We start from the raw sequence: 72,089 nt of genomic DNA, 5'->3' as shown, positions 1-72,089 counted from the left end.
GTGCAGTCTTTATCAGTGAAAGTACTTGGGGATCACCTATTCAGATAGTGACATTCCATCACCTCTGAACAGGGAGACGTTTTTTGTGCCAACACATTTCCATGAAAGCTCAAACAACTGACATGACAAGAAGGAGACATACTGTGGACACAATGTTGTGGAGAATATTAGATGTACTTAAATATTTAATATCATGTGAGATTTACTTTTATCTGACTACCTTAAAAATAAAAAAATTAAATACAAAGTGTCACTATATAATATTATTTGTTACTGTGTAATACAGCTAGTTTTCTTTTCTAGATAACCAGAAATTATTGACACTGTTAATGATATATCTCTATTTAAAATCACTCTAAAAATATTTCTAAAAAGATAGTTGCTAATATCAAGGACACCATTGTTATTTTAGCTCTATTGAGCACATGGAGTCCTGCTTATGTTCCTATTGAGGCCCTGCACTGTTTAATTTACCCCGAAGAAATAAGTGTGTGCTTATAAATTGTTTTCCATGGTTTAAAAATCCCAACAAAAATTATATGTTTATGTGTTATAAGGCAACACAAGCTATTGTCTAACAAATGTGGTTTTAAAGCACAAGTTCATGAGAAGAGAAAATTATGGGGAAAGGTTGCTTCTTTAGTGGAAAGTTTGGGGAAATAGCATTTAAAATTCATGCTGACAAAAACAAATCAATAGGTTGACAGACTCAAAAGTGAAGCATAGGAGAAGTGACTTTAGTTACATCTATCTAGATTTGGGACATCTGTCAATATTGCATCTGTGTTCCCAGTAAAGGTCAATAAAATTCCTTTTCCAAATTGAAAAGCAGGATAAAGAAAGAGAATCTTAACTAAGTTATGGTCTCAGGATTATGTTTCCAGAAAATAAGGAATTATAACAATTAAAATTCCTTAAAATCAAATGAATAATGTATTTGATGGAGGAATATGCAGTCTCCAAGGCTCAGTCTCTTTTCCTGAATCTACGCATAGAAACAAAATGATGTGGGATTGCATTAAGGAAAGATAGGCTGCAATACTTCGGAAAGGTCAGAGTTTACCTTACCCAAAGTATATATTTTTCATATTGTTCATTGTTATTCCCTGTTCTCCTTCCGCTAGCAAACAGGACAGGGAGATACAAATATAGACATACAATATGTTCTAACTATTATCAGTGCAAGTAACTAAATATCTTTCCTTGGACCAAAATGGCTCCAGTTATACATCAAAGATAACTGAAGATTCGTTGATCCAAGAGTGGATTGCTCAATCATTTGTATTCCACCCCATAACCGAGAGTGAAAATTTGCTGGATGGAAATAACTATAGGAGCTGGGTTTGGCTCACTCTTCATTTCTTCCTTTAACATATTCTGCAAGTTAGGTCGGTCACCACTGGAGTGGCACAATAAGCTGCAAATCAAGTTCAAATGCAAATGAAAAATCACATCAGAATGTAGGTAGACGGCTCCACTTCCACTTTGTAATATTTATTGTTTCCCCCTTGCTTCCATGTTATATGGTCTTTCACCCTTCCAACTTTTAAAACTATATCACTTAAAACTCTGTATCTTGCTTCTAATGATACATTCCTAAGAAACACTGAATTGGCTCCTTGCATTTGGAAAATGTGTGTCTCAATCCATAGCACCTCAGATGTGAAATTTCCAGCACAGGTAAAATTGTTGACTAGGTGAATAACAGTCCCAAATGAGCACCAACCCAGAATTGGGATGGATTTCATTTACGAGAGGCAAATATCAAACAGGCTCTAACTCTTCCTCACTCAGTTTCAGGGACACACCAGCACCCATCTAAGTCATCTTTGGTTGTTTGATAATAACTTTAGCATGAGCTGTTCAATCTTGTAAGTCTGAGCATTGGCACATGGAGTCCTGCTTATGGTAATAGACAACTAACTTGTATCAGAATAACCATTCTGCAGATATCCATTATAAATTATGGACAAAATATAAGAAACAGCTAATTTTGACTTTCCTCTGAGATCATTAAACCAGTGGGAGTGAGAAATTAGTCTATGGCAGCCATAACCCCTGGAAAGTAAGGGAGAAAACCTCAAAGTGGGGTAGCCATAAAGTGGAAACCACAGAAATATAGGTATAAATTCAAACATCTACATGATGCATTCATGGGGAGATTGTAGTGAACCTTCTCTACACATCAGCTGGAATTCTAAAAGTGAAGTGGAGATTTTAGCTGCTGCTTTCCACAGAGGAGACAAAATTGGACACTAAGACTGACCAAGGTATCTTCCTGCTAGAAAAAGCTACAATGCTCTTTAAAGGAAGATAACAGACACTAGAGTCTTTCTACCATATCATGCACATGTCTACAACTGAAAAGACTGACCATGCCAATTGTTGGTAAGGATGTGGAATAACTAGAAGTGTCTTTAGTTGATAACTGATTGAGACATGGAGCAACTATTTTAGAAAAGAGCTTTTCGGTTTTCAAGAATCAAACATACACCTACCATATGATCTAGCCCCTCCTCTGTTGTGTATTTACATCTGAAAAAAAAAGATATATGTGTAAACATATACGGTCAATTAATATATGATAAAGGAGCCATGGATATACAATGGGTAAATGACAGCCTCTTCAACAGCTGGTGCTGGCAAAACTGGACAGCTACATGTAAGAGAATGAAACTGGATCACTGTCTAACCCCATACCCAAAAGTAAATTCAAAATGGATCAAAGACCTGAATGTAAGTCATGAAATCATAAAACTCTTAGGAAAAAAACATAGGCAAAAATCTCTTGGACATAAACATGAGCAACTTCTTCATGAACATATCTCCCTGGGCAAGGGAAACTAAAGCAAAAATGAACAAGTGGGACTATATCAAACTGAAAAGCTTCTGTACAGCAAAGGATACCATCAGTACAACAAAAAGGCATCCTACAGTATGGGAGAATATTTTCATAAATGGCATATCCGATAAGGTGTTGACATCCAAAATATACAAAGAGCTCATGCACTTCAACAAACAAAAAGCAAATAATCCAATTTAAAAAATGGGCAGAGGATCTGAACAGACACTTCTCCAAAGAAGAAATTCAGATGGCCAACAGGCACATGAAAAGATGCTCCACATCACTAATCATCAGAAAAATGCAAATTAAAACCACAATGAGATATCACCTCACACCAGTAAGGATGGCCACCATCCAAAAGACAAACAACAAATGCTGGCAAGGATGAGGAGAAAGGGGAACCGTCCTACACTGCTGGTGGGAATGTAAATTAGTTCAACCATTGTGGAAAGCAGTATGGAGGTTCCTCAAAAAACTCAAAATAGAAATACAATTTGACCCAGGAATTCCACTCCAAGGAATTTACCCTAAGAATACAGCGGCCCAGTTTGAAAAAGACATATGCACCCCTATGTTTACTGAAGCACTATTTACAATAGCCAAGAAATGGAAGCAACCTAAGTGTCCATCAGTAGATGAATGGATAAAGAAGATGTGATCCATATGCACAATGGAATATTATTGAGCCATAAGAACACAAATCCTACCATTTGCAACAACATGGATGGAGCTAGAGTGTATTATGCTCAGTGAAATAAGCCATGTGGAGAAAGACAAGTATCAAATGATTTCACTCATCTGTGGAGTATAAGAACAAAGAAAAACTGAAGGAACAAAACAGCAGCAGACTGACAGAACCCAAGAATGAACTAACAGTTACCAAAGGGCAAGGGACTGAGGAGGATGGGTGGCAAGGGAGGGACAAGGGGGAAAAGGGGCATTATGACTAGCACTCATAATGTAGGACTGGGGGAAGGGGAGGGCTGTACAACACAGAAAAGACAAGTAGTGATTCTATAATATCTTACTATGCTGAGGGACAGTGACTATAATGGGGTATGTGGTGGGAACTTGATGATGGGAGGAGTCTAGTAACCATAACGTTGTTCATGTAATTGTAGATTAATGATACCAAAATAAAACATAAATAAGAATATAAAAAGATATATGTGCATACAAAATTTTTACATGGGTGTCCATAGCAATTTAATTTGTAATAACGAAAAAACTGCAAATAGTTTAATCTGTCAACAGATGAATGGGTAAATAAATTGTGACATATTCATACAATGTAATAAAAAGGGATGGACAGTACACATACACAACTGCATCAAAATAATTATGCTGAGCAAAAGAAGATAGAAAGAGTATATACTGCATGATTCCACATATTTATATATCCATTCCATATATTCTTTATATTTCTAGGTAATACTGACTATAGTGACCAAAGATCAGCAGTAGCTTGGAGAAATAGAATAGTGGATGGAGAAATGGATGGAGCGGTGGATGGATGGATGGATGGATGGATGGATGGATTACAAAAGGCCACAAGAAAAGGAAACTTTTGAGGACAGTGAATAAGTTTGTTTTCTTGATTGTGGTGATAGTTTCAGAGATTGTGTGTGTGTGTGTGTGTGTGTGTGTGTGTGTGAAGTCATCAAATGAACACCATAAATATGTGCAGCTTATGGTACGTCAATTTCACCCCAATAAAATTGTGAAAAATTACTAGATGTATAAAAATGTAGGAACCTATAATGTATAAATAACCTATAATATATAATACTTAATAGAAACAAATTCCAAGATAACCCACATATTGGAATTAGAGGACAATAATTCTGTATATATAATGAATGAACATATCACAGATGGGTAATATAGCAGAGAATTGAAAACTATAGAACTAATTCTTGAACTGAAAATTATAACATCTGAAGTGAGAAGTCCACTGGATAGACAGCCACAGATTGGACACATCTGAACACTGGGTCAATAAACTTGAAAATAGATAAACAGAAATTATCTATTGAGAAATACCTAAGTGAAATAAGTCAGAGAAAGAAAATACTCTATGATTTCACTTACATGTGGAATCTAAAAAACAGAACAAATAAAACAGAAATAGATTCATAGACACAGAGAATGGACTGGTGTTTGCCATAAGGGAGAGAAGTGGGAGAATGGGTGAGATAAGTGAAGGGGGAAAAAATGACTGAGAATGTTTGATATCTTGATCTGGGTGTTGCTTTACTGATTACATATACATGTTAAAATTCACTGAACTGTACAGTAAGATTTGTGCATTTTATTGGATTTATCAATAATAAATGAATAAATAAAAGAAAAATGTTGCAATGGACATATACTGAAAAAAGAAAAAGAAAAATCTAGTCTGAGAAAGAAAGAAAGATGACTGAAAATTAATATAGCCTCACTTTAGAAAACTGTTCAGCAGCTTTTTTAATGTTGAATGTTCACCAGTGACTCAGCAATTCCAGTCCTAGTATATTTCCAATAGAAATAAAAACACACACCTATAAAACTTGGATAGATTAATTCGTGAAAGCTTTACTCATAATAGTCAAACACTGGAAATAATCTAAATGTCCATGAACAAGGGAGTAGACTATAAAATAGTTATATAATGAAATGCTACTCAGCAACAAAAAAAGAAAGGACTACTGATACTGTCTCACAGTTGTCATGTTAAGTGAAAGAAACTGGACACCAAAGAGTACCTCCTGGATGGTCCCATTTCAGGAATTTCTAGAAAAGGCAAAGTAAACTCAAGGAAAAATATCACAAAGTTATTATAATTATGTGGAAAGGTCTATGAAGAAACATTTTGGGATTTTGCTAAGGGTATGAACTATACAGTAAAATAGATTTATCAGAATTCATTATCTCATACACTAGAGGCTTATGCATTTTATTTTATGTAAATTTTACCTTAAAAAAACCTGAAAACAAAAATGAAAGATGAAAAATACAATAGTAAGTCTTATACTGTGAAGATAATAAATATATACCTATAATATGAATGGGAGAATGTACTGTCATGATGCTGGGCATATGGGTACTTATAGTTTAGGATAAAATATTCAGTAGCCACACCACCTTTGGATTCAAAGAGCTCTACTTTTCAGTTTAGACATAAGTGAAAATTATGTAATGACTAATGTAATTGATATAAAACATGCTTTAAATAAAGAGTGATTTTGTAGACATGAAGAGTTTGAATAAAACTATTTCACAAAACATGAATGGAGAAGAATATTGGCAAGCATCTATATAAACTTATTCACCCTGTAGCTTTTTAAATAAAGAAAAATTTCAGACTTTTCTAGAAAAGGTAGAGCCAGGCACTGGAATTATCCAATTATGGTAGAACACCCTGGAGGATCCATTTTCCTAGCACATCTTTAGGGACATATCACTCAGTGAAAAATCGGAAAAGTGGCAAGTTTTCCTCTCTGGTCCTCAGTGCCTGTCTTCTCCAGTCACGTTGCCACTAGATAGAGTCCTGCCCGTGGTGCCTCAGCAATGGAAAAGGGAGCCGTAGACTCCCCTGTGTTCAGTCATTCTTCATTGGCTCTTGCCTTCCCCATTTCTGATCTATTCTTTCCTCCAACTAGCCGGCAGTGATATTCAGCAGTTCTGCGTTTACACCCCTGTGGATTGTGGGCCTCTCAGGGAAAGCTCTGGATCATGAGGTAAACATTATCCAGTGGTCAATCCAAACTGAGGAGGGCATGTCCTGCTGCGCTAGCTTGAGGCGTCGAAGGGGTCTGTCCCGATAAGCCTACCTATCACACTCACCACCCCTCCCAGGGCATTTTTCTGTTTGGCATTAGTCTGCTTCATGCTGCAGTATACTAGACCGCATAACTACCTCGAACTATCACCACTGGTGACTGCTTTCACCGCTCTCCCACCGCACTGCTGCAGCGCCAAATCAAAAGTGGAACCTCCACTGTCCTTTGCCTCGAGCAGAAACGGGAGGAAGCCCGAGGTGGAGCGCTTTCCAGACTCCCTTGCTTGGGAAGCATCTGATGATCTCTCTGCTGCCTGTGGTGGACTCCTGCCCAAGCAGTGGTGCAGGATTAACGGCTTTTTTCCTCCCCACATTCGAGGACACAAGTCAATCTCTTCACCAGGAATTGGCAGAAAGAAACTAGTCGTGTTTATTCACACCCACGTGTATTCAGCTTTAGCTCTCCCTGCCCGTATGCCAGCATATCTCAAAGAAGCTCCTGCGTTTATTTCTAAAATACTGTTTTTAGCAAAGGGCATCTACCTATTTCTGCAAAAGTGTAAAAATCTACCAACCTTGAATATTGGAGAGTCTTGTCTCCAGGGCTTCTTAAAACAGAACTACTCACTCTGCCTTAAAATGCCGCTTGTCCTGCCTTCTCTCTGCCCCTGTCCCTGGGAGATTAGATACATTAGCTGCTCCCCTTAACCCCTGCCCATCTCAGGCCACAGGTCTGTTTTGCAACTGAATACAGCTGACTGCTCTATGGACCCTTGGCCTTGCAAACTGATCTGAGACGATTATACTACCACACCGTTAAATGGTGCACAACTCACTTCTCTGTGAGATCTGATTTATGCACTAGGGAGTATGAAACGTGGCCCTGAGCAATCCAAATTCTCTAATTATACTTGGCATTACAAAGAAGGAAAAGTTACCTTTCCTCCCCTTTTTTAACATAAGAAATATAAAATTATTCTGAAGGAACAAAGTTGATTTTTACCCCTAACAAATGTAGTTTTACAATTTCTATAGGAAATCAAAGTATCTATTTGTAATCATTTACTATTCATAGTCTAGGAACAGCTTTAGTAAGAAAAGTCAAAAAGTACCACTATTGCATGCTGACTTGTATTTTTTAACTTGCCTCCTTTTACACACCTTCATTCAAATAAGAGACCTGAAACACCATAGAATTTAAACTGATCAACTCTATGTGGTTGAAGGACAGGTTGCTTTTCCATGAGCTTAGCATTTCCTGCTCCTGTTGTCTTTAAGCAAGAAAGAATATTTGCCGTATTTGATTTATAAGTTTCACAGGGAACAAAGGGCTGTCTGTACATGTGGTCCAAGTAGTGATTAATCTCCAAGTAAGAATGTAAACATGGCATATAGAGGAAGCCACACTAGTTAGTTCTTAATAAAAAAGGTAACTATGGTTATTAAGCAAGAAGCAACATAGTAAGATACAAATTAACTTCCACTTTTTTTTCCCAAGGAAGGAAAAATTGGCCTTTATATCTTCAGGTAATTGCCCTTCCAAAAATGTGATTTTCAGGGTCTTTTAACAAACCAGTGAATCCAACCTGAAATAGAAAGCATATGATGAAGCTATGAAATGTGATGGCTTCCTAGAAATTTATGTATTTATTCACTGAAAGAAGTTATTGATTACCAATAATTTATAAGGCACTATGCTAAGTAGTTAAGTCTATGGGAGAAAAAAGCTTCCACTGAATACATCTGAGATGACTAAAAACCTCAGAAAAGATGGCTAGACTGTGAGAATAAAATCTGAACATTACTGGCCTGACCTTAATAGATTATTTAATTTATGCTTCATTTCCTCCATCATAAAATGGCTAACTGATTTATTCAAGAAAGGCCTTCTAGGAATTAACATTAAAAATAACTTACAAATTGGTAATCAGTATAATTATTCAGTGCAGTAACTTGTACAATATCAAATAAAGTTACAGAGCAACTGGAACTCTTACACCATTAGTGAAAGTATGAATTGTTGCCATCTCTTGGAAAGTAAATTGTAATTACTTGCAAAATTGAACATGAACAGACTTTATGATATAAGTGTTAGCAGAAACCGCTAACAGAACCACTACAGATTTATGCTCCCTTTCCATGGTGTAGAGTTCTTGGGAAGCTGGAATTTTCTAGCTTCTTCATATCTAGTTTGGATTGTATGATTGGTATGATATATATATATATACACACATCCAACTGCAAATCCAGTTAATGGGATGGGATTATTTTTCACTTGAAATAGATTTTAAAATCAACTCAAAGAACAAATGTATCCAAATAGTGAAGAAATTACTTTTAAAGAGAAATAAAACACTATGATATCACTGTAAAAGCCAATACAGATCCTTAGAAAAGGAAATCAAGAAATAACCATTTGTCTATTTTTTTAAGAAGGACAAATACCTAGCCTTCAGTAATTAAATATCTGTTTTAAGGTATCTTAAGACTACTGACTTAATACTTTAGAAATGTCCTGATTTTAGAGATGATTGTCTCATTGAAGCATAAAACTTAATGTTGAGGTTAGGCTAACTTTGATTATTAGTAATGAGACATGCCATTTATGTTCAAATGTTGGATTTAGAAAATAACATTTTGCCACATTTTAGTATAAAGAGCAATATTGGTTAAGTTTTTTGTTGTTTATTTAAAATTGTAGGCTATATTTGAAGCAAAAGTTTATTTTTGACAGGTAATAATTAAACTGATGATATATCATTATTCATCTACCTCCAAAATGCTCAAGAAATAAAAAAGGACTGAGAATATATTCTTAAAATAGTAGCTGAACAACTCCTTCCTATAAAAAAAATATATATATTTACAAGTAAAAGTTATCTGAGAAGATGAATTCAAAACACAATGGAGAATATCAGTTTGTTCTGAGAATGGTAGTGCTATGATTCAGTTGAAAAATTTCCAAGAGAGAATGGCCAAGAACAGAGGGCAGGCCTCTTCAGTATCAAATATCAAAAGAACTGCCTAAGCAAAAGATGTAAGATTAATATAGGATTCACCTCCACTTTAGTCTCAAAGGGGAGCAGCTGGCCTCTACAGCAAAACTCTAGTTGAAGACCATATCAATTTCTGCCTTTGCTGAAAAATCTCTCAGCCTCAAATGCTCGTTTAGGTAAGGTTACAGATGCATTCATACGTTCAGGAGCTTAGGCTCTGAAAGTAGTGCCAACATATAATTTATATTCTGTGTGCACTAAGAGAGATGAATATAAATACCAAAGTAGGCTAGAAAAAGAGCAAGAGAAAATTGACCTATGGTTAAGACTTAAAATGTTATTTTAGTTTTAACATAATGTTTGGGATTTCAGATTTCCCTAAGATAATGGTGGATCCTTAAGTAGTAATCTGTCCACACACCCTCCAAAGACTGTACTGGTCCCTAAGGAAATCTATGAAAGCACCCATAACTTCCATCTAGAGCCAGATTGAGAGAAAGAGAACACATAAACTTCAGTTTATATGTAAATGAGGAAATAACACGAAGATTATATTTTTTTAAAAAGCAAGGGTATAGCGGGGTCCTACAGTTGGTGAGAATGTTATCCCAAGAAAGAGGGTATCACCCCAACCATAGTCTGAGCCTTGCTGGATCAGAGCCATAGCTCCTGGGGAACTTGGGGGAGAAAGAGATGCTGAAGTTGCAGGACCAGTGGTGGCAATCTTGGGAGGGCATTGCTTAGGGCTGACAGGGTGACAATCTGAAAGAAGTAGATATCTCTTGGAGGCTTGATAGGGCATAGAAAGAAGGAAAAAATGGTGAAAAACTAAGGATCTCATAAAAGTGAAAGAATCACAGAGGTAGAAGACATAACAAAATGCACAAAGGTCTCATTTGCTTAAGATTTTGTATTACCATGTATCAACATAGGAGAATGTTGTTGAACTAAGAAACCTAGAAAGCTGCCCAAACCCTTCATGGTGTTCCATAGGGATATTCGCTGTTTTTGATCCAGGAATATCCGAGACATTTTAAATGGTCGGAAAGCCAGGCAACCTGCATAGTACCTTACAAAGTAAATTCTAATAAATTCAGCTTTCCTTTATAAGAGGTTGTCTGATGGTATTTTGAGGAGTTCCACCCCGATACAGCACTGTACAATTCCTGTTCAGTCTCCTGCCTAACTCCTTTAATCCTCCTCCTCTGCTCTGTAGGATTTATGGTATTTATGGAACTAAAATCCCTTTCACATTCTTGTACAAATAGAAATGTAACTTCTCTGTTGGAAGTATTCCCTCCTTTTCAGCCATCTCAAGGAGAAGCTATTTTCTTTCACCAGCCCTCACCATTCTCCTGGGCCTGTGGGTGAGATGCGTGTTCCTCATTTTCCTCTCAAAACATTTTCAATCTTATGCACACACAAAGGCCTTACCACGAAGCTCAAGTCGTCATATTATGTCATGTTAGCCCTTATTGTTGCTGCCATCTATCAACAGCTGCATTATTTCCCCTCATGTGTCAACAGTTTTAGCTGCTTGCCCACTGTCATTCCCTCCAGTAGCTATACCTGCCTTAATTCATGACAATTTTAAAATACAAAAAACAATCTTTCCAGAATACTCAACTTTGCAGTTCCTGAGACTTCTCTCCTCCAGAGGTCTTTCATCCACTCTCCCTCCAAAACTCTTTCCCATGGTCATACGGTACACCTTATCTTTACAAATAACTGCTGTTCAACCATAAATTCAGGGTTTTTTTTTTTGTTTTTTTGTTCGTTTGTTTGTAATCCATTGGCTCTTTACTCAATTACCGTTTGATGCCTGAGCTATTTGTTACAAACTCACACTAAGAATAGCTTTTTCTCTCGCTTGGTAGTTTGGTCTGAAAATAAAATAAGAAAAAAAAAAGAGAGGTATGTTGGAATTTTAACTCTAAATGGAACTGTCTGTATTTATGCTGTTTCTTTTTTTGTTGTTCTTTGCTTTTGCTTTTGCTTTTTTTAAATTTATTTTGGTACCATTAATATCTAAGTACATGAGCAACATTGTGGTTACTAGATTCCCCCCATTATCAAGTCCCCAGCACATATCCCATTATAGTCATCAGCATAGTAAGATGCTATAGAGTCACATAAATTCAGTTTTATGCATTCTACTCAGTTACCACCTCTCCTGTCTTCCCAATGTACTTCTTCTGATTACCTGACCCCAACAACCCTTTGACCTTATTGGATCTTCCAGTCTGTTGATCCTACTGCCTTTTAACTCTTTCTCCCCTCAGTGCTTTCCTCCTCTCTTCATCTAGCTTAAATTTCATAGACAACAATTAAATCACCTCCTTATGTATGTCCTACACCTGTTCTTCTCTCAGTTCTTTATGTATATCCTGCATCTCTCTATATTGTACATACTTCACAAAAACCACAACTCTGATTATATTAATCTCTCTACTTGCTCTGTGTCAGTCCTTATGAACTGATAATAATTGTAGAAAAATACAAAACCATATTCATGACCATACACTTCACATGACCAATGCTGTCAGAACATCATGTATCTCAGGTCTATTCATTCTCACCTTCTCTTGAAAGACTTTATGTTTCTCTGCTTTCCTCAAACCACCCAAACTTCCTTTCCTTTCCTTACTTTCAGCTGATGACCTGCTTCCTTCCTGAGAAAATTAAGCAATCAAAATAGAACTTTCACAGACTCCTACCTCCATATCTACTTGCTTACAGTATCTGCCCTCATATTTTGCTTTCCCATGTGTTTCCACGGATCAACTCCCATGTTCTATTTTAAGGTAAATCTCACTTGTGCTCTTGATCCTCAATCTTGTTGCCTACTCAAAAATATAGCCCCAAATTTTCTTTCTTTCCTACATAAGCTCTCCACTAGATCATTCCCATCAGCACGTAAATATTGTTATTTCTCCTAACGTATAAAAAAAGCGTGATATCCCTTGTTGGTGGCATAACATTTCCCTTTTTCTCCTCTGCCACAAAACTCCTTCAGACAGATGTCTATAGGTTATCTCCAAGCCTCCTTTCTCATTCTCTTTTAAATTTACTTCATTCATGTCTTTGCTTCCTCTTTGTCACCCAAACTGTCTTTTCCAAGGTCATCAATGGTATTCTTATTGCTCAACTAATGTTCAGTTCTCATTCCTCACCTTCCTTTACTTACAGTGGCATCTGATGAGGTCACTCATGCTCGTCTCCTTGATATACTTGTATTTGATTTCCAGGACGTAACGCTCCTGATCAGTTCGTCTTTCTCAGCACATACTGCAGGCTTCTGTTTCTGCTGTTAGATGTGAGAGCATGCCTGGGATCCATCCTTGGTTGTATTCTCTATCTGTTCTCATTGCCTTGCTCATGGTATCCAGTCTCAAGGCTAAAAACACCATCTACATACCAGTGGGCAGCTTGCTACTGAACTCCAGATTCCTGTTACTAGTTATACATTAAATTAGAAGTCTAATAGGTATCTCAAACCCAATATGTCCAACACTGAGCTTTCAATGTAACCTATAGCATATGTTCCACACATTCCTTTCCCCATGTCAGTTAATGATAATGTTATCCTTCCAAATTCTAGGTCAAAAAATCCCTTAGAGTAAGCTTTTATTCTCTTCTTTCAAACTCACATTTAAATATGATTTCTATAAATATTATTTGTAATTATGTATTATGACTTTTGAAACTGAGTTATATACATTGAAGAACAAAAACCAGGGTTTTTTAATAATTTAAGTACCCACATAACCACCACCCAGATTGAGGTGTAGACCATTATCACCACCCTCAGAAGCCTACCTCATGTCCTTTTAAGGCCAATACACCCTCTTCTGCCCTTTATCAAAATAAAGAATAACCAATCTTCTGACTTTTATCACAATAGATTAATTTGGTCTATTCTTGACCTTCATGTAATGAACTATACAATTTGTATGCTTTTTCCCTCAACATTATGTCTGCTAGATTTATCCATGTTATTACATGTATTCTGTAATTCTTTTTTTTTTTTTTTTTTTGCCATTTCTGTGAGTGTTTCATTTATTCACTGTTCAGGTGATGAATTTGTGAAATATTTCCAGATTTTTGCTATTATGAATAAAGCTAAAATGAACATTCTTACATATCTTTTGATAAACATATACAATCATTCTATTGGCTATATACTTAGAAGTATAACTGCTATGTAATAGAGTATATGTGTGATCAGCATTAGTAGATTCTGTCAAAGAATTGTTCAAAATGATTAATTCAGTTTGCACTCCCCTCAGCAATGTATAGCAGTGAGAGTTCCTGTATATGCTTGTCAACACTAGATACTGTCAGTTCTTTTAATTTTAGCCATTCTTTTGGGTCTATAGTGGCTTTTTATTATGACTTTCAAATGCATTCCAGATGGCTAATTTCCATTGATCACCTTTTCATATGCATATCTTCCACGTGTGTATTCTCTTTTATAAAGGTCCTGTTCACACCTTTGTCCCACAGTTTCTTTTTTATTGATTTTTTTCTTATTGATTTATTGGAATTTTTATGGTCTGGATATGGGTCTTTTGATACATGTATTGAAAATAATGTTTTCCAGCCTATGGCTTACTTTTTACTTTTATTAGTCTCTTGATGAATAGAACTTAATGTTATGAAGTACAATTCACCAATCTTTTCTTTTCTGGTTAGTGTTTTTTTGTTGTAGTTTGTGTTCCTTGCCTACTCCAAGGTTGTGAAGATAATCTCCTAAATATTCTCCTAGGAGCATTATAGTTTACCTTCCACATTTCAGTTTATAACCTATCTCAAGTTAATTTTTGTATTTTGAGTGACTTAGGTGTTAAGATTCCTTTTTTTCACATGGATATCTAATTGGTCTATCATCATTTACTTAAATCTTTAGTTTCTCTCAGCAATGTCTAGTCTTTTATGTAAAGTTCTTACACATATTTTACTAGATCTATTCCTAGGCATTTAATTATTTGGAAACTTTTATATGAACCTTTGTACCTCATTTCCTATTTGTTTGTTCCTATTACATAGAAATACAATTGGTTTTTTAATAATGATCTTTTATCCAGTGGTCTTGCTAAATTCACTAAAGAATTCTAGTGATTTGTACATTCCTTTGTATTTTCTAGATATTCAAATATGTTATCTGCAGAAATGACCATTTTACTTTTTCCTGTCTGATCATATAGATTTCATTTCTTTCTCTTGAATTTTCAGTGTTTAGAAGTTCCAGTAAAATTTGAACAGAAATGGGGGTATTGGACGAATTTATCTTTTTCCAAACTCATGGGCCAAGTGTTCAATATTTATTATTAAGGATGTTAACTAGGTTTTTGTGGACTTAACTTGTTTAGGTGAAAGAGGATCTCTTTTATTCCTAGTTTGTTTAGATTATTTTTTTGTCATAAATTGATGTTGAATTTTATCAAATGCCTTTTCTGAGTCTATTAAGAAGATACAATTTTTTCATTTATTGTCTTAATGTGATCAGTTACAGTGATTAGATATTCTTACGTTGAAACTGTCTCACTCCACTGGAATATAGTTTTCTTAGTCATGATGTATTATATATTGCTGAATTTGACTTGGCAATATTTTGTTCAAATTTTGTGCATCTATTCCCAGCAAAAAATTATCCTGTAATTTTTCTTCCTTGTATTGTCTTTGCCAATTATTATCTTTAGTAATCAAAAATGGGAAGTGTTCCTTTTTTATTCTCTTCTCAAAGATATTTTACAAATTGGGATTATTTCTTCTTAAATGTCTGCAATAATTTACCCGTGGGTCCATCTGGGACTGGAGTTTTCTTTGTGCAAGAGTTTGAAAGTTGTGGCTTCAACTTCTTTAACCAGTATAGGAATATCAGAATTTCTCTCTATTTTTGTCAGTTTTAGAAGGAGTTACAGCATCTTGGACATGCGGCCTGTATAATCACCATGTCCTTACAAGAGTCTTGCATTTGGTTTAATGCTTTATTGTCACAGTCTTTAAATTTTTAATTTTTGAACAAGGAGTCCCTCATTCACATTTTGCAGTAAACCTCTCAAGTTATGTAGTTATCCATGTTTTGTCAGTTGTGTTTGTAAAGGTGTTTATGTATTTCATCTAAGTTCAAATTTATTGGAGTGAATTTGTTAATATGGATTTATTCTATTTTCAGTTTCTTTAGGATTTGTAGTATTGTCTACATTTGTGATATTGATCATTTATGTTCTTTCTCTCTTTATTCTTTAATTTTTTTAGATAGTTTTTTACATTGTTCATTTTCAAAAAACTGTGGCTACTCTTAAGCATTTTCAATACTGCTGTTATCTTTATTAATGTCCTTTCTTCTACTTTTTTGGAGAGTGCGTAAATATGTCTTTAATTTATAGTTAATTGTCTAATTTCTTGAGATGAAAAATTGATTTTCAACTTTTCTTCTTTTTCAATATACTGATTTAGAGCTAAAAGTTTTCCTTTGGTCACCATCTTAATTGTATCAGAGTTTCTGATATGTCAGATTTTTTTTCATTCAACTGAAAATATATTTCATTGTGATTTCTTCTTTATTTTCCTTTTTTTGGTATCATTAATATACACTTACAGGAGTAACATTGTGGTTATTAGATTCCCCCCATTATCAAGTCCCGACCACATACCCCATTACAGTCACTGTTCATAAGCATACAAAGATGCTATAGAGTTACGACTTGTCTTCTCTGTGTTAGACTGCCTTCCCCATGCCACCCCCCTACATTATGTGTGCTAATCGTAATTCCCTTTTTTCCCCTTCTCCCTCCCTTTCCACCCATCCTCCCCAGTCTCTTTCCCTTTGGTAACTGTTAGTTCATTCTTGGGTTCTGTGAGTCTGCTGCTGTTTTGTTCCTTCAGTTTTTTTCTTTGTTCTTATACTCCACAGATGAGTGAAATCATTTGATACTTGTCTTTCTCTACCTGGCTTATTTCACTGAGCATAATACCGTCTAGCTCCATCCATGTTGCAAATGGTAGGATTTCTTTTCTTCTTATGGCTGAATAATATTCCATTGTGTATATATAGCACATCTTCTTTATTCATTCATCTACTGATGGGCACTTAAGTTGCTTCCATTTCTCAGCTATTGTAAATAGTGCTGTGATAAACATAGGGGTGCATATGTCTTTTTCAAACTGGGCTGCTGTATTCTTAGGGTAAATTCCTGGGAGTGGAATTCCTGGGTCAAATTGTATTTCTATTTTGAGGTTTTTGATGAACCTCTATACTGCTTTCCACAATGGTTGAACCAATTTACATTCCCACCAGCAGTGCTGGAGGGTTCCCCTTTCTCCACATCCTTGCCAACATTTGTTGTTGTTTGTCTTTTGGATGGAGGCCATCCTAACTGGTGTGAGGTGATATCTCATTGTGGTTTTAATTTGCATTTCTCTGATAAGGGATGTGGAGCATTTTTTCATGTACCTGTTGGCCATCTGAATTTCTTCTTTGGAGAAGTGTCTATTCAGATCCTTTGCCCATTTAAATTGGATTATTTGCTTTTTGTTTGTTGAAGTACATGAGCTCTTTGTATATTTTGGATGTCAACCCCTTATCGGATATGCCATTTATGAAAATATTCTCCCATACTGTAGGATGCCTTTTTGTTGTACTGATGGTGTCCTTTGCAAAACAGAAGCTTTTTAGTTTGATATAGTCCCACTTTTAATTTTTGATTTTGTTTCCCTTGCATATGGCCATATGTTCATGAAGAAGTTGTTTATTTTTATATTCAAGAGAGTTTTGCCTATGTTTTCTTCTAAGAGTTTTATGGTTTCATGACTTATATTAAGGTCTTTGCTCCATTTTGAGTTTACTTTTGTGTATGGAGTCAGACAGTAATACAGTTTCATTCTCTTACATGTAACTGTCAAGTTTTGCCAGCACCAGCAGTTGAAGAGGCTTCATTTCCCCATTGTTATCCATGGCTCCTTTATCATATGTTAATTGACCATATACATTTGGGTTAATATCTGGACTCTCTATTCTGTTCCACTGGTCTATGGGTCTGTTCTTGGGTCACTAACAAATTGTCTTGAATACTGTAGCTTTATAGAAGCAAGATCCCCTGTGCTTTATTATTCCTTCTCCAAATTTATTTGGCCATTTGGGGTCTTTTGTAGTTTCATGTGAATTTTGGAACTATTTGTACCAGTTTGTTGAAGAATGCTGTTGGTATTTTGATAGGGAATGCATTGAATCTGTAGATTGCTTTAGGCAGGATGGCCATTTTGGCAATATTAATTCTTCCTACCCAAGAGCATGGGATGAATTTCCATTTAATGGTGTCCTCTTTAATTTCTCTTAAGAGTGTCTTGTAGTTTTCACAGTATAGTCTTTCACTTCCTTGGTTAGGTTTATTCCTATGTAGTTTTTTCTTTTTGATTTACTTGTGAATGGAATTGTTTTCCTGATTTCTCTTTCTGCTAGTTCATCATTAGTATATAGAAAAGCAACAGATTTCTGCATATTAATTTTGCATCCTGCAACTTTGCTGAATTCAGATATTCGTTCCAGAAGTTTTGGAGTGGATTCCTTGTCTTTCTCCAGCTGGCTTATTTCACTGAGCATAATACCCTCGAGCTCCATCTATGTTGTTGCAAATGGTAGGATTTGTTTTCTTCTTATGGATGAATAATATTCCATTGTATATATGAATGTACCACATCTTCTTTATCCATTCATCTACTGATGGGCACTTAAGTTGCTTCCATGGGGTGCATATGTCTTTTTGAAACTGGGCTGCTGTATTCTTGCACAATATCATGTCATCTGAAAACAGTGACAGTCTAACTTCTTCCTTACCAGTCCAGATGCCTTTTATTTCTTTGTTTTTTCTGATTGCCATGGATAGGACATCCAGTACTACATTGAATAGAAGTGGGGAGAGTGAGCATCCTTGTCTTGTTCCCAATCTTAGGGGAAAAACTTTCAGCTTCTCACTGTTAAGTATGATGTTGGCTGTGGATTTGTTATATATGGCTTTTGTTATGTTGAGGTACTTGCCCTGTATACTCATTTTGTTGAGAGTTTTTGTCATGAATGGATGTTGAATTTTGTTGAATTATTTTTCAGCATCGATGGAAATGATCGTGTGGTTTTTGTCCTTCTTTTTGTTGATGTGGTGGATGATGTTGATAGATTTTCAAATGTTGCATCATCCTTGCATCCCTTGGGTGAATCCTGCTTGATCATGCTGTATGATCCCCTTGATGTATTTTTGAATTCGGTTTGCTATTATTTTGTTGAGTCTTTTGCATCTATATTCATCAGGGATATTGGTCTGTAGTTTTCTTTCTTTGTGGTGTCTTTTCCTGGTTTTGGTATTAGAGTGATGCTGGCTTCATAGAATGAGTTTGGGAGTATTCCCTCCTCTTCTGTTGTTTGGAAAACTTTAAGGAGAATGGGTATTATGTCTTCTCTAAATGTTTGATAAAATTCAATGGTGAATCCATCTGGTCTGTGAGTTTTGTTCTTGGGTAGTTTTTTTCTTACTGACTCAGTTTTGTTGCTGGTAATTGATCTGTTATATTTTATGTTTCTTCTTTGGTCAGTCTTGGAAGGTTGTATTTTTCTGGAAAGTTGTCCATTTCTTCTAGCTTATCCAGTTTGTTAGCATATAGTTTTTCATAGTATTCTCTAATAATTCTTTGTATTTCTGTGGTGTCTATCATGATTTCTGGTTCTGCTTATGAGTGTAGGTTCTCTTTTTCTCATAAGTCTGGCTAAGGGTTTATCTATTTTGTTTATTTTCTCAAAGAACCAGCTCTTGGTTTCATTAATTTGTTCTATTATTTTATTCTTCTCAAATTTATTTATTTATTCTCTGATCTTTATTATGTCCCTCCTTCTGCTGACTTTAGGCCTCATTTGTTCTTCTTTTTCCAGTTTCAATAATTGTGACTTCAGACTATTCATTTGGGATTGTTCTTCCTTCTTTAAATAGGCCTGGATTGCTATATACTTTCCTCTCAGAACTGCTTTTCTGTGTCCCACAGAAGTTGGGGCTTTATGCAATCGTTTTCACTTGTCTCCATATACTGCTTGATCTCTGTTTTAATTTGGTCACTGATATATTGATTATTTAGGAGCATGTTGTTAAGCCTCCATGTGTTTGTGAGATGTTTTGTTTTCTTTTTACAATTTATTCTAGTTTTTACCTTTGTGATCTGAGAAGTTGGTTGGTGAAATTTCAATCTTTTTGAATTCACTGAGGCTCTTTTTGTGGCCTAGTATGTGGTCTATTCTGGAGAATGTTCCATGTGCACTTGAGAAGAATGTGTATCCTGCTGCTTTTGGGTGTAGCGTTCTGTAGATGTCTGTTAAGTCCATCTGTTCTAGTGTGTTGTTCAGTGCCTGTGTGTCCTTGAATATTTTTTGTCTGGTTGATCTGTCCTTTGGAATGAGTTGTGTGTTGAAGTCTCCTAAAATGAATGCATTACATTCTATTTCCTACTTTAATTCTGTTAGTATTTGTTTAACATATGTCAGTGCTCCTGTATTCGGTGCATACATATTTACAATGGTTATATCTCCTTGTTGGACTGCCTCTTTTATCATTATGTAATGTCCTTGTTTGTCTCTTGTTACTTTATTTGTTTTGAAGTCTATTTTGTCTGATACAAGTACTGCAACTCCTGCTTTTTTTCTCCCTATTGTTTGCATGAAATACCTTTTTCCATCCCTTCACTTTAGTCTGTGTATGTCTTTGAGTTTGAGGTGAGTCTCTTATAGGCAGCATATATATGGTCTTGCTTTTTTATATATTCTATTATTCTGTGTCTTTTGATTGGTGTATTCAGTCCATTTACATTTAGGATGATTATTGATAGATAGGTACATATTGCCATTGCAGGCTTTGGATTCGTGGTTACCAAAGGTTCAAGAGTAGCTTCTTTACTCTCTACCTGTCTAACTTTAACTCACTTATTATGCTATTATAAACACAGTCTGACGATTCTTTATTTTTTTATTCTTCCTCCTCCACTCTATGTGTTAGGTGTTTTATTCTGTACTCTTTTGTGTTTCCTTTGACTGCTTTTGTGAATAGTTGGTTTTATTTTTTGCCTTTAGTTAGTATTTCGTTGGTCTGCTTTCTTTGGTGTGATTTTATTTTCTCTGGTGACATCTATTTAGCCTTAGGAGTGCTTCCATCTAGAGCATTCCCTTTAAAATATCCTGTAGAGGTGGTTTGTGGGAGGCAAATTCCCTCAACTTTTGCTTGTCTGGGAATTGTTTAATCCCTCCTTCATATTTAAATGATAATTGTGCTGGATACAGTATTCTTGGTTCAAGACCCTTTTGTTTCATTGCATTAAATATATCATGCCATTCTCTTCTGGCTTGTAAGGTTTCTGTTGAGAAGTTTGATGATAGTCTGATTGATTTTCCTTTATAGTTGATCTTTTTTCTCTCTCTGGCTGCCTTTAATACTCTGTCCTTGTCTTTGATCTTTGCCATTTTAATTATGTCTTGGTGTTGTCCTCCTTGGGTCCCTTGTATTGGGAGATCTGTGGGCTTCCATGATCTGAGAGACTACTCCCCCAGATTGGGGAAGTTTTCAGCAATTATTTCTTCAAAGACACTTTCTATCCCTTTTTCTCTCTCTTCTTCTTCTGGTACCCCTATAATGCAAATATTGCTCCATTTCTATTGGTAACACAGTTCTCTTAATATTCTTTCATTCCTGTAGATCCTTTTTATGTCTCTCTGCCTCAGCTTCTCTGTATTCCTGTTCTCTGATTTCTATTCCACTAACAGTCTCTTGCACTTCATCCAGTCTGCTCTTAAGTCCTTCCACAGATTGTTTCATTTCTGTTATCTCCCTCTGGACTTCATCTCTTAGCTCTTGCATATTTCTCTGCAGCTCCATCAGCATGGTTATGACTTTTATTTTGAATTCTTTCTCAGAAAGATTGGTTATATCTATCTTGCCATGCCCTCTCTCTGGCATTGTTTGAGTGATTTTGGACTGGACCTGGTTCTTCCGCCTTTTCACGGCAATAGAGATCACTGGTAGGTGGCGCATGTGTCAGCTGGGAGAATAAAGTCCCTTCCTGCATGCTGGTAGCCTTGTCCTTTTCCACTGCCTGTGCCAGTTACCTGCACACTTGGAGCAGTCTCTGGGTTAATTCCCTGAGCTGCATGGGCTGGATGGCCCTCAGGATAACCTAGGGCACTGCAGGGAGTCAGGTGCATGGCTTGTGTCCTGCAAAAATGGTGCCCTTTCTTGCCTTCCAGACTTTGCACCGGCTTCTTCTCTGCCAGACAGCTGCACACTGGGGGCAGCCTCTGGGTCTGGCTTATTTAGCTGCATGCTGGGAGAAGACTCTGTGTGGTTGCTTTGTGTAGGGCTGTTCCCCGGTTGGTCCACAGCAATGGTGGGTCAGCCAGTTTGCTTGTAGTGGCAGTGGTGGGGAATGAATGGCAGACTGCTTATCATCATGAGGGGCTTCGGAGCTGCATTGCTACCCACGGGGTTAGGGTGCCTGAAGTTCTTTAAGATTCCCAGCCTGCTGGGCTGAGTGTGCTGGGACAGTTTTGTCCACCTGTTAAATAAGGCTTTGTCCCTTTAAGACTTTTAAAGCACCTGCTTTTCTTTTGTCCTGGGGAGCTGGCTGTGTGGAACTGCTCATGGTCTCCATCTTGGATTTTACTTTTCCAATTCTCTAATATCCAGTATGCCATGCAAGTGTGTCTGTGTTCCTGGTGCAGATTACTAGGTCTGGTTATTTAGTAGTCCTCTGCTTCCACCCCGTCCCCACTCTGATTCTTTTCTTCCTGCTAATGAGGTGGTGTAGGTGGAGTGCTCAAGTCCCACTGGGTCATGGCTTTGTATCTTACCCTTTTCATGAGATACTGAGTTCTTGCAGATGTAGATGTAGCCTGGCTGTTGTACTATATCTTCTGGTCTCTCTTTTAGGAATAGTTGTATTTGCTGTATTTTCAAAATCTATATGTTTTTGGGAGGAGATTTGCACTGCCCTACTCATGCCGCCAGCTTGAGCGCCCCTCCAATTTTCTTAATGTTCTTTCATTCCTAGAGATCCTTCTATCTCTTTCTGCCTCAGCTTCTCTGTATTCCTATTCTCTGATTTCTATTCCATCAACAGTCTCTGCCACCCAGGGGTTTAGAGCACCCAAAGTTCCTTAAAGTTCACAACCTGCCAGGCTGAGTGTGCCAGGATGATTTTGTCCACTTGTTAAATAAGGCTTTGTCCCTTCAAGACTTTTAAAGCACCCGCTTTTCTTTTGTCTCAGGGCAGCTGGCTGTGGGAACCTGTTTGCAGTCTCAATCTCAGACCTTGCTTTTCTGTTCCTCCAATATCCAGTGCACCATTCAATGTGTGTCTGTGCTCCTGGCACAGACCACCAGGGCTGGTTATCTAGCAGTCTTATGGTTGCACTCCCTCCCCACTCTGATTCCCTTCCTCCCACCAATGAGCGGGGGTGGGAGCAGTGCGCAGGTCCCACAGGGTCACAGCTTTGTATCCTTCCCTTTTCCGTGAAATGTTGGGCTCTTGCAGATGTAGCCTTGCTCATGTACTGTATCTTCCGGTTACTCTTTTAGGAGTAGTTGTATTCACTGTATTTTCAAAATATATATGGTTTTGGGAGGAAATTTCTGCCACTCTACTCATGCCACCATCTTGAGAATCAATCCATTGTGATTTCTTCTTTGATGCACATTGTATAATAGTGTTTCATTTCTAAACACTTGGCAATTTTTCCAATCATTTTCTTATATTAATTTCTAGTTTAATTTCATGATCATACATGAAATTATTTCAATTCTTCAGAATATATTGAGACTTCCCTATGGATCAGCAAACGGTCCATTTGGTAACTATTCCATATTCACTTGAAAATTATGTTTATTTTGAATGTGTTAGGGGAGTGTCATGTTATTTAAATTACCTGTATCTTTAATTTGTTCTTGCTCCTTCATTTACTTAAAGAAATGTGTTAAAATATCAAATTCCAATGACAGATTTGTCTATTTCTCTTTTTAGTTCTCTCAATTGTTTTCTTCCTGTATTAGTCTTTTTATTACATGTGTAAACATTTACCATTATTATGTCCTCTTGTTGATTACATTGAGCCTTTTATCATTGTAAAATGTCGCTTACTTACTTTGGTTATTCTCCTGGTCTCAATGTCTTTTTTGTCTTATATTAATAAACTTCGACTTTATTTTGGTCAGTGATCCCTTAGTATATCTTTTCTCCCTTTCAGATATTTGTAACTTCATATAAAGTATCTCTTATATATTGTATTAGTTGGATCTTATTTTTTTTTATTTGGTGGTTTTTTTATTTGTTTTTAATCTAATTTGACCATTTTTCCTTTAATTGAGGTGTTTAATCTATTTACATTTAATATTACTGAGACAGTTTTAAGTCAGCCATTTGCCTTTGTTTTTAATTATCCCATCTTCATTTCTTTTTTCTCATCTTCCTTTGGATTCATCATTCTTCCATTTTTTCTGTTATTCTATTCTTTCCCCTATTAGCTTTACAACTGTACATATTTAGTTATTCTTTCACTGATTTATCTTAAAGTTACTATATGAATTCTATCTAGTAAGTTGTAATATTTCCCAAACTGTATATACAAGAAACTGAAAAGAGTTAAATTACATTAACTAACATTTCTACCTTTGGCAGTATCAATTCCATATATTTTAAATCAACATGTTTTAAATGTGTAAGATATGATACCTAATGCTTTTAAACAGAAACATTCATTTATTCTTGCCACATATTTACATCTTCTAGTGCTCTCATTCCCGTTTGCAGTTAAGTGCTTCCATCTGGAATCATTTTCCTTCAGAACCCATTAATGTTTCCTGTGGTGCAGGTCTACTGCCAACACAACCTCTCAGCTACTGTTAATCTGTAAACATCTTTACTTATTCTTTCATTTTCAAGGATATTTTAGAAGCTATAGAATTAACAGTTTACAAGGTTTGTTTTCTTTAGTACTTTAAAATGTTACTCTGTCATTTTCTGACTTACATAATTTCTATTGAAATGTTAGGCATCAGTCTTTTGGTGCTTATTTGGAGATAATAGCTTCTTTTCTCTGAGGATATTAAAGATTGTCAGTTTGTTTTTAGTTTTCAGAATAATGTTCCCACTTGTGTTTTCTTTGTATTTATTCCATTTGGGTACATAGAGCTTCTTGAATATATATAGTCACATCACTTTCATCAGTTTGGGGAGATTCTTACCCAGTATTTCTTCCAATATTGCTTCTTTTTATATTCTGTATAGTATTTCTTACAGTATATAGAACTTTTCTTATCACTGTGTTCAAATGCCACTGTGTTTTATTGAGGAAATACGATCTGCTGGGTTCTGGCACAAATATCATACTTCCTCCTTTCTTGTAATGAGGTCACATGATCAATTTAAGAACTGAGAAATTTCTAAATGAACTCAGTTTTTTGACATATCATGAAATAATGTGGCATCATAATCCAAACTGCAGAGGAGAAACAAAATAAGATCACTATTTCCACAAATTAAAGATATATCTGTGTATCACAACTAACAAAGGATTCTTACCCAAATCCATTTTTTATAATCACATATTAGTAAAAAAAGACACAGAGTTAGGTGGAAAAATGGGAGAGAAATACAAAAAAGCAATTTATAGAAGAAGATATGAAAATGGCCAATAAAATGTGAAAAAAATGATTTTCAACCTTATGATCATGAAAACTAAAATTTATACAATACTGAGTATAATCTCTCACTTCCATTAATGGAAAAAATTAAAGAATTTGACAATGCCTAATGTTGGCAAAAACTTGAAGAAGTAAAAATTCTTATACATTACAGTTAGCAGTACAAACATTTTGGAGAACAATTTGGCAAAATATAGTAAGTTGCAGATGAGCATGTCTTTAGTAATTCTACTTCCAGGTACATTTATATATGCAATGAAATAAGTCTGTAAACATTTGTTATATTGTTTGCAATAGCAAAAATTTGGGCATAAATTAAATATCCATCAACAGGGAAATTGGCGAATATACTGTATGACATTCATGTTATAGAATACTATAGAGTAGTCAAATAAATGAAGCCAGATATATCTGAAACAAAATGGATTTATAGGGTATATCCAAAACATAATGGTAAAAATGCATAATGACAATGGATACACACAGTGTGACACCATATAAGTAATTTTAAAACACATCACGTTTTGCTATGGTGAACATATTATAATGCAAACTTTAAAATGTACACAGAAGATATATACACCAACATCAAGAGAGCAGTTACTTTTCAGTAGAGTAAGGGGGTAATAGGATGATGGCGGGCATATTAAATCTAGAATTCTGTCTATAACATTTCATTTCCTAAAATAAAAAAAGCACCTGAAACAGATCTGGCAAAATCCTGTTGTGTTGTTTAAATTGGGCCAGTTATATGTTCTCTGTAACTTTCTGAATGTTTGAAACATTTCATGATTAAAAATTAAATTATAAATACTACCTCTTTTTCTGTTAAAAATTATAAGCGAAATTTAAAAGGAATTGTCAACCTTCAATGAGAGAAAAATACATAAAATTTTAAAAGCACAACTTTAGTAATAATACTGGACATACCAATTAAAATAATAAGATACCATTTTATTATAACAAAGAAATGATTTATTTTTCTATTTAAAACCCAGTGTGTTGGGCATTTGTATACATTCTTAGATTCAAACTGATACAATGTTATAACACAATTTGTTACTATATACTGAGAGCTTAAAATGCTTAGACCCTTGAGCAAGTTAATTTCAGCTCAATAAAACAAAAATGTGGTTGTTAATCATTTGGTGGTGCAATTCTGGATTGTTTTTATTTTCATCCCTCTATTTTTATTTTATTTTCTATATAATACACAGTGCATATAATAATATATTTTTAAATGAGAAAATAACCTATTAATTGTGATGAAAAACTTGAACAATAAAATTCGTAGGAAAATAATGAAATACTGCACTAGTGCAACTAGAAAGTTGTACTGGATTTATAGCCAAGTTCACAGGACAAATAATTAAACCTGTGTAAGGTAGGTCTAGGAATGTTATGCCAAGAAGATTCAAGTTGCTATGTAGTTAGTAAGGAGAAAGAATATTCCTTGCAAAGAAAATAAAACAAAAAATCTTATGCTGAGGCATCAAGGCAGTGTTCCTCAAAGTATGATGCAACTGTATGTCCTAATCATGTAGAGTCATTGTTTTTTATATATAATGTACATCTTTGAGTGCCAGCTCAAACCCACTAAGTCAAAACCCTTGGGTATGGGGCATAGGAGCTTGCACTGTGCATGGCTCCTCAGATGGTTCTTAAACACAAAATTTTGCAACCACATTATAGAAAAATAAAGCAGTATGACATGCTTTGGAAACTGAACATAATTTAGTATAATTAAATTGTAGGTTTTGAGTGGTAGTGGAATGGGGGAGGTGAATCTGGAGAGGAATGTCATGGTCCAAAAGTGAGAAATCTTTAATGACACACTAGGAACTTGAACAGTAATGTGCATATTCAATAGGAAACCAATGAAGAGTTTTAAGTAGAAGAGCAACCTGATAAAATGCTTTTTTTTTTTTCCAGAAAGACTTCCATGGCATAAGTGTGGATGACATAGGCAGGAGGGAAACTTGGAAGAATGTTTTAATCATCCTGGAACAAGGTAAAGAGGATTAAAAGAGACTTCAATAGATACACTTGGTGATGAATTGAATAGGTGGGTAGAGGAAGAAGAAAAATAATTTTTGATGATTCTGATTCCTGCTTTGCCAACCTTCACCTCTAAGTTTATAACAGAATAAATAGAGAATAATTTAAAGCTACAATTCTGTACTTTCCAATTTTTTGGCATGTGTATTTTGAGGTACTTTGATGCAGGCACTCTAGGAGGCTCTACTGTAGTTTCTATGGTTGAACATGTGATAATGGGTATGCATAGAGGAGGCATGAGTGATAGTCCAGAGTTTTTGTTTTTATTTTTGTTTTTCAGTAAAAGACTGTTACTAAAAGCCAGCCCATCCCTCTGTGCTCTTTGGGGTCACAGAATGAGACATTCTTTTCAAGCAGGCTGTCTGGTGAAAGAGCAGCAGTGACTTGTCCTCAAGCTGACTGTGGCAAGAAGGAATTTCCTTTAACTGCAGAATGTCTTAGACAGCTTTACTTATTTCTTCATTAAAATAAAATGGCAGAGGTTTGGGGTATTAGAACAATTGTATCAGAAGGATCTACCCCCTCCTACTCATACTGAAGAGAGAGCCAGCTGTAGGCCAAATCTAGGCTGAAGGATCCCCTAGGGCTTGGGCTTTGGGGCGGAGGGGGTGGGGGTTAAAGGCAGCAAATACCAGAGTGACCTTTTGTAGGACTAGAAAGCCCCAGAATTCCCATAGACTCTGTGTCACTCACTCCACAACTCCAGAGCATGCAAGATCGGTCTGCTATCATCATTCTCAAAAACCACAAAAACCAGTTATAAATGCAGGCCTTATTCACCCCAAACCCTTTTTATGACACTGTTTTTTACTGTTAGGTTTCATCTCATTTGTCTATAAAAGCACTGCCTCCTCCTCCCCCTCCTCTTTAAAATGTCATTGGTTTGTTGGAGAAATTAGGATATTTGTGCTGTAGGGTGTCCAGCTTTATTGGTTTGGCTGATTGACTGTCCCTGGTTTCTTCTAACTTGCTCCTTTACCCTAATATTGCCTTATAATCTGACAATATAATAGTAAGATCTAGAGGCTTGACTTACTTCAGGTTCAATTTTTATTTTTCTTTCTGCAGGATTACTTCATGGGGATGGGGTGTGCACTTCTTACTGCCTCATATCAAGAGGCAAATAATGTCTATGGACACACCTCTAGTCATGTTAAAATCATCCATGTGTTCATAGACTTTAGCCGAATTCCTCCATCAACCTTTCATGCCATGCTTTCAGCATCCACAGATAATCATTACCTATATGCATACTTTCATTAGGGGCATCTTCTAACATTTTAATGCATATTATAGGTGGGAGTCTTCCATGAATGATTTGCTCTCATACACTGTTTAGTTTCCCCTGTGGTACAAAATATAAGGATAAAGAAAAGGATAAATGCTTTAGTCTTTCTGTTAATTCATCTGTTTTCTAAGTAATGAGATAGGGCCCTAGTAGCTTCCAGGCATGATCAAGGATGTGTGTGTGTGATTATTAGTTCATTTTATATTCATATTTATATACATACACTGTTGTCAATATTTGTTTTGATGCTCACATTGCCTCATTTTTGGGTGAGTGGAAGCTCCTTGATAGTACTCTCCTGTTTTTGTGACAAGATTCATTAGTCTCTGATAGTTTTCTAGCTTTCTGGAATAAGATGGTCCAGGTTCATCTGATGTATTTCCTATCCAAGACCTGGCCTCAACAATTTTTCCTAAGAGCTCTGGTTTGTTTTAGTGAGAAATGGTATTTACAGACACAACCTGTATGGTGGGTGTATTTACTGCTATTAGGTTGACATTGTCTTCAAGGACTTTTCAATGGAAGGATAGAAAATACATTGTTTTTTGAAAGAGGAAATAAATTTTGAGTTCATAGTAATATTTATAATTCCAATTTAAAAGTGAAATGTTTTTCCTTAATTTCTTTATATTTCCTTTTTAAACTGAAAATATGGACTTCTAAAGAAATGTAAATATTTGTATTTTCTCACAGAATGAAGAGTATAATATGGTGTTCTACATATGATAGATTCTAAATAACAAAATCAGCATCACTAATAAGATTACTTGCATTTTCAGATTGCTTCAGAATTTATTTGACCCTTAGATTATATTCCCCAAAAGATGATGTAGTTAAAATACTGGTTTTGGAAGTACCTGAGAGGAATTACACATCCTTTGAGTAGTTCTGCCACAATTTGATATTCATTTGACTTCGGTCATTTTGGTTTCTTTCCAATTTTACAGGTAATGCTTTTTATTCCTTTTAATTTTGGTTTTTAATTATACAATATATTTACTTGGTAAGTTAAAACTGCAGTATAAGGTATATGCACAAAAATTTCATCTCCATTCCTGTCCCATCCTCTGTTTCCTCCCTTTTCTTACAGGTAACCAGTTTTAATGCCCTATATCTTCTGTGATTTGTGTGTATTTGTGTGTGTTTATTTACAGGGTTTTAGATCTTGGTTTGTTTGTCTTTAATGTATTCTGAGGATTGGGTGATATCCATATATACATGTTTTGTTCATTTTCATCCATAATTTCTTCAACCAATCCCCTATTGATGAGCATGTGATTTGTTTTGAGTTCTCAGTTATTCCAAATTATGCATCAGTGAATGTCCTCAGGCATTATTATTTTGTACTGTTGTTACATCTTTGGGATAGATTTTTAAAAGAGGGATTGCTCAAGCAAGGTGCAAATACATTTATAATATTACTAGATCAAGGGCATATTTTGAACATATAAATCTTGCCAAGAAAATATAGGGTTTTTAAAAATATTTAATTTTTAATACACAGAAAAATACTATTTAACTAAAATGATCATATTTATCAAGAATAATTTATTAGTGGAACTTAAATTATTAAATTCATGCATGGTCTCTGGTGTAATATAAATAAACACCTTGAACAATTCAAAAATCTTAACAGCTTTAGTGGCCTCCAATCCATGATGTCTTAGGTAATAATGTAACACAAGGAAAACTATTACAAGCCATGTATGCCATGTATCTATATTTCTACACAAACACAAACATGTAGTGGGATGGATGAATAAATAATAGAAAAATTGTATTCCCCTTGGAGAACATTTCTTATTTTAATAAATTTACTAGTTTTTTAATTCAGTCCAAGAATTATTTTATTATCTTTTAAATGACATAATAGAAATGGTAAGTTAACCTTGTTTAACATAATAGCACTTGTATTTTTTAAAATGTTAGTGAAACTGCAAGTTTGTCTCCATGGGCATAAAATATAACCCAACTTTTAAATGCAAAGTGAAACATATTTGCTGGTCCTTTTAATGATTATATGTATTAAAAGAACATGATTATATTGTCTTTTGCTTTTCAGTTACTAGCATCTTCTGAAATCAGGAAGAGCAATCCCAAGGACTGGGTGAGTCGTATTTGCTTTCATATCTGATGCGCAGCAAGAATTCAATCTCATAAGAAGTAGTTGAGCAGGAAATTAAAAATAACAGATTCACATTTGAGTAGCAGCTAGTTATGTATAAAAAACACACAAATAAAAAAAGTAACTCATCCCAGTAAAAACTGGTGAATAAATTCACTGATGATTCATATACTCATGTTACCATGTTACTCTTCAGATATAACCATTAAGGCAATAGCATTCACAAGATGACATAGATTAAAAAAAAAAGGTTAAAATTTCTTCTTCTGCATATTCAGCTTTTTCCTGTCAAGAAGCTTTGGCACCTTCTTCTTTCCCTTCTTCAAGGCTTAAGTCAAGAAAATAAAATAAACATTGTACGTCTCCACTCTGTGGGCTCACTATACATCATTTGCAATACACTTACAAAGTTGCCTTGCCTTATTTTTAATGCTTATAAAGTCAGTTTTACTCACTATCCACTTAGTCAATAATATTCTACCTGTAAAACACAAGGATACAGCTACTGTCTATTGTAGCTCACCAGTATAAGCATTTTGACAAAACTGATCTGGACTAACGTGCTATTTATGTAGTAGCCTAGAAATGGCAATATGCTGTTAGCAAAATGCATACATAAAAATATAATTTTGCTTATGAATTATTTATAAAATTAGCTTAAAAATTGAATAAGAAAAAATTTAGTACCTTTTATACAAACTTGTTTGCAGGCCTTCATGTTAACAAAGTTATTGTTATTCCCTCCACAGCCAGTATAGGTGAAGGCCTCACAGGCTTTGTGTCTTGGATTAAAATAATAGCGAGTCATATTAGCAGAGCATAGTCCCTCATCTTTTGGACTGTAGCAAAATGATGGACCTTTACCAAAAAAGAAAATAAAATTAGAACTGCAGTAATACCAGAATTAGTAAACAGTAATTACTGAAGCAACTGAAGAAAATCTAATCTTGAAGAAGCTTCATTCTGAATCCAAAATATCATACCACACCATTTAAAAAGTGCATCTCCAATATCAAGAAAGCTTATATGCTTTGTTTTGTTAATTCTAAATTTTTATAAACTAGACAGAATTTCTTCTGAAGCTATGCCCTTGTGTCATTTGATGTGTAAGAAATTAATTCCCCAAAACAGATATATTTAGGTGAAAATGAGCTATCTTTCAAGACATAATATGTGACTTGCTCTGGTAAACTTTGTTGGTAGTTTTATATAAATTTTTTATAGGCTTTCCTCCCATTATTAATCAAGAACACATGTATCTAATCCCCAGGTAGCCACCAGAACATTTTACATTTACCCAAACACTTTAAGAAACATCAACAACAACTATCTCTTCAATATTTCAAGATTTTGTATATTTAACACAGTACAGCTATAAGGGCTTTATTCAAGGCCCTACCAAAGCAAATTTTCCTTGTTTGTGGAATTTCTTTGTCTGTGTGTATGTGTCTCTGCTGTGCCTAGACAGTACAGGAAAATGCCTGCCTGTATTGCCTTCCTCTACAAATAATAAACACTGCCCAAGTAACCCATCATTTCAGGGATCGCAGGGGAATAGATGTAGGTAAGAAATGGGGAGAACGGAACAGAGATACTAGCGATCTTTTTGGGCTGTCATTTGTAACTACTAAAGGAAATTTAACCAAAAATTTTAGAAAGAAATTTTCAAGTTTACCCATCTGAAGTCTGTATATGTAACACTGTCTGATACATACAACTGAGTCCATACAAACCTGAGGTCATGGCATTCTTAATGCATACTGTAATTGTTTTTATGTGAATTGAGCATAAGAGAAATAGCTCTAAAGAAACACTGCAAAAACTTGAATCATGACTGCCACTTACCAGGCCTGAGAATTTGGCAAGTCATTAACTGCTCCTACTTGTATGCTCATCTGTAGAAGTGGGATGCGGAGACTCCCTCACAGGCAGGAGCGTGAAGACTGACCCCGTATTATATGTGAAATCACCAGAATGCAAACCATGTTAATTCCACTTTACTCCCCTAAAGTCTTAATAAAGAAATTGAAATGCCATAAAAATAATATTTACTTCTCCTTGGCACACAGAAGCCCATACAAGTAGCTTCATCTGGGAACCGGTTTTCATTGCTGTGGCACCTGCCAGATACGAATTTTTCACATGTCATGGAACTTAGATTGAAGAAATACTCTTCTCTGGACTCCTCACACTGCCCCTCAGTGACTTCCAGCCGGCAAATTTTGGGGACTTCTAGGAAAAGGAAGACGTAAAACAATGTTAGGCAAAAATTAGCCTTCTTCGTATTACTTTCAAAACTTTACTATTTTTTCAGAAACAATTAGAGGGAAAATTACATCATATTTAATACTGGGATAGTAAATCCCCTGAAGACTGTCCAGTTACTTAGCTTTTTTAAAACAGTGTTTCCAGACCTGACTCAGCTATGATAAATCTTTCAGATTCACTGAAAAGACTCTCTGTTCTCTAAAATGAACAGTTTGCTTTCTGTTTTGTTTCGACATATGAAATTAATCAAACTTATTCAGAGGAATATGCATTCTCCCTGGCTTAGTTCCTTGAATGGTAAAGCCCCATGTTCTGTTACAGGCCTTAACAGATAAAAAAAACATCATTGAAATAAAATAGAAAACAGTACAGTGAATCTCCACTATGTCCTTATACTAACCCAAGACATGTTTGGATATCAGAGGACAAAAGTAAGGTTATAATTTACTAAATCATACGTTAATAATACTGCTAAACATATTTCAGACTGTTGGATAATGGATTCCAGGAAATTACCTCAAGGAGGTCTGAGAACTATAGATTTAGAACTAATGGTAAATGCAGGAAAGCATTTAGGTTGCACCTAACACATTGTACTCCGGCATTATTACACTCTAGGCTGAAATATTTCCCTGAGTTTGCACAGGCACAGAATTATGATAAATGCCAATTGGGAGATAAGAAATGTGTTAACAGTTGTAAACTTGTGATTACTTTGAGGAATGTGAACATCGGAGAGCCTTGCTTAGTATTTGAGAAATTCAGGCTAAAACTTACTCTAAGAAACGGGATATGGGAAAGTAAGTTCCTCGCAGCTTTCCTGCGCAGGGAGCGGCGCGAGCTCCGAGTGTGCGAACCACAACTTACTCTCTATCCTCCAGCAAGCTTCATCACAAGCTGCCCAGGTTTCGAAGTTGTTGGCGTTGCCCTCGCAGCCCCCGTACATGAACTGGCGGCAGCTCTGCGTGTACCTGTCGTAGTAGTAACTGGGGATGCGGGCTCGGCAGGGCCCTTCGTCCGGGGGCAGGAGGCAGGTCTCCGCGTTGTTCCCTACAGCCCGCGCAGGAGGACCAAAGAGAGGGACGGGGTCAGCCACATCTCCGGGAAGGGGGAATCTTCCCGGGGAACTCTGTCCCCACCGCGTCCCAGCAAAGGGCCCTCTGCAGAGGGAGAAGGTGCCCACCGGGGGCGAGCGCCCCACTGGCACGGCTCCAGGACGCCCGCTGTGGGGACCTGGGGGCGGCGGGGCGGGGAGAGCGGGTGCAGGGGGCCGCGTGACCCGCCGAGCCCTGGCTGCCTGGGTGGGCGGAAGCCCGACAGAAAGAGGGGGTCCTGGATGATACCTGGCAGCACCTGAGCCGCAGCGCCCAGCACCGTCCCCATCAGGAGCAAAGGCAGAAGCCACAGCCCGAGGGGGCACGCAGGGTTCATTGTGTCCGGTCGGAGCAGCCCTCGGGGCAGGCGTTCTTAGAGAAGCGCGCGCAGCGTCCAGCCTCCGGGCGGCCTAGGTGCGGGAGCTGGGTCCCTGCTTTATTCAGGGACCCGGGGGGGCGGGGCGCGCCGCGGAGCCTGGAGGGGACGCTGATTCACGCCTGTGGGCTGTGACCCGCCTCCGTCGGACTGGGAGGGGGACGGGGAGGAGTTCCCCACAAGGGTGAACCGGCCTACCAAACTTTCTCCGGACCCTGCGGGGATGACCAGACGGGGCAGCTTGGTGATGGGAAGTCGGCAAGCTGGAGGGAAATGACCTGGGGGAGAGAGCAGTAAGTTTCAACACTCGCAACAGCGCTCTGAAGCCTCAACTCACATTTTGAAAGCATGAAGTCCACGTATTTGAAGGGCAGAGAGAAAGTATGAAATTCGTTGGACCGAGGGCAGCAGAGCTCATTGCAAGAGACCCTTTAATTAGATTAGAAATGTGTGTGTATTGATTTACATCTATACATTTTTCAACTGAAGTCTAATTTACATTTGCTAAATGTAAGTAAGATAGGATGAACTTTATGAATTTTGACTGTATGCACCCTTATAATCGCCAGTCCAATCAAGAATGAAAGCATTTCCGTCACCCCAGAGCAGTCCCTCATACCCTTTCCCAGTGAATCTGTCCATCCGTAGGTCTGGGAAAACTGTTCTTCTGATTACCACAGATCTGTCTTTTTCTGTTCTTGAATCTCATGCAAATGGAATTATAAAGTATGTACTGTTTAGTACTTTTTTTCACTCCATTACTGTTTTTGAGACATACCCATGCTACTGTAAATTCCTTTCAAATGCTGAGTAGTGTTTCAATATATGAATATACAGTAAATGGCCTTTTACTGGACTATTACTAGTTTGGGGTCATTATGAATAAAGCCACTTTCTTTGTATATACAACTTTTATTACTCTTGTGTAAAATATTTAGAAATATTAGAAACTGCTGAACAGTGTTACAAAATGATTACACCATTTTACATCCCCATCAACCGTGTGTGAGAGTTGTAGCTATGCTTTCTCAGCTGGAACATGGATGTTCAAAGAGAGATGGTTTTGGGGAAGTCTAAAACTTTGACCAGATTAGTCCCTTGCTACATGTTTCCTAATGTCAGTGCATCTACTAAAGTTAATTGCTCCTTTTGACATGTTAGCCTCTGTCTAACTTTTTATTGGTACAAAACAAATTATCCACACTAGGATTTTGCATGAAATATTAAAGATTTTCTTTGGAGAACATTTTAATGGATTCCCTTGAATGTGTCTTCCCTTGATCCCCCTTTTCCTCTTGTTCTATTCAATAGTCTCAAGGGAACAATTATCCCTGGCTTCTCCTGAGATTATTGGAAGGAGTTTACAGGAGTTCACTTCCAAGCTGCTGAGAATCCCTGTGCTCGCAGTGAGTTATTAGTCTGAGATATTTTGCACAACTATACTGGTGCCAGTTCTCAGTTATCCTGATGTCATGGCATAGAATCATATTCCTAAGAAACTGGAAATACTCAGTGGCACTGAAGCTGTCAGATTGCCAGATATCTATGATTAAGAATGATAGTTTGAGATATAAGAATAAATGTTTAACAACCAGCTCTCCAGGAGTTTTTAAAAAAAAGGAAAAAAAACCAGAGGTGCTGATTTGTATAGTTAACTGATTTCCATGGTGTAAATGCTTCCTTTATGGCTGATTTTTAAGCCATCAGAGTTGGAAATTGATGGGTGCATTGAGATCTCCAGAGCCAGTGTGAGCTGACTTCAGCATGCCAACCCCTGGGACTGCTAGTTGGCTTCGAAAAGACACATTCATAGGAGATACAGATCAGACCCTCCTAGTGCCTCCAAAATATTATTAGGGGAGGAAAAATTTACCACACATTTAGCCAGGATCATGTTAGGAGAAAAATTAACTCAATATCACACTTAACCTATTTACTTCCATTCTTCTGAATATGACTAAATATATCTCCCAAATGGACTAAAATAAATTCAAGGGCTGATACTGAGTCACACATGTCATTCATCTTTAACTATTGTCAGTTCTGTTCTTTATTCTCAATTGCTGGCACTCTTCTTTCTGATCATCTTTTGCTTCATATGAAAAGAGGAATCTTTTGAATTAGGGCAGATTATTTTGTGAAATTGCATGACACAATGGGAAAATAGATGTGGGAGTCAAAGAGGACCTGGATTTTACTCCTTGCTCCTTTGGACAAGTTATATAAAATCCCTGAGCCTTCGTTTCCTTATCCATAAAATGGATATAATAATTGTACCTTACAATTGTGTTATGAGGATTAAAGAGAAAGTGCCTAGGCACTCAAAGAGATATACTTCAGCTCCTCACACATAGGCACAGATCCACCTAGATCATCCATGTCCCAGTTTCCACTGAGAGCACAAAATCCTTAAGTAGCGTCAACCACAGTCGGTAAACAGAACAACATGAACTAGCCTTGTGGGACTGAAACCTGGTATTATTCGCCTATCAGCTCTCTTTGGTCAGGCTCAGAGGCCACCTCTCTGCCTAAGAAGGTATCACATAATCAGACATGACTTTGTGATGGTCTCTTTGGGGGAGATGAGCTTCAGGGTTCTCTCAGCCAGAGCAGAGTAGTCGGTCCACTCTGGCCTGGTGTGTAACAAAAGGAAGGAGTCCAAACCAGCCTTTTCACCCTCTGTGGTGTCCAGTCTGTAGACAAAGGTTTAAATCCATGTTCAAAGGGACTCCAGACATGTTCATTTCCTTCCCCTTTTGTATGCCGAATATGGCACATATTTAACACCCCTGTGACCACTGAAGGGGGACAGGGAGGAAGGAAAAATTGAATGAGGGGGGTAGTTAGAAATTTGAGATTGTCAAGCCAGGTTGTCAGGAAGTAAATTGCTGTTCTCTATGCGGGGAATCTAAATCTCCTGGAGTTATTTTATATCACCTAATGTATCCTTGGGACCATGTGGAAGGAGCCTTGTGACCACCACAAGCAACTTTCATAAAGATGTCATAGTTCTTCCGTCTCCTTAGTCAGTATCTAGGCCAAAAGTTTGCCACATGGATGAGGAAAAGAATTCCTTTATCCAAAGTCAACAGGAAATGCAAGGCTGGAGGGAACAGGGAAGAACAGTCACTCAGATTGATTTGTCACTGCTATATCGTGACCACTTTAGTGGCTGTGGCTAAAGATGCAGGCTCAAAATAGTTTGGAGTTCTGTGTAACACAGCATGGAGTGCTTATAATTTGAATGCTGAAAGGGACTTCAAATACGATCTGTTCCAAGATTTTCATTTCACAGAGTTGTAAATTGAGAACTAGAATGATAAAAGCCGCTGGCTATCTTTACTTACCTTAGTTGTTGGCAGAGCTGAGACTAGAACCCAAGTTCTTAATACACAGCCCTGTATTCCTGTTCACATCCCCAGGCCTGGGCTCTGTCTGCTGGACCCGGCCCTTAGAGTAGAACACTAAGTACCAGCATTAAAGCATAGAAGCTACAGTGACATCAGGAGTGCCCGTGCTGGGGTCAGATTCCTGTCTCTGTGCTTTCCCACTGCCCCCCAGGCCCCATAACAAATGGAAATGAAGTTGATTCAGAGCACCTTAACTCCCAGAACTCTCAAACCTTGAGCAGGATGTTCTGTCCTCTGGGAGCCCCACAGACTTGGAATGTGACCATGAATTTAAGAAAAGGATTGAAACATGGTCTTCGTCTCTGTCAGATGCCTTAAAGAGGTGGCATGTTTAGCTCATGTGTGAACAAGGAGAGTTAATTGAGCCCAGTGATTTGGAGATACATATTTTATAACACAGTCACTCAATAAGTTACATTAATAACTCTTAATAAACAAAGCTCTTGCTGCCTGTTATTTTAAGCCCTATCAAAATAAAATCTGAAATGAGTTCAGCTGGCACTAAGGAGAAGTTTACATATCTGATAAGAAAGGCAGTTAATTTCCTCTGAGAGATTAGGGGTCAGGAAGGTTTTGTTAAAATTTAGGCCACTCCTTCACCAACTGGGCATTTTTCTAGCGAGTTGGACCACAGAGGAAGTGCTTACTCTAATGCGCTCTCTGTCGGTCACAGAGGGCATTTGTGAGTGTTCTATAAATAAGGTAGAACTACACAACAGGGTAAGATGTTTTGTCCCTAAGCCTGATTCCCTAGGGAGAACGAGATAATGGAATATAATGTATCTCTTACCATGCTATTCTTTAACTCACCTCTTTACAAATAAGCCGATTAAATATTTAAAATGTGCCAAGCTTTGTTAGGCATTTGAGATACAGAGATGAATAAACATATTAGAGATCTCATAGCATAATAGAATAAACAGATGAACACTACATAACCTAATTGCAGTTCAGTGTTCTTAGTACAATATTAAAAACTATATACCAGGTTCTGTGGGCCATAGAGGAGGAAGTAAAATTTAAGCAAGAGTTCTAGTCAAACAAAAGCCAATCTACTCAAACATATCTAACATTACATCTTGTATGTTTAGGGGACACAGATATCATCCCTTCATCAACTAGCTGCTTTGTTTGGCTAATTTAGGAATTGTGGTTCTAGCAAAGCATTGCCTTCTGTAGGAGGGTGAAATCTCAGAACCCCCTTTCTCTCTTCCTAGATATATGTTCCCTCAAATATCATGCTTACTTAGGATGCAGACCATCTTTTCACTTGCTCAGGGTGATGCTATTTAACTATGTAGAGGACACAGAAGGTTGGGACAAGTTTTGGACTTTTATCCAAGATCTTTTCAGCACAGTGCAGCCTCAGCACCAGAATTCTAACCTGAGCTATTAATCCACTGAAGAGTGGCACATCAAGAATAAAAGAAGGAAGAGAAAATTTCCCCTCACTACTGTATATCATGTAGGAACCTCAGTAGCAATAACTATAATAATGGGTTATATAATGTTTGTATGACCAAGACTTCAATAAAACTATATAATGTTTATTGAGAGTTTACATTGTACTTCTCATTAGTTCATTAAATCCCCCACAATATGTACTTAGCGAGATGCTTTATTCTCCCCACTCTGCAAATAAGGAAGCTGAAGCTTTATATAGATGTGGGACTTGGCCACAGTGATGCAGCTTGCACTGACAGTCTGCGTCCTGATCCTCTGCTCTCACTCACTACACACATGCTGTTCTTCCAAATTAGTGGAGACCAAAGTCAGGCTCATTATATATAACAGGTGCTCAAGACCCTCGTTCAGTACCTGGACAGCTCTGTCTCAGCTTTCCTTTTTATTCAGACATAAGATTTATAAATGAAAACAAACAACTACCATCGGAACACATGCTATAATGCCCTAAGAGAAACATCTGCCAAAGTTGATAATCATATTAGAGGATTGAGAGAGTTAATCACTAATGCCCTTATTTTCAGGGTTATATTTAGCAGAAAGTAATAGGCTTTGACTTCTCAAATATAAAGTCACCTTTTCTTACAAAAATGTTGTCATTTTTATTCTCTGGCCCAAATCTTATGTCAGTTCTACATTACCTACTAAAGTCTCAGAAGCCCTCCGAGTGTTCACCTGTTCTAGCTTTACAGAATATGGAAAAGCTTTTGTATTTTAAATCATACGGGAGGGATAGCCTGCCATTGGGCACACTGGAGGCAGAAGCTGCATTTTGAAAGGGACTTACAACCTCTTAGAACACTTCCTGGTTTTTTTCTCCTATTGACTATTAGCTGAGAGAAAATCTAAATTAAACTGAAAGGTCTACATTAGTGCCAGTTGAGTACACTGATCTGGACCAGCTGGAGAAGGGTGAGTGGTTCCTATGGATCAATTTTGTCTTCCTTTGTCTTCCAAAGGAAGTCATGTCCTGGACCAATCAGAGACCTACTTGACTCCTGCTCTGGCTCCTTTCCCTCTTGCCTTCTCAAGGATTTCACTCCTCTGCAATGTCAGCTCAGCCCCTCTCTTACCCTTCAGCACAACAGGTTTTAATCGTTTCCATTTGAGGTGCTCTAGCTCTGATTTTTTTCATTCCAAACTTAAAATTTATATTTGACTCTGTACTCTTCCCTGTTAGGGCCCCACTTCACTGCTCTCTTATCCAGAAAAATGTATCAGAAATGTTATCTTCATTACCTGCTTTCACGTTCTCATCTCCCCCTTTTTCCATGTTCCACTTTAATTTAACTTCCATATTGGGAAGAAGAAGAATAGGATGAGCTCTTAGCAGCGGCAGCTCATTTGTGTTTCCTCATGTTACTGGACCTCTTAATACATAGCAGCTGTCCTTAGGGTCACCAAGACCACATTTTTACATCTACATTTTGTCAACCTCTCAGCAGTATTTAACAATGTCAAATCCTTCCTCATTCTTGAAATGTTTTTCTTTTAGCCTTTATGACACCACTTTCTTCTGGTTTTCCCCTCAGTTAACTACTCCTTCTTAATCAATCCATCCTTCTCCTCTGCCTGCCCATTAAAGGTTGGGGTGATTTAAAGCTCAATCTTGAAAACTTTTTAGGTACTCTGTTCTTGTGTGATTCCAAATATGTGTGTGTGTGTGTGTGTGTATGTGTGTGTGTGTTTATATACACACACATATACACACATATATATATACACACACCTCATACACATTTACATACATACACATGTTTGTGTAGCATCCTGATCTTACCTCTAAATTCAAAACACTTATATCTACTTAACATCCTCACTTAGATGTCTAATTGACATCTCAAATATTCTGTGTCCTAAACTGATGTCTTCATCATAATCTTCCTCTTTTCTGTTTATGACACTTCTACTTAGAGTCTCAAGCACAAAACTTTGGAATATTGATCCCTATTATCCCTTAATCTCCCAATCTATCAATAGTCCTGTCAATTCTCCTCCAAATCACACTTTTAATCTGCCCATATCTCTTTATATCCACAGCCACCGATAATCGTTGAATCTATCTGTTCTTAAGGGACCATTACATTAGCTTTTTATCTAAACTCCCAGTTTCCAATTCTGATCCCTACTCAGCCCCACACAGAAAAGTATTTTTAACATATCAGACCATGTCACAACACCTCACCCCTTCAAAATAAAATTAAAATCCTCCACTAGCTCCTCATTTTATTCCTTACCATGCATGTCACTCACTCTGAGTGACTCTGAGCTCTGACTGCTGTCTCCCTTGCTAATCTCATCCCATCACTCTCCTTGGATCTTACCATACTCAAGTTACACTGAGTTTTCTGTTCTACTGCAAGTTTGTTCCAACCTCAGGTCCTTTGCATGAGCTGTTCCTTGTGCTTTGCCCTTCTCCCTACAGGAAATGTTTGTCTCCTGATCACTTCACTTCTCTGTCTCCCTCTTGGGAACTGGGTCTGATCAGTCTATATCTCTCTTATAGAGTCCTGCAGGATCTCTCCTTACGACTTTATGGCATTACAAACTATCTTCATGCCATTTATCATTTGAAATCATCTTATCAGTTTTATTTTACTTGTCTGATCCTCTCACTATTCTCTAAGCTCTGTGAGAGCAGGGAACTTGCCTGTTGTGTTCACCATCATCCCCCAGTGCTAAGAACAAGATCTGGAAGATAGGATCTCATAATTGTCTGTGTAATAAACAAATTACTTATTATTACCACTATTATTCTTCTTTTAAAATGTCTTGAAAACCCAGCTAGCTTAGTACAAACAGGAAAACAGAATTGCTCTGCTCTGGGGAAGAAAACAAGTTGTCATAGAATATATTTGAATGTCTACAAGTCTCCTGTACCTTGAGCATAAATTAACACGTTGAGAGAGAATGGTATTTATGTACTAACAGATACAAAAGCAGCTGGCTTTCAAAAACCAAATATGATAAAATGTGTGATCAACCTGATTAGATAGAGAAAAAAAACAAAAATGCAAACTACCTGTTATGTGGGGAAAAAATCCTCCAGTGAAAAGAATGATTTATACAGAGATGAGGTATAAATGCAGTTTGAGGTAAGAAAACTGATTTTGTTTGTTGCTTCAACCCTTAGCAAGCAAAAGGGTGCCTGGTCCATGGCAGCTACTCAATAAATATTTGCTGAACGGATGAATACTTGTGAGCTGCTATTATTTTATTGACTCCGATATTAGGACAGAAGGAAAAAAAGTAGATACATAGATTTGAAGTAATGCTCCAGCATTTAATCCTTTGTTCTCTTCTCTTTCATATTTACCCTGGCTGTTCTCACTCATTTTTGTGGCTTTCACCTAAGCCCTAGCCTCTCCCCTAAACTCCAGACTGCCCATTCAAAGGATTGTTAAACAGGCATCTCAAGCTTGGGATTTCCCTTCTCACAGTCTCCTCATCACAGGAAATAGCAAATTCCTTCTTCCAGTTATTCAAGCCCAAGTCATTGGGCTTGACTTTTCCCTTTCTTTTTCATTCTACATCTGATCGCTTAGCACATCCTATAATCTCCACCTTCAAAATATATGTAGAATCTTACCACCTGTTCCCACCTTCATCCTTATCACTCTGGTTTGTGGTCACCATCATGTCGTATCTTAATTAATGAAATTACTTCTTCCCTGCTACAGCCCTTGCCCTCTACGGTCTAGCCTCAAAACAGCTGCCTAAGGAATGCAGATAAAATATATGACAGATAATGCAACTCCATTATTCCAAATCCTCAGTGTTCCCTTAGTTACTCAGAGTAAAGTCAGAGTCTTTACAGTGGCCTGCAGGACCTCTGCAGTCATGGTATTGTACGCTGTTCTTCCCTCCTGTACACTTGGCTCCTGTGTCCTTACTAGCTCACTGCTCCCCCTGCACTGACTGTGTCCTGGAACAGTCTTCCCTCAGATATGTGTATGGCCCACTCCTCCATTTTCTTCACTCAGTTAGCATCGCCTCTGAGAAGTCTTCTCTGGCCACTGTCTCAGTAATTCAGCACTTCTGTTGACAGGTCCTATTCCTGTCCCTTCCCTGTTTTATTTTTCTCCTTAGCATTTACCACAATCTAACACACTGTGCATTCTATTTTTTCTCTTGTTTATTTATTAGAATGTAAGTGTCTTGTGGACAGTGTTCTCTAAATTTTTTCTCTGCTCTACCCTCAAGCGTCTAGAATTGTGTCTGGCACATAATAACACTCAGTTAATACTAGTTGAATGAATGAATAAAATGTTACTTTTTTTCGGGGGCGGAGCCAAGATGGTGGCGTGAGTAGAGCAGCAGAAATCTCCTCCCAAAACCGCATATATTTTTGAAAATACAACAAAGACAACTCTTCCTAAAATGTTACTTTTTTTCATGATCCCAAGCATAATGTCAGAATGAAAAATAGTAATACAAGAAAATGTATACCCATATGATTACAAGCTTATTGTATATAATAGAGTGGATTTATGTCTGAAAAAAATGTGTCAAACTGAATTTTTATAAATCAAAATATTTAGAGTGTGCTAGCAATGTTTCTCTTTCAAAGAATCTGTGACTGATCCTCTGTATAAAAAAAAGGACTTATCATTTCCCCCAAATGCAGCTTCTATAAATTAAATATTTTGTGTGTCCAGTTTTCTTACTTTCTTATCTATAATGTGTAAAAACAAACAAAATAGACAGCCTTTGAAGTTTACAATAACACTTTTTGATTCTTAAATAACTTAACAAGAAGCCTAATGGGAACTCTGAAAGACATTAATGAAACACTTAAACTGCTCTACATAGTTCTGTCTTTCTGACATCCCTCACCCATACCCACAAGACCAGGGAAAACCTGAAAACCAACGTGACATTGTAAAAAGTCCCCCTAAGAGGGCAGTATTGTCACCAGTGAGAATCACTGCTGTGTCCATGGGGTGCAACTCAGAGATACTTCCTCCCCCTCATCTTCCCTTCTTTTCTGTTGTGGACCTTAGTTCCTCTCATCAGCATGCAGGATGGAGGAAGAGGTCAAAGAGCAAATATCTTCTGCTGAACAGGAGTATGTCTCTGCCCTGGGTTGGCTGAAACTGCTACCTTAGCTTGTTGGTCTGTGAGTCTTCAGTCCTGCCCTTATATTCTGGTGAAGGTGAGGGTAGGGATGCTTGGTAATAAAGCCTGTGTTCTTATTTAATCCATCTTAGGACTTCCCATGGAGAGCTGGCCCAACCTGAAAGCTGAGAATATGAGTGGCTTAGGTAGTGGGGGGAGCGTGAGGGGTGGGCTTAGTGCCCTTGGCTGTCAACTCCGTGCTTTCATTCTGTGTTATTCTGGAGTATGCAAGAACAAATCTCCTTTACACTAGTTTGAAGAAGGGTAACTGAGAGAAGTGTGCTGGAGTGGAAAACACCGCAGACCAGAAAGCAAACACTGTAATACATATCCCCACTTCTTCCACCCATTGTGTGAAATGGGGTATTTCAATTAATTGGACCACCTTTAACTCATCTGTAAAATGGGATAAAGAGTAAATTAGATGATGTAATATCTGAGTCTTTTTAAACGCTTGATTTCATACACCTCGGAACACTTGGACTCTCCACGCAGATAATATACACTGCCCTTCGGGTGTCCTTGAAGGAGCTGAGAGTTTTGATCCTCACTCTGAATTTTCTCATAAATACAATTTGGCAAACATTCTCGACTCTTCCAAGATTCACTCCACCAAGTGAAGCCTGTTTTACTCAAGATATTGAACATGGTGAATCAGAGCATTTTAGAGTTAAGAAATCACTTGTTAATAAAGAGAAGTTGGGTGCTTTGCAGTAAGTCAGGGTATTTGTCTATGTCTATGTCAGGTGACCATTTATGATATAAGTTGCAAGTGACTTTATCAATACTTTATAATTCTCTTCTGTATACCAGACAGTATGCAGAACTATAGGCACTAGTCAGGAATAAAAGTTATGAAAGACATGGATGCTCTTGTAAAGTTCCATAGAATCCACAGTGTCTTAGATTTCTTAGAAGCAGAACCTAAGACAGGGATCCTCATTTAAGTGATTTATCGAGGGTAAGCTTTCAGGAGAAACCTCTAAAGGAAGGAGAGCAGGATGAAGCAAGAGAAGTTAGGGAAAGTGCAGTTTCAGAAGTCTAGCTTCATCCTGAACCCCTGTGGAGCTCTGGAAGGTTCTCAGTCATGTCAAGGTTTTTCAGCCCAATGGCAAGGGGATGGGCTATTAGAATCCTACTTTAGCCAATGATTTGCTACAGATTAACCCTAGGGGCTGGTTGAGGGCCTAATCTCCCAGACATCACCACTTGAAGTTGTCCCCATCAGCCAACGACAAACCTATGCAGGTTTCCCCCTGGCAGTCAGCACCCACAACTCCTGGGACCTGAAAAGCCAGCCCTGGAAAGGGGCATCTGAGCAGGGTGGCAACAACATCTGCTACATGTGGTCTTAAAGGAGCCAAGCCCTGTCCATGTGATATCCTTTCAAACCCTTATAAAGCCACCTGTCAGCAAGTGACATGTAAAACAGCACAGCCTGAAAGTCCAGAGGCAGAGAATAAGCCAACATGTACTGAGCACTTGCTCTGGGCTACATGCAGTTACACAATCTTTATTCGTCTCAGGAAATCTGCAATGTAGGTAGTATTACTGCTTCTATTGCCTAGTAAAGTAAGGCACAGAGAAGTTAAGTAACTTGGTCAGGGCCACACAGCTAGCAAGTGCCAGTGAATGATCATTTCATTGGCAATAATATGGTAGTGCTTCTCTGGAACAAAGAAAACAAAATTCCAGACCTTATCCCAAATCAAAGCCTCTTAGGTTGGGTTCATATTTTAACAAGTTCCTAAATTGATTCTTACACACACTGTGGTGCTACAGCTATTACCAAGTGCAATAAGTTTTCCAAGATGGAGAAAAGTCGTGCAAAGGACAATGTCAGTGGATAAAAATGATCAGAAATAGATGCACTTGGAGATTTCTATGGATAAAAATTATCAGAAATAAATAGATGCACTTGGAAGGGAGTTGGAGGGAAGGTGGGGATAAAATTAAGAATGGGCTCTTGAATACCAAACAATAATTACATAGGAAGCAATAAACTTTTTGTTGTCCCTATTATTTCTTAAAATAAGAACAGAACAGCAAAAAAAAAAGTATAGGAAACAATGACTTTGGGTACACCTAGGGTGTCCTTTCCTATCTCTGTTTAGGCATATCCCTAAAAATATGTTAAACTACTTCTTTCCAAGAGAAGAATAGGCTATTATAAAATTGGGAAGAGAAATAATATTTCTCAAAGCTTTTGTAAATGAAAACACTATAAAAATACAAGGAAATAAGTTAATTGCTGATGTATGGTTAGCAGAGTGTTCTTATGTAGATGTACAATGTTAAGTCATTCTCTGAAAGAGCATTGACCTGATAAAAATGTCATTATATTATATAAATTGGACCAGAGAGACAAAAGAAAGAAGGAGAGATTATAAGCATGATGCCAATTGGCTACAATGAAACACAATGAAATTCCAGACAGTTTCTTACAGGTTCCATCAGCTACAGAGCCTTCTCTCCCATTGCCCATTGATCTAATTAAGGAGAAGTGTTTGCTAAGAGTGCAGAAAAAATCTATTCTTTTAAGATATACATCCCTAGATTAGAGTTCACTTCACTGAGTGCCCTTTATCCTGCTGCATGCTCATCATTGCCATCCAATCATTGCGACAGTTATATACAGATTCCAGATACTGTTTAGAGAAACACTTTTAAGTTATGTGCTCGTTTATTTTTTATTAACAAGGTTGTTTGTTTGCTTTATTTCCATTCTATTGGTTCATATTTCAATCCATTATTTATGAAGAATTTACAATGACACTTTTGGTATGCTTCTTTCTTAATACCAGATTAAGTACTCTAACAATTTAGGGGTTAATTGGCAGTCTTCAAAATGGCCTTAAACTAACTTACAAATCCTTTGGTGAACAGCTTTGGAGTTGGAGATGAGAGTTGGAAACCCAAATTTTTACACTGTGAAAAAAAAAACAGGGGAAAGGAGGAGCTTTGGGTACTTAAGATTATATGCTGACTATACTGACCTCTCCCCACTAACCTACTAGCTGGTATTTAGAGTCAAACGCTTGGGTTAATCATATTAGTGAAGATTATAAAGAAGCTTTAAAATCCCAGGTCTAGTATGCAGTGCTAGAATTGTTCAGAGAGCATTCATGAGAAATCGATTACCAGAAGAAGTTAAAACGAATAAACCAACAGTACACTTAGTAAGCAAGAACTGAGGGAGGGTTGGCCATCACTGACTTAAAGCAAGTCCCACAAATAAGGTGTGTGAACTAACTTTCTACCCTCTAAGCAGGCAAAAGATGCCAGTGATCAATATTGAGGACCTAACAGAGAAGGACAAACTGAAGATGGAAGTTGACCAGCTCAAGAAGGAAGTGACACTGGAAAGAATGCTGGTAAACTGCTTTTATTTTTTGAGTTTCATTTTAAACTAGAGATACGGTAGGCCTACCAGGTTAGGAAACACTGAAGGAGAGCAGAATCAGCCTTCTGGCATAAGGATTATTTTAGGCAGAGTATTTTTAAGAAACAACAGACACAGGAGAAGCTCTGAAAATCGAATAGAGGTTTTCCTTTTGTAAGCATCATTTACATTTATAAGGGAAATCTCTGTTTGTGAGACTGTCTCCTTCTCTGTTCAAGGGAGAGAAGGCTGACTGTAAATCTCTAGAAACTCTTTCCCATAGAGAAGGCACCAGCTTAAAGCTGCTTAACCACCTGACCCTTGTTTGCTTCGTCCTCCCGGCCGCCTCCCATCCCTGGCCTTTCCCAGCCCGGATGTCCTCCTTTGCCTTTGCTGGGGAAGGTGTTTAAGGCGGAGGGCCTGGGCCGTCTCAGGGATTCCTGGGCTTTCCCGACTCTCCCGAGGAGATGGGAGCTCTACATGTTATTCAACTTCTATTGGTTTTTCTCCTGTTAATCTGCTTTTTTTTGACAGGGAGCTCTCAGCCAAGAACCTAGAAGGGTAGATGGAAAATTATTTTTCCTCCCCCACATGCTTCACTGCACAGGTTTAATGTAGTTGAAAATAAATTGTTCAGGTAAAAAATTTATCAAGGATTAAGTAAATGAATAATCACAATTATGTCTCGATTAGGCTCTATATCAAAGATTTGACAAACTGCTTTCCATGGGCCTAATCTCACTCTTAGGCTGGTTTTGTATGACCGTTAAGCTAAAAATGTTTTTTACAGTTTTAGTAAGTTGTTAAAAAAACCAAAATGAATATTATGAAAGAGACCATATTTTAGCTAAGCAATAAAATGAAGCAGTGCATATAAGCATTTTGTTTTTACTTTTCTAAATAGATAAGCTTCTCTTTGTTTGATGCAATATTTTGGTACTGTTCAAATACTTTTAGCCAAGACCTCATCCCCTCCAGCACTGCCATGGCCAGTAATGAATGAGAACTTTCTATTCCTTCTTTGCAATAAAAATGAGTTCAAGCACAAGAACTCACTGGTTCCTCCTAAAAACATCTGACAGACCTTGGAATGGTTACCAAGAGGTCTCTGCCATTAGGAGGAGGAGAAATGGCAAAGGAATAAAAGTTTCCACCAAACAAACCATGACTGAAGGTTGGAAAATGTAGATTATGATTTTAGATCTCTTCATTTTACGTACCATTAGAACAAAAACTCCTCCACAAGTGATAAGAGTAACATTTTATATTTTTTTAAAAACTAATTTTATCAGGCCAAAGCAAAAAAAAAGGAGTTTGTATTATCTTCATACTTATATCAAAACTCTTACTCCCAATAAAAATAGGAATTTTGGCCTCATACATGTTTATAATTGCCTCAAACTTCCCTGTTGCCCTTCCTGTACAGGTAAAACATGTTTTGCTGTAAAGATAAAATTAAATCTGTAAACAGCAGAAAAGTTGGGGATGCAAATAAAGGCTAAAATCCTTAATTTGGGGAAAATGAAATAATTTTTTAGAGTAAGGGAAAGTTACTTTTTCTTCTTTACTTGAAATATCCAAAAGCTTTTTTATTATTTATGTTCAGGATTGTTGTCTCACTGGCAGTTGGGTTGTCACCATAGTTATGATTCACGAGTGGCAAGTTTATCTGGGAATTTTTATTTTGGGTAATTATCATATACATCAACATCTGTCAGGTTTGGGGTTCCTTTTCCTTATTAGTCAATCTCTCCTAACTCTTGGAAGTCAAACTAATTTAATATCAGGCTGCCAAAACTACACACCCACATGCACATACGCACACTGAGAACTTCTAGGTGCTCAACCCATTGCCCTGCCACAGGGTGCCATAGCATAGTGTCATTACAGTATGGCTTAGTGGACAGAGTGGAGCGAAACCCCAGATTCAGATTCTTACTCTACACCTTTTGCCCTAACACTCACCTAAATTATCTCACTTACCTGTGCATGTTTCTTCTATAAAATGGGTATAGTGACATCTATTTCAGAGGGCAGTTGGGAGGAATAAATGGGATAATACCTACAAAGTCCTGAGAACAGCACTTAGCACATAGCAAGTACTTTCTACCAGTATTATTTTTCTTAATTATTATTAATGTCTATGAATCAGAATGGTTTGTTGATGAGAAAAATCAGTTATATCACCTTGAAATAACGACAGTGTTTTCTTTGAGCCCAAACTGCAGACTAGCCCAGGAGACACAGCTTCTACTATTTTAAGTGTGTCTGGAAAAGAATACAGTCATATGAAGTCTTTATATCCTTGAGGAGACAGGCAAGAGGGACAGAATTTCAAAGGGGTGCATTTCATTTGTGTAAGGTAGCAGTACACACAATAGTTGGTGAGGGTCGGGGTGGACATATATCCTGGCAATGAAAGGAAACAAGAGGAACAGCACACATTCTTGCTTATCTTTTGGCAGGAATCCAGATACCAATTGTTTATCTTTTATCTTAATTAACAGATTGTAGGATCAAGTTAGAGTTAGTTTTCATGGGCAGCCATTTTGAGACTCCCAGAATTAATAATTCTTTCAAAACTTAAGCCTTAGACCATTTTGGTGGCCTGTGGTATGGTGGTCAGCTTTTCTTTAGGTCACACGTTCATAACATGCCTCTCTCTGTTTTGCTGTGAAGGCACTAGTGTTGTCAGAGTAAGATAACTCTTTGCATCAAGTTTCTAAAGCTGACAGGTTAGCTGTAGATCAATGTAATGGGCAGGGCAAAGACTGACTTTAGTAAACTAAAGTCAGTCTTTATAGGAAGAGCTAAAAATAACTGCCATTTGATTAAGCATCTATTGTATGCCAGGCACTTAATATAACCAGTCTTGGTCCTCTTAATTCATAGATGAAATAAGTAATTCTTACATGAATTTACATTAACTAAGCACAAATTCAGCTAAGCACACAGAGCCAAAATTCAAATTGGGGGCAGCCTGAATCCAATGTCTGTACTTTCCACCATGCTGGGTAATCCTGTGTAAACTGCATATACTTATAATAAGTCTCACTGAATTAATTTTTGAACACCAACACTCACATAGGATTTTTGGTAATTTATTGCTCCTCATATCTCACATCCTAGTCAGACATTGTCAAAACCAACCCCTCATTGATTCCTGAATTAGAACAGCAATGTAAACATCTGTTCCTTGATATCTGGTTGGGGCCAAAAGAGCTGGTGTTTGGGGGAGTGGAAAAAAAAGTGAATCTAAATCTCAATTTTGAATTTTGAGGAAACAAAGTGAATCTACATATTTAGTAGCCACATGGCCAAAGCTGTGCCCCAGTGAGAGATGATTGTTGTAATGTGCAGATAATGGGTTAGCAGAGTTCTTAAATAATCTTGAGTCTTATGTCTAATGTTGCTTAGAATTTGCATACAAAACTGGCATGAAGATTTTATTAAAAATAAATTAAATAACTTATGGAATTGCCACTTAATTGACTGCTAAAATTGAATTTGTTTTGTTAATATTGTGAATGATACATATGTAGAAAGGAAGCAAGTTGAAAGTTAGAGGAAATGGATAATTTGATCCCATACATGTATATGCAGTGTATACACATGCACTCTCACACACACACACGCTTATATTTTCATAGTGTGGAACACTGCCACTCTCTGGAAGGTGTGTTAAATGGTACATTAACAGGCTTTGACTGAGCCGGTTAAAATACTAAAGCCTGATTTTTCACAAAGTCATTATTATAATGGTGCAGATAAGTCAGGAGCAAATTCATAAATGAAATGAATGATTCAGTTCAGCAAATATTTATTTACTGAGCACCAAATAAGTGCAAACTCTGTTCTAGATGCCTAGGATACATATGAACAAATCAGCCCAAGGGCCCTTGGAGTTCACCTTCTAGTGCACTGTCATAATCAATCACTGTAGATGAGTTTAAAAGAAAATTACCTGTGTATGCTTCTGAGAATCAAGGAGTGATGATAAGCCCAGAATTTAATGATTACTCATTCCCTTCCACTTTTCCAGGTCACATTCTTGGAACGAGGAAAAAGACTTAATCAGTGTTCACACTGGCAGCATTCTTGACTTGTGTTGCCAGCTGTGTTCTGATCTCTGGATCTTGTCCCCTTGAAGGAATCTGGAAGTAGTGTGCTGAGGACTGTTAGCTGGAGTGTGGCCAGCTATTTAACCTTTGCCTGGAAAAGTCCCGGAGTATAGGGGAGGGGGCACCTAATTCTTCTTCTCTCCTAGAAAGTACCTATGCATTGGTAGGATGCAGAATCATACTAAAAAGATAAAACACAAAAAACACTTCTTATAGTAAATATATTTTTGGGTTCTGCAGTGTTTTGTATCAAACCAAATGAGTCATTTCTTTCTCCTTTTTTTTAAGGTTTCCAAATGTTGTGAAGAAGTAAGGGATTATGTTGAAGAAAGATCTGGGGAGGACCCACTAGTAAAGGGTATCCCAGAGGACCAAAATCCCTTTAAGGAGCTCAAAGGAGGCTGTGTGATTTCATAAGAAAAAAAAAATTCATGGAATATCTTGAGCTTTAATGGCAATATCAATTTTTGGTAATAATATATAATAATGCTATCAAGCATGTATATTAATTTTTAAATTTATAAACTTTTAATAAAAATTGGGATGTGATAATGCGTAAGTCTATGTTTTTCTTAAAGAATCTACTATAACATTTAGCACATAATTGACAGTAAATACTAATTGACCCTTCTCTTTAACAATAGTTACTATGTTTATGAATGAGTTGCTATTGCTCTACTTGCCAGCACACAGTTAATGTTTTATGTTTCTTTGACCCTTCTCTTTAACAATAGTTACTATGTTTATGAATGAGTTGCTATTGCTCTACTTGCCAGCACACAGTTAATGTTTTATGTTTCTTTACTTCCCTTTCAACATTCATAATATTCCACCCAGAAATTTCATGGCTAGATTTTTACCAATGTATCTCTTGCTTACAGAACTAAGAAGTCTGTTCTTTGGATTCACTGAAGGTCTGTTTTGACAGAATGTGTGAAGATTTGTATTGCTGATGTTTTGTTTTGTGTTTCCCTTTCTCTCTCAACCCCCAGCCAGCAGTGATGGTTTTAACATAACCTCTTCCTACACTCTTACCAATAGTACTTGTCACCAATGATGTGATTTTTCCCCAGAATGCCAACTGAACTAAGTGTCAGTAGTCACTTCCTTAGTCTTCCTAATATCAGTTTCCTCTGCTGTAGGATAGAGATATAATGGTTCTCTCCCCCTTTTCATGGGGCTAACTATTATGCTAGGATGACTGTAGCACTTGGCATATTGTCTGGCAAAGAAAAAGACCCAATGAGTGTTAACAAATGTTATTACTGGGAAAGGAATATAAATTTATATAGACAAAATTTTCAGAATGCTTTTTTTTAGCATTTTTTAAATTAAGGTATCATTGATATACAATCTTATGAAGGTTTCACATGAGCAACATTGTGGTTACTACATTCACCCGTATTATCAAGTACCCCCCCCACCCCATTGCAGTCACTGTTCATCAGCTAAGTAAGTTGCTACACAGTCACTATTTGTCTTTGTGCTATGCTGCCTTCCCTGTACTGCCTTCCCCATGAACCCCTGCATTATGTGTGCTGATCATAATGCCCCTTAATCCTCTTCTCCCTCATTCCCCACCCCCTCCCCTTTGGTAACCACTAGTCCCTTCTTGGAGTCTGTGAGTCTGCTGCTGTTTTGTTCCTTCAGTTTTTGCTTTGTTGTTATACTCCACAAATGAGTGAAATCATTTGGTACTTGTCTTTTCTACCTGGTTTATTTCACTGAGCATAATACCCTCTAGCTCCATCTGTGTTGTTGCAAATGGTAGGATTTGGGTTTTTTTTATGGCTGAGTAATACTCTATTGTGTATATGTGTCACATCTTCTTTATCCATTCATCTACTGCTGAGCACTAGGTTGCTTCCATATCTTGGCTATGTAAATAGTGCTGCAGTAAACATAGGGTTGTATGTGTCTTTTTGAATCTAGGATCTTGTTCTCTTTGGGTAAATTCCTAGGAGTAGAATTCCTGGGTCAAATGGTACTTCTATTTTTAGTTTTTTGAGGAACCTCCATATTGCTTCCCATAATGGCTGAGTTATTCAGAATCTAATGTGTTATTCTAGCCCCTCCCGGCAAGGACTCCCACCAGTACAGTCCTGTTGTCTGTATCAGTGTAAGGACAAGACGATAGAAAACATTCATCTTTTCATTCGTTTCCTCCTAGCATCTTACTGGGTTTGCATCAGCCAAATTTCACTACTTTTGTACTAATGACTAAGAGCGAACTTGCCTCTGCATCTGTAACAAATGACATTGTTCAGTACTCTAACTAGAAACTATTTTTGTTGTTAGTGTTCCCTTGTTGCCATCTCACATTTACAGTGCTATCTTTTGGATACATCAGTGATCAGAACAGTCAGAAAGGCTAATTGATTTTGTCATACTTTGAAAAACAAAGTAAGCATTATCTACTCCTTGGTCTGGAGGGGACTCTGAATGTCGTCCCAGGTCTGGCTCCCAGCACAGTGCCCTCCCACTCTGGCCACGGTAAATGCTCAGCAAAGATCAGCTGATCTTGTCCAATCCTTTCATTTGGGGATGGAGAAAATCAAGGCTCAGGGAAGTGAGCTGGCACATTCCTCAGGTCCAGACTCTGGATCTCTGACTGAATGGTTAGCAACACAGTCTGCCACTCATCAAACTTGGTGTGGCTATTAAGGGATTCCAGGATAAACTATTGGAGTCTCTTAGCAATTTTTCCCCAGGTTCTTTCCCCCTGCTCACAATTACAAAACCCACTTCCAATGGCTCCCAGCACTTGTCTCTTTCCCACTTTATTTTCTTTCATAGCACCAATCACCATTTAGCATATATATTTTATTTATTTGCTTGTTTGTTTAATTGTGATCTGTCTCTAGGGGTTTTCCATGTGCAATTTAGTGTTTATTAAGAGTTCCATATTTCTTTATTTTCCCTCATTGAAAAATACAAAGTCTTGGCCATGGGATTTAATAACACATATAGTCCTAACAAACATCACTTACTTTCATCTAACAATTGGAAGTAGATTTTGGAGCCAGACAATTCCAAGTTAAAACCCTAGTTCATCCACATTGTAGTTGAGAATTTTGAACAAGTAATTTCATCTCTTCAAACCTCAGTTTTTTCATGTATAAAAGGAGGATTAGGATGGATCCTTATATGAATATTTAAAAACACTCAGATCAGAGCATATAGAAAAAAAATCTAATGAATGTCCTCTATAATTATGAACCCTGCAGACTTCCTGTAGTCAACAAACTTAACTATTAAATAATCCCTGATGTGACATCTCATTTTACTACCTTCTGGACTTTAGCCGTATAGATTTCTCCACCCAGAATTCCCTCTCATTTCAGCCTTTTGAAATCCTACTCCCCTTCTGAGACTTGCTAAAAACTGTCTCTTCTGTTTCTCCATCCCATTTTGTATATCTCTTAAGTCATATAACTTACTCTGCTTTCTCTTGTTATAAATTTTTATGGTTATCATAATCTCAATGTGATATTGTGTATTTCCCAAACCAGAAGCTCTATTTATTTTTGAAACTGCCATACCAACTAATAAATTATCTCTACAATTTAATTGACTTAGTAAGTATTTAATTCAACTAAAAGCAGGCAAAGACAGTAGTTTTTATAAGGGGTAATTCAGAATTTTTACTGGCTTACCTAATGATTAAAATCAACAATCTGATAAAGTTCCTCTTGCTTAAAAATACAGATTGCCAACAGAATTTTGAAGAAGATAAAAATCGTAGGAAGGAAGAATAAAGATTGTCCAGAAGGAAGGAAATGAAATCATGACTGTCCCACAGCATACACAGCTACAACATTCAGTGAGTGTTTGTTTCAGATGTTGTTACTTCAGGGCCACGGATACTGGGTGAAGAGGAATGAGGCAAGACGATAGGGAAACAAAAAATACTCCAAGCATAGCCTTACCATTTGGCTCTTCAACAAAACTTCCTGATACCATTGCTGAGAATGGGTTAATTATTTATGCTTATTATATCGTTTGAGACACTTACATTTTGAGGGATTTTATACAGACAGATGCAAAGTTTTAAGTTTTAGCAAGGATAAAAACCTCTCACTGTTATTTTAATTTGAATTGGTTTTATTTTAGCCAGATTTAAAAATAAGGCTAATTTCAAACTTCCCAAGTTCCTAAATGAATGAATTAACATGAAGAAAACAGTAAATTGAGTAATGAGAATGACCACTTACGTGTGGTGGAAATTAAAGTCTTGTATGAATAGAATTGATATAAGAAATCACTTTGATATCATGAATTAAGTTGTTGAGGTAAGGAAGCATCAGACATAGGTCATCCTGTGACTTCACATTATCTTCATCTAGAAATCTCCTGCATATAGTATCATGGAATGGATGAGTTCATGGAAACTTCCATGTGACTGTTACAATAAATTGAACCAAATAGCAAATGACCAAAAGTGCATCAAACCAAACTGCATTAAATATTTTCCTTAAAGAAATCATAATTTCAATAGCCTAAACAATCATTATTTATTTTATAAATTTTGGAAAAGCAGAATTTGGGAGGTAACCTAGTTTATTTATATCAACAAAAGAGAGGCAAAGAGAATCTATGTTTTATAAAAATCAAAGATAAAATAAGACAAAATCCTGGTCTTGTTTTAATTCAAGTTAGTATTTAAAGCAACTCCAATATAACTGTTCTCAATATTTTCTTACAGAGTTTTCTTTATATGGAGTTTTAACGATATACTTAATACGTCATAAAAATAACCAGAGTTGTTTTGACCATTTTTTGCATGGCATAGTAAATATTTCATTGTCTTTGGTCTTTCATAATTTAAAAGTGAAAATAAGCACATGATTAATTCTATTTTTCATAAGCAGATTTCTTTAAAACACTTGTCAAAAGCCAGTGGCCTTATAAGAGTTCATTTCTGATTACCTCTCATTTCACCTGTCATTTTCACTGCAGAATGGTTTCTACACATACTATTTTGCAAAAAAACTTATCAGGGGTAATATGTAAAATATAAATAAAAAGTTAACACTACCTTTGGATACAACTTACATGGATTTTTAAATTTGCTTATCCAAAAAAGTTTTGCTGATAGGCTATTTCTGCAAGAATACACGAGAAATTGCTTTCCATGGTTGTTTTCTGGGAGGTAAATTCCATGCTTTGTGATGGTCCACAGCACACTCTTTTGTTTAAAACAAAAGCATTTCCCTGATTTTACCACTTAAAACCAAACAACAATGACAAAACATTTTTCAGAATGCTGTGTGATCATGGGAATTTCAGCATTTCCCCATTCATTTAATCAATTTACTTAACATGATATTAGCATGTGAACTATTTGGTAAGAATAAAAACTTAAAAAATATAGACTAATATGTATTTCATCTCTAATTTAAGTCTCATAATATTGTTGAGGAAGTTAAAGAACCATTATGGATTTATAAATATTTGTCACTGCTTGTAACTAGATGATTTCACAGGCAAGAAGTTTCCAGGCCAAAATAATTCTGTTTTTTATGATTTGGAACAGACATACATTAATTTATTTAACCAACTTATTTAATTTGAGTGCTTAATTTATTTAACTTAGGCTACATTAATACTTTCACTAACTTATTTCACTAACTGATTTTTGGCCAACCTTTTAAAATTTCAACAACAGGGAATCAAAAAAATGAATTAGTTTTGGAAACAGATTTGAGCTATTGTCTTGGCTCACTGCTTGCTAACCGAGAAAACTCTGGCAGCTAATCTAATTTATTGGGCCTGGGAAATTCTGGAATGTGTGGTACTTCAAATACAGAAAAAGAATCTCCTAAACACTTTTTTCTGTAAAAATGTAGATATATAAATACAGTTAGAAATGAAATATCTTAGGTAATTCAGCCCACCCCTAACCCCATCACATATTTAACAAATTAGGGGGGGAAAAAAAGGCCAGAAAAAATATGTGACTTTTCTGGCAATGGCCAGCATCAGTGCTGGGATTAGAATCCAGGAGAACTCAAGTAGCTCATTGTTTCTTTCACTCTGATATAGTCATTGAGGATAAGTGGGTGGAGCCTGGACAGAAATTATAGACAAACAAAAACCTCTTACAAAGCAAGGAGTGGCAGTGGATGTCTAAGGCCAAGTCCCCTGAAATATTCAGCTAAGGCTCCACTCTTAACTTGAATTTGACCCTGTAGGCAGTAAGTAATCTGGGGAGAAAGAAATATCTGACTGCTTGCGAAGGTTACCTACATTCATACTTTATATTTCTGCTAGTCTTTTGAGGGTCATTTACAAAGTTTTAGTTTACAGTCAGAGGGAAACTTTATACTGCAGGTAAATATTTGTCCCAACAGACACTTTTCCTGGCTTTACAAAGTGGCATTTAGACGTATAATACTGCTTTCCAGAAAGTGGAGAAACCAATAAGTGAATCTGCTGCCCATATCCGGGAAGGTGCTTGAGCCAGGAATTCAAAACCCTTGGTGTCAAGGGTCACGCAAACCTTGGCAGATGGGGAGTGGAGCAACACTTTCCGGTAAGGACTCTGAGGATACGTGCTTCTGTCTCCTGTAGTATCATCTGCTTACCCTCCAAACAGTACAACACATCCCCCTAAAGAAAGAAAAACTCTGCTGTTGAGGGTGTGGACGGTTTGTCAATACCAGAGAATGGCTGTGCAACAATATTCACACCGCGAAGCCCCTTTTGTCCCCAAATGTGTAAATCCTTTTCAGGCATTTAACAGACTGGATGGATATACATCAGCAGAGGCGGTGTGTGAGATTACTGCTAGGTTTCATTTTCCTCTTGGGCCTTTTCTTAATCGTCCACGTTTCCCACAGTAAGCGTGCATATAACAGGGAAAACTATATGCCGTGTATTTTTGAAACTTGGAGAGGTGAAGGACCGTTATTTCCTGCAGGGTGTCCTCCTTTTCTTGTTTCACAAAGCCCGGATGTGACTTGGGAACGGGGAAAAAAAAGGAACAAAAACTAGAACTTCAGTTGTTTCTCCAGGAAAGTGGGCTAGCGCAGCCCCAGCCCTTGGCCCCCGCCCAGGCCGGTCCCCGGGCGTGGCGGCGTCCCCGCGGGACCTTGGGCGCCTCTCAGTCGTCACCCTCCCGGGCTCCCTGGGCGGCCTCGCTGGCGGACGCGCGGGGACCAGAGGAAGGCACAGTCTTAAAACTCTGGGACGCAGAGCCGGGCGTGAGGGCAGGAACGGGGGCCAGCTGGGCCCTCGGGCTCTGGGGACCGCCGCGCGGGAGGCGGCACGTCCTGCGCGGGCGGGCGGGGTGCGCAGGCTCCGCAGTTGTTTGGAACGCGCCGCGGTTTGCAGCACTTGCAGCTGCTCCGCTTACAGAGCTGTCCCTGGGCCCAGGTCTGGGGCGAAAATGCCAGCCCTTCACATCGAAGATTTGTCCGAAAAGGAAAAGCTGAAGATGGAAGTCGAGCAACTTCGCAAAGAAGTGAAGTTGCAGAGACAGCAGGTAAGTTGGCTGCCCCAGAAGATTGCCTTCTCTGAAATGAACCAATCAGCTTTTCCGGATTATTACAGTATAACAGGATTTTTTGTTTCTGTTTTGTTTTTGTTTGTTTGTTTGTTTGTTTTTAAGTATATCCTGAGGTAGGGCTTTGGTGGTGTCTGGAAACTGCCAGTTGATGCGGGGAAATCATAGGACGTAAAGGAGAGGACGATGATCCACTGAAAAATTTAAAGCCAAAGGTCCAAACTTTGGAGGAACCTAGAATGGGGGAAATAGACAAGAAATTCTGCCTGCAGTTAGACAATTAGTTTGAAAAACTCAAGCTGTAGGAAAAAGCAGATGGCCTTTTCGCTATGGGAAAGAATGGTATTTGAATTTTTTTTAAATCACAATTTGAAGTCTTGAATTACCTAGTTTTAAATTTCACCAGAGCTTTCCAGAGGTGTGCAATGAATAGCGCTTTTGGGCCTGGGAACAAAACATTAAAATGTCTGTATTTATTTGTAAAGCACAACCTTTTAATTCCCATGATTTGTTTTATAAATGTGCACAATGAACTAATACAGCATCTGTATTAATTTATCAATATGTATATAGGTGCCTATGAAAATTCCCCTGTAGTGATCATGATTAAAAAGTTTAGGGACTAATGAAAAGGACTGCAAATTGAGAACATACGCTCCCATGTTCAGAAGTCTCCACTAAAATTGCATCAATTTCTTAACTGGTAATAGGGACCTTCCTTTCTTTCTTTTTTCCCTCACTCAGGCAATTTGTAGTCCAGAAATAGATTTTTGGGGAGATGTATTTTTAGGTAAATTACCTAGCTCTTTCTCCATTGTCCAATTTCTCCAAAAACTTAAACTGGTTTTATTTCTCTAGGTTTAATACTAAAAAATTTTAAGAAAAACAGTGGAAATGAAGCAAGTATGGGAAGTGTGCTCACTTGCCTTCCTGTTCTAGTTATGGTAAATCTATTCATGGCACGAGTCGTATTTCTCACGATGCACATTCTGAGTGATGTTTGGAAGACGCAGGCTTTTCTGAGTTTTACTCCTCACACATTTCATTTCTCACATTGAAGCTTTCACTTCCAAATCCCTACTCTTCCTAGATTTTGGAGTGCAAAGTCCTTTCTATCCATGTTGAAGAGTTTTTAGCTTTGAAAATACTACTATAGTTAAAGGAAAAATGCTATGACAGGAACCACTGAATAGGCTTGTTTCTTGAGTTAAGGGACCCATTTTATGGGTGACAAAAGCCCACAGTACAACATGTGTTGACCACTTAGATTTTTTTCACACAATGAATCTTAGCGGTTACATGTTAAACTGAGTTGCATACACTGAAGTGTACAAACTTGTAATATCTAAAATCTGGTGTCACGATGCAGAAGTAAAGGGAGACAAAGAGACACGCATCTTTTAGTTATTTAAAGCTTCAAATTAACAATTGGGCAGGGGTCTGGATGCAGCTGACTGAAGAAATTAAAGGTAACATTCATTAGCGGTTCCTCCCTGCCTGCTCTCCACTGCCGCTTCTTAGGACACACCCCTCTGGATCAGCTGTCCAACCTCAGAAACCACGTTTCTGCCACACAGCAGGGGGAGAGAAAATCTCAGGCAGAGGCATCTAAGTCCTAGTAATAATATTCAGACACATTTTATTACGCACTTTAAATTTTAGAGCATTAATGCTAGAGAAATATTATGGTTCTTAGAGATTATTGAACCCTCTCACTGTTAAAGATAAAAAGCTTAAATCCCAATGAGGCTAACTATCTCCACATTTAAGATCTCAGAGATAATGATAGGGCAGTTACTCAAGCACGTGTCTTCTGATGCAAAGTCTATTATTCTGTCAATAAATTGTTCGTGTCTGAGCTGTGTGCTCTACTGAGGCCAAGGACGTAAAATTCACAGGCTCAATTCTGGCTCCAGCTAATAGTTCAAAGATACCCTCTTGATCATAGAAGGAAAGGCATCAGAGGAGTAATTTTTCTCTTTTGGGGGTTGCAGATCTCTTTGTAAACCTAATGAAGAACAGGTAAAATTTGAGGTAACTTGAATCTGATCCACAAATTTACCTGGGGCAATAGAGTCCAGCTTATGGATACTAGCATTATCGCTTTTAAAAATTCATTTAAAATGCATGCATTGTAATTGCCAGCAACACTGTAGAGCAAATGTTACCTGGGAGAATGGTACTTGAAAAGATTTTCATTTTGCCCCATCATCTAATTTTAAATTTTAGATCAGTGGCTTCCACACTGGTATTCAAAGAGTCTTTGGGGTTGGGAGTAAAATATTAAAATTTCTACTTTGGGTTACTTTTAAATCTCATATTTGTATAATTTCCAGTTTATGTTTTACAATTATGCATTATATATTAACACAGTAGTATCTGCATTTGTTTATAAGTAAATAATTATACACATTTTGGGATGTGTATGCAAGCATATTTTAGTATCACCGTGAAAATAGTTTGAGGATTGCTAATCTAGATTACAAATTCAATGAGAGTATTTGCCTAGGTTAGGTCTTGGAATTTCCTGGAGCTTCCATAATTTGTACTTTTAATTTCTTATGAATAATGCAGGTCTTGTTAAGACACTAATACTTGTTAGTTTTCCATTCCTTTCTATTCTTTTTTTTTTTAACTCACTCTTATCACCTACCTCTAAAATCAAACTTTTTGAAGAAACTGTTCAATCCTTTCTCCATTCAGAAACAGTTTCAACTAATTACACAAACACAGATAAGCCTAGTAATCCCCAGATAAGTCTTTTATTATGATCATTGCCCTCCAGCAATGGGAAGGAATTCTGATCAGAATCACAGGAGGAATCATTGGGCAACTTCAACCTTTCCAGAGTCACTCTTTCCCCAATGCTTCTATCATTTTGTGAAATTGCAGGACATGGTACACACCCCTAATAAATGAGGATTTGGGCAGGACACACCCCAAAACATTTGGGGATTATCTACTGCTGCACACCTGTTCATTAGCATGAAAAATTGAAAATGGAGTATGTTTTAGTTCCTAAAATATTGTGGACACATTGTATTTTAGCAGAAGGACATCATATGAGGCACAATGCATAGAAATTGCTGGGGGTGATCTTCTTAGTACAGTAAATTTGAAGCTTATTTGATCCTGACTATAGTAAGAAATATATTTCATAATCTCTATATATTCATATATGCTATATATGCTCTGTTCTTTGCTCTAATATTTTTATTCCATTAATTTTTTAAAAATGCTGATTGTATTCAATTACATTAATTTCACTAGAGGGTAGGTGACAAAAGTTGAACAATCCTGACCTAATTAATTCATTCTTTTTTCTGTTAAGGTGTCTAAATGTTCTGAAGAAATAAAGAACTACATTGAAGAACATTCTGGAGAGGATCCTCTGGTGAAAGGAATTCCTGAAGACAAAAATCCCTTTAAAGAGAAAGGCAGCTGTATTATTTCATAAATAACTGTCAGAGAAACTTTGTCCTCAGTGGAAGAACTAGTTTGTTTTAGTTTTCCAAAATAAAACCAACATGCCTTTTAAAGAAGAAAAACAAAATTAAAAGGAGACTTTTTTAAAACACATATAGATATGGTTATGTATAAAAACTATGTGCTTCTCATCTTTGCTCACCACACACCCTTTTTAAGAGGGCAGAGAGTATCAAATGTACAATTATGGAAATGAAGACATTACTTGTGCATGACTCACCTCTTTCAGTATATTGCTTGATGCCTCAAATAAAGTTTTATCATTGGAAAATGCATGTTAGCAATTTAAGAAAGCTTTTTTTTTTTTGCATTAACTTTTATATTTCTCCCCATAATCTTTTGGGTGTTTGGAATATGTATCAAAAGATTTGGTGGTTTGATAGATCAGGTCCCCAACCCAGCCCTTTCTGCTTCATATCTCAGGAGGTTTACAGTGCTGAGTTCTGTCCGGAATGCTTTGGATCTAATGTTAACTATTAGGGAACTGAGTGAGAACAATTCCTTACCGTGTAGGGAGTCAGATTATGAGGCAGGACCCAGGCCAAGCCACATCTACATTAGCACTTCCCCTGTTTATCAGTGTGCAGATCTTATTCTGAATGTTGCGGAGGAAGTGGCCTTGGGCAGGGGAGGGGCAGGTGATCATGTGGAGCACCCCGCCAGGCCAGCCCAGCCCCTGTAAGTTGGCTCTCTCGAGGAGCTGGTGACCCCACAGCTCTGAGGCACTGGCACAGACACTTGGCTCTGCAGGTGGTCCCGGGCCAGCCACGCTGCTTTTCCTTCTCCTTCAAAGGGACCAATCTCTTCGCCCATTTCTAAATTTAGCTTACCTTTTTCTTCATTGATTTGCAGGAATTCTTCATACAGTCTTAGCTGGGCTTCTTCTCTGGCCTAGGTGGGTAGGTATACATTATAGGTGTAGGTGTACCTTATCTCACCAGAAAGCGCCTATGGCCCCTAAAAGCTCCCTAAACTATGTAAGCATCCTCACTCTGACATTACTTTCCTGTCCCTCTCTGAGAAGGAACAGGATGCTCCAGGCACATGAAAAAGCGGGTTACAGCTAGCCAAGAGCAGGAACTATTTCAGCTTCCTGCCTTTTCCTGTGCAGTGACATCCACTGGGATTATTGAGAGCCTAAAGCTGATCTCCTCCAAGGTGAGGGTTAAGAACAGTGATAGCGTTTTTTTCCAACAGCCATTGAACACTTGATATTTGGGGTGTGTTCCTACTATCAGTGATTTAACGTTTAAGGTAGCATAGGATTTTAGAGCTTTCGTGCTTGTAAAGTTTTGCTTTAATGAGCTGTTTCATTTCTCTCAAGTCATATAGTTTCCTTCTGTTTCAGAAGAAATAAAATATCTATTCTAGTTACTGGTAGGTAGATAAAATTACCTGCTGCCCTCCTGGAGGAACAAATCACATGCTACACCCTAACTTGTTGAGAGATAGACTACAAGGCTGGATGTTCAATTGCTATTAGCCACATTCACTGTCAAGTCGGGTGCACCTCCAAGTCTTAACTTCTGATCTTCATGTGCTTCCAACCATACAACAAATTAGTCAACCCACTTCTGGTTTTTCCTTAATAAACATCCTATCTTGTAGATGTTTCTACTAAATCTAATTCTTGTCTTTTTTTCTTACTGGTAACTTTTTTTTCATCATAGTAACTCAGGAAACTGATAGAAATGTAATTAAATCCTCCTGATTTTCAAATGTTCAACTGCTAAAACTTTATTAGCTTGTATTAGGAAGAAAATGAAAACTATAGTAACTTTGTATTTGGGTATATTAAAGAAGTAACTGTTATACTTTTAATAAGTGGGACCTTGTTAAGTAGAATTTAAGCCGTGTTTCCATTTCTACCAAGTATGTATTTGTGTCATCATTTGCTATCTGATTAAATACTTATGCTTTGTGTATTGAGACTTAAGTTCTATGAATTTGTTTTAAGTTAGCAAATTTGTCATTTCTATTTCTAGGCAGAGTCTAGATTACAAGTTTACCCTTATTGGATATTTTAAGACAGTTTGTGTGTTGGATGCAATCTGATATCTCATTATTGCCTAAATTTGTGTTTCCTTGATGTCTTCTGATTTTTACAGCAGATTTTCATGTACGTTTGACAACCTGCATCCCTTTCACCTCTCTTCCCGACTCCCCACCTCCATCACTCTGTTCTCTGTATCTAGAGTTTGGTCTTTTCTTTCTTTCTTCCTTTCTTCCTCCCTTCCTCCCTCCCTTTCTTCCTTTTTTTCTCTTTTAGATTTCATGTATAACTGAGATCATATGGTAATTTTTCTTCCTGTCTGACTTACTCATTTAGCATAATGCCCTCAAGGTTCAGCCATTGTTGCAAAAGCAAGACTTCCTTCTTTTGTGAAGGCTGGACAATATTCCATTGTATATATACACCACATTTTCTTTATTTGTTCATCCATCAATGGACACTACAGTTGTTTCCATATCTTGGCTGTTGTAAATATTGCTGCATTGAACATGGGGATGCAGGTATCTTTTCAAATTAGTGTTTTAGTTTTCTTGGGATAAATACCCAGACGTGGAATTGCTGAATCATATGGTAGTTCTATTTTTCATTTTTTTGAGGAGCCTCCATTCTATTTTCCACTGTGGCTGCATCAATTTACATTCCCATCAACAGTGCACAAGAGTTCCCTTTCCTCCAAATTCTTACCTGTCTCTTGTCTTTTTGTTGACAATCATTCTAAAAGGTGTGAGACAATATTGCATTGTGGTTTTGATTTGTATTTCTCTAATGATTAGTGATGTTGAGCACCTCTTCATATACTTAACTGCATCTGCTTTTGGTAAAAGAAACATTAGAAAGTTATACAGGAAACTAATAAAAATTGCTACCTAGTAGGACCAATGTTGGGTACAACCAGGTGAGAAAAGATGAGATTGAAACTTTCCACTGTATATTTTTCTACAAATTTTTGATTTTGGACCCTGTGAATACAGTATCTAATTTAAAAAGTAAAATTAATTTAAAAATAAAAAATGGAACCAAATTCATATTGCTGTGTTTAGGCTTTAGAGAGTAGTTTTATTTCAGTATTAATGTCCTATAAATCAGAACATATATAAGTTTTTATAAACATGATCTGCCTAATAGTATATTTTGATCTATCAAGCTTATTCCACCAAATAAGACAAAGAAATTGAGTCTGTAATAGTTGTATTCCTTCTTTATCACCTTCAATTGAGTCTTAAAAGGATGATAACCAGTGAAAAATAAGCTCGTATTTCTAATGTAACAATCTGAAAGAGCAGAGCCAAATGAAAAGATGCCCTTGGTTAAGAGAGAGGAGTGGGATGTGCAGAAGGGAAGTGTTGTGTGGACTCTCCCACTCCTATGAACCCAGATGGCTCAGCTGGGAGTGGGACTGTCCTAACCAAGGAAGATCAGGTTGTCCTTAGGACCTTTCTGCTGGAGCTACATTCAGACTGAGGGGATGAAGCCCCAGGCCACTAAACACCGTTTACTGGCATTGGGAGAATGTAGAGATTCATTGATGACACTTCTTCCTTTACCTTTTGGTTCACACGTACATGAAGTGATGACCTCCTTATCTTTACAACAAAAAACAAAAAACAGGAACAGAACAAAACTAAAAACACCTGATTTTAAGAGTGCATAATTTCATCGAACACGAAAATGGGCAGGGAGGGATTAAAATAGGAGAACTATAAATTTTAGAAATAGACTCCCAGGTTATTGTCCAAAAGCTACACTTCAAATGAAGTAAAAAGATCCTTGTAAAATTAAAGTTATGAAAAATTAGCCATTATATGTGTATATATATATACGTATACATATATGTATATGTATATAAATGTATGTATTGCATCTATTTCTTCAACAAAAAAAAATATTTGGAAGTCCCTTTATGTACTAGGCACTGGTTTAGGCCTAAGGGATATAGTGTTGAACTATTTATGGGAATTATAATTAATCAGATACAGGTGGAAATTGCAGAATATAATGAAAAGTTACGGTACATAGGAAAGAGTTTTTGTATTTTTTAATGATGATAGATTATACACATGAAATGCTTAATATTTTTTTGGCATTTCAGTAAGCTTTTTACATAGAGTATGTCTTCTAATTCTTATAAGTACCTTATGTATCAGGTAAATACTTTACACAGTCATGTAGCAAGTATAACTGTCAACACAGAGACTGTGCATTAACCATAGTGCAGTATTACCCCTCTTGTAGAAACCAACACAAATACAGAGTGAAAAGACTACTAAGAGCTCAACAATTTTCAGAAGTGGTCTGTGGCACAGGTAAGCCAGCTACTATAGCCTCAGAAACGTTTTGCCCCAGCATATGACATAAAGTTTTATAGTAGCTTCTTTGGGATGTTTTTATTTGTTGGTTGGTTGATTGATTTTCTGTAAACACAGCCTAACATAGTAATTTTAACCTAAACCAAGTGGGTCAATTTTGCTTTCTTAATAAATATGATTACTTCCCAACTCTAAATTATTATAATAGTGATAAACTCTAATTATATGTCAAATAGCTTTTGCTCATTTGCTGAATAATACAACCTCTCGTTTTAGTACCAGCATTTATCTGATAGAAGCTACAAGAGTTATGACAGAGTACATAGAAGAAATAAATCAGACTCTGTAAGGACTTGCTTGAAAATATCAAAATTATTATGTGATAGTTAGCCCTGGAGAATTACCTACAGGTACCAAAGAATTTTTTCTAAGAAATTATCAAACTCAGTCTCTGTAAAAACTTGTGTCTCTAATCAAGGAAGCCATGGGTTTTAGCTTGTGTCACCACAGCCTTTTCTTATTGCCAGCCTGAGACAGATGACATTAGTGACCTATTTCAAAGAATTGCTTGAGTATTAGTAGACCTGATTCTCTAGGCTATATGAGTAGAGCTACTTAAATCCATAAAAAGTCTTCACGTATTAACATTGATCAATATTTTATCAGTAAATGTCTTCAAATTCCTTTTGGGAGTAATCAGATTAAATATCAATATATAAGAAATCTCTATCTGTTCTGCAGGATTGGCGTATTCATGCACACTTTCCCAGCTCTAGGGAAGGAAGGAAAGGGAGTTGACTGTGCCTTACTGAGTATTTTGAAGTAGTATTAAAATCCTTGTGTGTCTTAATCTACAGAGGAAAATGAAGAAAGATGAGAAACATTTAAACTTATATTAACTTCTTTGAACACATAATCTAAAAATGCTGATAAATATTGATATAGTTCACTGATTACCTAAGAACAGCTCAAAGACTGTTGTTGTTAAATGTTTCTTTATAACAAAATTAATGAGGATCATCACAACATGACGTGCATGGTCTTTAGTTACCAATATCGAGACTTGCCTTTTCTTTTTAATTTTAATTAATTTTTGAAAGATTGCATGTAATTGGGTTTTTAGCTGATTCTTATTTATATGTATTATTTTAATATAAAAGCAGATATATAAGGCAGAATAAACAAATATTTATTAATATTTGGATTTTCCCATTTGGGGTAGGCAGTAATTTAGACATTTAAACTATTCATTTTAATTTGATTCAACAAATGGACTAAGAGCCTGTAAACATGACACTCTGTAGACGAGTTCAGCCAATATTTTTCCTGCATTCTAGGAATTGGCAGTTGAAACGAATGATAGTAACATTTATCATGTCCAGTTAATTAAAGCCATTTTATGTACACAGTGTAAATGGATTAAATGTTTGAAAAAGGAGGGGAAATAGGAGAATGATTAGAGTAAGATGAGGATATTTTCTACCTTTCTTTTTCTTGTAACATTTCATGGAAGGAGTCTCAGAGCTTAAATGAAGGAGAATAGTTTGTGAAGTATTAAACTATGAGGGAGAAATTTCACTTATTGAGAACAGCTTTGCAGAGCAGAAGACACCTATCATTAACTGAAAATACTGTCTTTGGTAAAAAGATTTTGAAATGCTTTTTCAGCTATTGTGGATGACAAACTACCCTAAATTCTATGACTTAGAACAGTGCATTTGTTATTGCATATCTGGGCCTGGCTCTTTTGAGCTTGGCTGGTGTCACTGATCCATCTGCAGTCAGCGGATGGATCAGCTGGGTGGGGCTGGTTAGCTGAGTGTTGAGTAGGAGTTGGCTGGGGCCAAGTTGTTGACTTGGTTGTATGTCCTTCATCCTTCAACAAACTTGCCTGGGCCTGTTGTCCTAGCACGGCATGGTTCTGAGGAGAGATGGAAATGCAAAAAGGTGTCTTCAGGGCTAGGGGAAGAATAGGACACTATCACTTCCCCTGCATTTAACTGCGCAAAGCAAGACAAAGGCACCCCTGACTCAAAGGGAAGGAAATCAGATGCTCCCTCGAGTTCGGAACTCTCAGAGCCACATGGCAAAGGGCAGAGATACAATGCGCAGACAGATGAGGACCTCTTACAATCTATCTACCTCACTGGATGAGTCCTTCTAGCAAATTACCCACTTTGGGCAATGAAGACCATAGGCATGGCTGTCAGGTAAGTGGGAAAGATGCTCCATTAGGATAAGCCAGAAGGTTCTGATGCTAAAGGCAGATGATGGGGATGATCAGGGCACATACACAGAAAATAATTCAGAAACGTGGGAGGGGGAGGATTAGAAGTCTGTTGTGAGAGGAGAAGCATCAAAATGAATTTGAGAGAGTTTCAGTAACTTAACAAACATGGCTAGTGTGGCAATGCCGAACTGCACCCAGGAGAAAACGAGTCACCTTTGAAAACTAATTTTACTAAGTCCATTTCCAGACACATCAACTCCTGGGAAGCAGAAGACGGCAGTTTCTGATTATGCCCTTTCCATGTCTTATGTTATAGAGGAGAAAGGACTCCTGCAACCTCACCACCTCTTCATGCAGGGGGACTCACATTCTCCAGAGGCAACCACAGAGAAGTCACAAGTCTGTTCCCAGGGCTGGTCGGTCAGTCTGGTGAAGGTAAGGGCTATCATAAGCTAATCCCGCCCATATACCAGAAACAGTGATACCATGCCACTCCTAGCTCCCCCTCTGGAGCAGCCTGCATTTCTTTAGTCTTTACCTAATATTCAGTCTTAGATGGCTGAGATGAGAGAGATGTCTGGAGAATCTGAGTTTGCTATTTAATTTACTCCTCACCTCCCAAATTTGCTTATTTTAATTCTCCTGGCATTATTTCTGAATCTGGACTTTACAGGGAAGCCTACTGATATTTTTTTGGGTGTATGTGAAATTTTTTCTTAATGCAGTACATTTCTCTTAAAATGGTTGATCTCTTTCTCCTTAGTTCTGATCAGTATTTCTCAGGCTTCTGATTTTTTTTTATTGTGCCAAAAGTTTCTCACAAAATTCCTCATACTTTGCTGCAGTTGAAAGGGTGCAGCTTACGTGGAAAGGAATGGGTTTGCAAATACTTTTTGATTAATGAATAACACAATCACAGGCTTAAGGGCACACAAATCATGACCTTCAGGTATTATACAGCCTTAGTACATCCACTGACTTGGTAGCTGACCCTGGAAATATGTGATTCTTTCATCCTTTGCAGAAGAACATTTCCCAAAAACTATTAGAGGCTTGGGAGCCTGAAGTCTAAAATTTGTGTCATTATCATGCATTTGTATAAACTAAAAAATGTGTGGAAGGTTATATATTTGTCATATAATGGAAGGGATGTAAGGAAATATTATAAATATATTTTCCTAAGGTCATAAATTATAATGGTACACTAGATCAAGGCTTGTCACACTTTTTCTGTACAGGGCCAGAGAGTAAATGTTTCAGCCTTTGCAGCCCATACTATCTCTGTGGCAGGTACTCCAATATGAAAACAGCCATGGATAATAAAATATATAAGTATGGCTATACTCCAATAAATCTATTTCATAAAAGTAAGCAGCAGGCTGAATTTGGCCTACAGGGCCCTGCTGTAGACCAGTTTTTCAAACTGCATATTAGGACCCCTTTTGTGATCACGTTAGTGGAATGTTACTAATACTTTTATAAAATAAGATGAAGTATTGGCCTATATTCCATGTCACATATGTTAGTGTTTGTCTTATAAACATATATGTGTTCAAGTCAACATGTAAAATTCATTTCTTCTTGTAGGTTCCAGTCAATAAAAGTTTGAAGGCTGCTGTTTAGAATGTCACAGCTGGCAGTCCAGCTTCAATCATATAAAGTGAAGAATTTAACCTTGCCCCAAGAGAGGTCTGGCCTTTCCCTCCCTTTCCCTGGGAGGTGGTCTTTAAGCTCTCTGAATGTCCTGCCCGATAGAGTATCTCTGTTTACCTGGGGACTTTGGGCATGCTAGAAATACAACACTGTGCCTGTGGTGAGTCTTGGAATCATGTGGTGTCAGCTTGATGTCTGAAGTGGCTGGACACTGAGGCCAGCTGTGTGCACAGTTGGCCATGGAGTCCCAACCAAGACCCTCAATACCAAGGCTTCATTGAGTTTCCCTGCTTGGCAATATCCATGCACATTGTCACATACTGTTTCCCAGAGAGTGGTGGTGTCCATGGCTCCACTGGGAGAGGGCAACTGGAAACTCCAGCCTTGGAAATTTCCTGGACTCTGTCCCATGCATCACTTCCCTTCGCTGGTTTTAATCTGTCTCTTTTAGCTCTAAAAAACCATAACTACAAGCAAAGCAGCTGTTCGTAGGTTCTGTGAGTCCTCCTAGCAAATTATTGACTCTAAGGTTGGTCTTGAGGACCATTAAACTTGTAATTGGTATCAGAAGTTTGGGAGGTTTCCCAGACTGTGTCCTTCTAACTTCTAAGATGAGGAAACCATGGGCCAGTGGCATTTATAAAAGTTATGCAGCACATCAGTGGCAAAGCCACAAGGAGAGTATCAGGTCTGTGTCTCCTTATTGAGAGGCCTCTTCCTATTCCTGTACCTATCCCTGCTGCTCACTCACATTTGTTGAGTCTATCTGACTTGTCAAAGGCTTTGAATACATTAACTTATTTTATTCTCATAAAGACTCAGTAAGAATTGTACTAGAATTCTCCCCCATTGTATAGTGACAA

General features: G+C 37.3%; 3 protein-coding genes across 5 annotated transcripts; 2 read left to right on the top strand and 1 right to left on the bottom strand.

The window, feature by feature from the left end:
• Positions 1-25,736: 25,736 nt before the first annotated feature.
• Positions 25,737-34,610, bottom strand: TFPI2 (tissue factor pathway inhibitor 2). 2 transcript variants are annotated; one of them, XM_073238824.1, is made up of 5 exons: positions 34,409-34,610; positions 33,933-34,115; positions 32,850-33,029; positions 31,485-31,655; positions 25,737-28,729 (listed from the first exon to the last, which is right to left on the bottom strand). In XM_073238824.1, the coding sequence occupies exons 1-5, from the start codon at positions 34,494-34,496 to the stop codon at positions 28,665-28,667; spliced, it is 687 nt and encodes a 228-aa protein (XP_073094925.1). In that variant the 5' UTR covers positions 34,497-34,610; the 3' UTR covers positions 25,737-28,664. The 2 variants fall into 2 exon arrangements, with proteins under 2 accessions (XP_073094925.1, XP_017517881.1); XM_017662392.3 differs by lacking the exon at positions 25,737-28,729 and adding an exon at positions 30,201-31,125 and having other exon boundaries at positions 34,409-34,606.
• A 13,011-nt stretch (positions 34,611-47,621) lies between these two features.
• GNGT1 (G protein subunit gamma transducin 1) lies at positions 47,622-52,584 on the top strand. 2 transcript variants are annotated; one of them, XM_017662380.2, is made up of 3 exons: positions 47,622-47,706; positions 47,799-47,901; positions 52,319-52,584. In XM_017662380.2, the coding sequence occupies exons 2-3, from the start codon at positions 47,806-47,808 to the stop codon at positions 52,445-52,447; spliced, it is 225 nt and encodes a 74-aa protein (XP_017517869.1). In that variant the 5' UTR covers positions 47,622-47,706; positions 47,799-47,805; the 3' UTR covers positions 52,448-52,584. The 2 variants fall into 2 exon arrangements, with proteins under 2 accessions (XP_017517869.1, XP_036875792.1); XM_037019897.1 differs by having other exon boundaries at positions 47,624-47,706; positions 47,796-47,901.
• A 6,452-nt stretch (positions 52,585-59,036) lies between these two features.
• Positions 59,037-63,296, top strand: GNG11 (G protein subunit gamma 11). The gene is made up of 2 exons (XM_017662376.3): positions 59,037-59,516; positions 62,869-63,296. The coding sequence occupies exons 1-2, from the start codon at positions 59,421-59,423 to the stop codon at positions 62,992-62,994; spliced, it is 222 nt and encodes a 73-aa protein (XP_017517865.1). The 5' UTR covers positions 59,037-59,420; the 3' UTR covers positions 62,995-63,296.
• The last annotated feature ends 8,793 nt before the right edge of the window (positions 63,297-72,089 follow it).

Source organism: Manis javanica, chromosome 6, assembly GCF_040802235.1.
Source record: "Manis javanica isolate MJ-LG chromosome 6, MJ_LKY, whole genome shotgun sequence".
Classification (NCBI taxonomy): Eukaryota; Metazoa; Chordata; class Mammalia; order Pholidota; family Manidae; genus Manis; species Manis javanica.
This window is presented reverse-complemented; position numbering and strand designations above follow the sequence as displayed.

Coding starts and splice junctions, on each gene's coding strand:
- GNG11 (XM_017662376.3), top strand. CDS start 59,421: ATGCCAGCCCTTCACATCGAAGATTTGTCCGAAAAGGAAAAGCTGAAG. Junction 59,517..62,868: donor TGAAGTTGCAGAGACAGCAG/GTAAGTTGGCTG, acceptor TTTTCTGTTAAG/GTGTCTAAATGTTCTGAAGA.
- TFPI2 (XM_017662392.3), bottom strand. CDS start 34,496: ATGAACCCTGCGTGCCCCCTCGGGCTGTGGCTTCTGCCTTTGCTCCTG. Junction 34,116..34,408: donor TGCGGCTCAGGTGCTGCCAG/GTATCATCCAGG, acceptor CGCGGGCTGTAG/GGAACAACGCGGAGACCTGC. Junction 31,126..31,484: donor CAAACAAGTTTGTATAAAAG/GTACTAAATTTT, acceptor TCTTGACTTAAG/CCTTGAAGAAGGGAAAGAAG.
- GNGT1 (XM_017662380.2), top strand. CDS start 47,806: ATGCCAGTGATCAATATTGAGGACCTAACAGAGAAGGACAAACTGAAG. Junction 47,902..52,318: donor TGACACTGGAAAGAATGCTG/GTAAACTGCTTT, acceptor CTTTTTTTTAAG/GTTTCCAAATGTTGTGAAGA.